Source organism: Lolium perenne, chromosome 2 (genome assembly GCF_019359855.2).
Source record: "Lolium perenne isolate Kyuss_39 chromosome 2, Kyuss_2.0, whole genome shotgun sequence".
NCBI classification, from domain to species: Eukaryota; Viridiplantae; Streptophyta; class Magnoliopsida; order Poales; family Poaceae; genus Lolium; species Lolium perenne.
This window is the reverse complement of record NC_067245.2, coordinates 61,785,527-61,855,829: the sequence shown is the minus strand read 5'-3', so window position 1 is coordinate 61,855,829 and position 70,303 is coordinate 61,785,527. Positions and strand designations below refer to the sequence as shown.

Genomic DNA, 70,303 nt, shown 5'->3' with positions numbered 1-70,303 from the left:
GGTGCGCAGGAGGTAGGCGATGTCATGGCGGTCCTTGGGGCATTAATGGCGCGGTACGGCGAGGCGTACGACGGTCGGGCTATGGCGCGTACTGGCGCGGATGCGGCGGGATTGTGTCGTCGTCTCCGGCGGCGGCGGGCACGGGTCGGCTACGTCAGCGTGTCCTTCGTGTTCCCCGTGTTGCGGCGAGACTCGTGACGAGAGAGGGGTCCGGGGAAGGCACAGAACGTCGAGGCGACGCGTGCACCGTGGCGTTCGCCGTGCACGCTCTGGCGCGCGCGTGCACGTCACTGGCACGTCTGGGCGTCGCGTCCCTGGCGTGTCTGGTGCACGAAAATGTCGAGCAAGGTGTCGAGCAGGCTCAGTGAAGTGTGGTGCACGCGTTTGACAAGGTGGAGCATGCTGGGGTGGGCCAGAAGAGGAGTTGGCATGGTGAGCTCATGCCATGCCACGGCATGGCATGGTTTCCTTCTATTGATGATGCAATGGTGTACCATTTCTTGTCTGATGTGCTTGGCAGGGTAGAGAGAGGTCAATGGAGTACAATTGATGAGCTAGGCATGATGGTTTAGGCTATGGACTGCTGGACATTACAATGTGTGTGTGTGACAGATTTGTGCTCACCACCTGCTCGATGAAATGGCCGCAAGGGAAATATTTTCAAATTTTGAAGTGATTTTTCGTGGAGTGTAAAGATATAATATGAGAAGTAGAATGGAGGTGGTGGTGGTCAAAATGGTGTTGATATGCAAAATCTCAAATTGCATATGATCTTCATTTTGTAATCTGGTTCCAACTTTGCTTGATCATATCCTTGGATCCAAAGAGAGTTTGCAGAGGGGTGCTTGAGCAAAGTTGTTCACTTTTATGTTGTCTTGGATGAGGTGCAAAGTTTGGGCAAAGTTTAGTTTAGAATTCCTTAAATAACAGGGCTCAAAGTAGGCATCAGGCTAAGAATGTCACATGTGACCATATTGCATGTAACTTGGAATTTGACTTTGGTTTTCATTTGATTTGAGTTTCTTTGAGTTCAAAGGTGTTTAAAAGTGTTTAGTAACCATATCCAACCAATGGTGCAAGCCAAAGTGGTCTATGTTAAGAATTTGCAAAAATGGCATAAGCCATATGTGGGTGTATTGGAAAATCCTTTTATTTTCAATTTGATTTGGTTTTTCTTGACCCCATTGAGGTGGTTGAGGTTTAAAAGGATATAAGAAAGTAATCCAAGCACTGGAAACAAGTTTGGTGGCCTTTGGCTCAAGTTTGTATTTTTGGCCATTTCTCCTCATATGCCTCTATGGACATTTTGAAATTTTCTTTATTTTGTTTGGTTTTAACTTGGATTGGCTTGGTTGAGTACTAGGTAAGCTTCCTTAATATTTTCAAACCATCTGGGCAAGGTAGAGGTGCTTAGGTCAAAACTGGGTAATCTGGCTATGTGCCACATATGCCTCTATGCATATGTTTATTTTATTTTTGTTTCTCACTTGATTTGGTTGGTAAGTACTTGGTTGAGTGTGTTGAGGTATTTCCAAACCATCTACCAAGGTAGACAAACAAAGTTGGAGCATTTGCAAAAAGTAGCCATAGGCTTGCATATGCCTTTTTCTTATTTATGATCACCTCTTTTTATTTTGTTTTTCAAAGGTTTGTGACAAGAGGAATGAGGTTTAGGGTTTAGTGGGGTTCACCATGGTTCACCACTATTTAGCAAAAATATTAAAGGTAGAGTTCAAGATTTACCTATTAGGGCTATATGCCTATATATGTCTTTTTCTTTATTTTGGTTTCTCAAAATAGATCCATTTGGTTTTGAGAAGATCAAGGTTTAGGGTTTTTCTTATTTGATTTCTTTCTCTTTTATTTTATTGGGTTTGTGATCTTCACTGGATTACTTTAGGGTTTTAGGGTTTAACACATAAGCATAATAACACTCATCATGGCAAAACACAAATACTAGTTATGAGCACTTATGCATAGCACCCAATATAAGAAAAGTTTTTGTTGGTTCTCATTTTTGGAAAAAGGAAATTCATTTTTTCTTTGTTTTAAAATTTGGGATGTTACAGGTACTGCTGGTTCTGTGCCTAGCTCTTCTGGCACCGCGCGATCACCACCTTCTACGCAGTCAGGTACGTCATCCCCGTGGTATCTGGATTCTGGAGCTTCTTTTCATATGACTTCCGCTTATTCTATTCTTTCTGCTCTTCGCTCTCTTGTTTCTCTTGTCCGTGTTATCACGGCTGATGGTACGTCTCTTTCTGTTTCCAGTCGAGGCACTATTTCTACTTCCTATTTCTCTGTTCCTGATGTTTCTCATGTTCCTAGTCTTAAGATGAACCTGTTTTCTGCGAGTTAGCTTACTGATTCTGGTTGTCGCGTCATTCTTGACGCTGATTCTTGTGATGTTCAGGACCGCCCTACAAAGGCCCTGGTTGGAGCTGGCCCTCGCAGCCTTGAGTTCCCGGGGCTCTGGGAGTTAGACTGGCTTCGCGTTCCTCCTGCTGACACTTCATCTGCCAGTTCTCCTGCGGTTGCTGCTTCTGTCACTGGAACTTTTCAGCAGTGGCATCATCGGCTGGGCCACCTTTGTGGCTCCCGTTTATCGTCTTTAGTTCGCCGTGGTTTTCTGGGGTCTGTCTCTGGAGATGTGTCTTTACATTCGTGCCAGGGTTGTAGGTTAGACAAACATTTTCAGCTTCCCTATCCTACTAGTGTGTCTGTATCTCAGCGACCTTTTGATTTAGTTCATTCAGATGTTTTGGGTCCGGCTCCCTTTCCTTCAAAAGGGGGTCATCGATACTATATTTTATTTATTGATGATTTTTCACGGTACGCCTGGTTGTTTTTATGCACTCTCGCAGTGAGGTGCTCTCTATTTATCAGCGCTTTGCGGCCATGGTTCGTACTCAGTATTCCATGTCTATTCGTGTGTTTCGTGCTGATTCTGCAGGAGAGTATATCTCCCAGCACCTGCGTGGTGTCCTTGCTGAGCAGGGTACCCTCGCTCAGTTCTCGTGTCCCGGCGCCCATGCTCAAAATGGTGTCGCCGAGCATAAGGATCGTCATATTCTTGAGACTACCCGTGCTATGATGATTGCTTCCATTCTTCCGTCGCATTTCTGGGCTGAGGTTGTCGCTATGTCGACTTACCTCATTAACATTCAGCCCTCTGCTGCCCTTCAAGGTGTCATTCCTCTCGAGCATCTTTCTGGTAGGTCTCCAGACTACTCGACTCTTCGTTCATTTGGTTGTGTTTGCTATGTCCTTCTCCCTCCTCGCGAACGCACCAAACTGACCGCTCAGTCTGTTGAGTGTGTTTTTCTTGAATACAGTGATGAGCATAAGGGCTATCGCTGTTGGGACCCTGTCGGTCGTCGGATGCGTATCTCTCGTGATGTCACGTTTGATGAGATGCGTCCCTTCTATCCTCGCCCCACCTCTAGTACTTACCCCGTGGATGATATCTCTTTTCTTCTTTTTCCGGATACACCTCCTGTTGTCCCTTCTCCTCCCCCTCCTAGTTCTGATGTGCCCCCTTCAATTTCGGTGCCATCCTCTCCTCCGTCTAGTTCCCCTAGTACTCCTCGTTCTCCGGTTTCGGATCCTTCCGATGCTGTTCCTTCTTCCTCTTCTTCTGATGAGTCGTCCTCCGCCGATGAGCTTCCCCCTTCACGGCCTGTTCGTCAGCGTCGTGCTCCAGCCCGCTCCTCTCCTAGTCAGTATGGTCTCTCTGTCGTCTCCGAGCCGACTTCTTATCGGGATGCCGAGCGTCATCCTGAATGGCAGCTTGCCATGGCTGCGGAGATCGCTGCGCTTGAGCGCACTGGCACCTGGGATCTTGTTTCCCCCCTTCTAGTATTCGTCCTATCACGTGTAAGTGGGTCTATAAAATTAAGACCCGCTCTGATGGATCTCTTGAGCGCTATAAAGCGCGTCTTGTGGCTCGTGGCTTTCAGCAGGAGCACGGCCGTGACTATGATGAGACTTTTGCCCCTGTGGCTCATATGACCACTGTGCGTACTCTTCTTGCTGTTGCTTCTGTTCGACGCTGGTCTGTGTCCCAGCTTGATGTTCAGAATGCTTTTCTTAATGGCAAGTTGAGTGAGGAGTTTTACATGCAGCCTTCTACTGGGTATTCTGTTCCCGATGGGATGGTTTGTCGTCTTCGACGTTCTCTCTATGGCCTGAAATAGGTCCCTCGTGCCTGGTTTGAGCGCTTTGCCTCTGTGGTGACTGCTGCTGATTTCTCTCCTAGTTTTCATGATCCAGCACTTTTCATTCACACTTCTCCTCGTGGACGCACCCTTCTTCTTCTCTATGTTGATGATATGATCATTACTGGTGATGATCCTGAGTATATTGCCTTTGTCCAGGCTCGTCTTTGAGATCAGTTTCTTATGACTGATCTTGGTCCTCTTCGCTATATTCTTGGGATTGAGGTTTCCTCCACTTCTGATGGCTTTTCTATCTCTTAGGAAAAGTACATTCAGGATCTTCTTGCTCGTGCTGCTCTTGGGGATGAGCGCACGGTTGATACTCCTATGAAGCTTAATGTTAAGCTTCGTCCTACTGATGGTGATCCTCTTCCTGATCCCACACATTATCGCCATCTTGTTGGGAGTCTTGTTTATCTTGCTGTCACTCGTCCTGATATTTCTTATCCTGTTCATATTCTGAGTCAGTTTGTCTCAGCTCCTACCACCGTTCACTACAATCATCTCCTCCGTGTTCTTCGTTATCTTCGTGGCACGATCACTCGTCGCCTTTTCTTTCCTAGTTCCAGCTCTCTCCAGTTCCAGTGCTACTCGGATGCCACGTGGGCGAGTGATCCTACAGATCTTCGTTCACTTTCTGCTTACTGTGTGTTTCTTGGTGGTTCGCTTGTTGCTTGGAAGACGAAGAAACAGGTAGCGGTTTCACGTTCGAGTGTTGAGGCTGAGTTGCGGGCTATGGCTTTGTTGATTGCTGAGGTGACCTGGTTACGGTGGTTGCTTGCAGATTTTGGGGTCTCTGTTACGACACCCACTCCACTTTTGTCAGACAGTACAGGTGCTATCAGTATTGCACGTGATCCGGTCAAGCATGAGCTAACCAAGCATATTGGTGTTGATGTTTTTTATACACGTGCTTAGGTGCAGGATGAGGTTGTTGCGGTTCATTATGTGCCTTCAGATTTGCAGTTGGCGGATTTCTTTACAAAGGCACAAACTCGAGCGCAGCATGACTTTTTACTCTCCAAACTCAGTGTTGTGGATCCACCATGAGTTTGAGGGGGGGGGGGGAGGGGGTGTTAGAGTATATATCTGTATATATGTATATTGTAGTTTCTTCATATGTTAGAGGGCTTCCTGCATATTTGCGCGTGTACATGTACTATATATTGTGGCTTTTGACCCCCCGGTAATACAACAAGCATATTATCCTAGCAAATGTTACTATTGCAGTTGAGAATAGTTCACGAAACCAAAGACAATATCTTAGGTGGAGCTTGAATCAATTACCACAAATATGTTTTGTGGCGATCATGTGCACCACTACACCTGGTATAGTGTGTCAGTTATATATTGACGTAACAATTTTTTTCGACACCATTGTTCCAGAAAATAAGAGGCCTATAAATTCTTTCAATGTCAAACATTGTAAATTCTTTCAATGTTCAAGTGCACAACTGGACAGAACAACACACATAGAGGAGCGGACAACGGAAGTGGCGAGTCCTCAACTCCTCATGGCTTAGCCGTCGGGTCCGGGAAGTTGAATCCGGGAATGGTGGGCATGTGCACGGCCGGCTTCCACGGCATGCCCGGGAACGACGGCAGGTGCATCTCCGGGAACAGCGGCATCTTAAAGTTTTGCAGCAACGGCGGCAGTTCTGGCACCGGTAGTTCTGGCATCGGCGGCAGCTCCGGCACGGTCAGGTGCGGAAACGGCATGGACCCCGCGGACGACGGCTCTTCTTCCTTGGGCGGATCAGAGGCCTCCACCTCCTGCAGGTTTCTCGCCGCGCTGCTCATGGCGACGCACGAGAGGAGCAGCGCGAGGAGGAAGACGAGGGCGCCGGTGCTCCTCGAAGCCATGCTGTTGCAGCTAGCTGTCGGTTGGTGTGGCTAATTAACCTTGGATATGTGATGCTCGATAACAAGTCTGCATGGTACTTATATAGCCACGACTCAGCGTGTCGCGGTAGAGTCCGGTACTTTGGAGCCAGGTTGGTCATCTGCCGTATGTGGACGGGGTACGTGTAGGTGCAGTTGGTTTAGACGATCCGGTGTGCTCTTTTGGGTTTTGGTTTCGATGCCATGGGTGTATGCACCATGCATGTCAATGGGAGCAGGTACTACTACAATCACACATGCATAATGTACAGTTGTAATTAGGCCATCTGTTAAGAAGAAACGGCCTGACTCACTAAAGGGGGTGTCAGGTCGTAGAAGAACCAAAAAGCATGGACTGGGCGGTTGGCATCCAAGTCTAGCTAATTCAGACCTAATAACGACGCATTGGAACAATCGCGTTCTTCCTATCGGTGGCCAACTCCCCCCCCCCCCCCCCCCCCCCTCCCCTTTCCATTTTGTTACAGGGTTGGGTTTCATAATAAGAAAGAAAATATGGAGAGGAAAATGTTTCATCCCGTCTTCCCCTAGGGCGACTCCACAAAACCTAACTCCGACCTCCACCTCCCCGCCCACCCCCCACCCACCACCCACGCGCGACTCGGCGGGCCTGATTCTACCAGCCTGCGAGGCGGGAGGTGCGGGGGTCTCCCGTGCTAGCGACGGAGGCTCGGCTTTGGTTGGGCGGTGACAGCGCGGCGGCGTGGCCGCGGTGCTGCGGGGCCAAGGGATGACATGCGGCGGCAGGGCACGCCAGCCAAGCCTGTTCGACCAAGATTTGGGCCCTTTTGGGCCCCATCTAGTTCAGGGGTGGGCAACTCTGCCCTATGGTCCGTATGTTCTGAAGGAGGCCATGAAGAGTCCAGTGTTGGGGTTTGCGGCGATGGCGTCCAGCCTATTGTAGAGTGGCGTCGGTCTATACTAGCCCGATCTGGTCTCGCGGAACTCTCATGGAACTGGCGTGTCTCCACTGGGATTTACGGCCCTGCTGGCCCGGCCGGACCCAACTGGGATTGGTGTGATTGTGAATGCGTCCGGTCGACTACCACCTTGGCAGTGGAGGTAGTTCCCAACCACGCAACTGCAGTGCCGCTGGCCTCGATTCAAGCCACTTTTTGTCTCTACCTTGCAGGCCTCGTGATGGTAACCGTTGTGATACGATGATGGAGGCTTCGTGATCGTAGTGGTGCAGGTTCGCAGGTGGCGAGTTTGGTGGTGTCGAGGCCGAGTGCTCATAGGCTTCCGGTGCGACAGATCGCCCGGGGGTTGTGGATAGGTTTTTTAGAGAGAAATCCTTGTCGACTCGCCCGACACCGACGCGGTACCACCCGTGGGTGGCACCATTCCTTCCTGGAGGGCTTCGTGGCTACGTACCCTTCGTCCACTTCCCTCTGTGTGCCGAGGGAAACACTAGGACCATCTAGTCCGGGCAGCAGCATGGTCATTTTACTTCTTGAATGTGATGCTTGGTATGTGACGATCCGGTGCTGGGAACGTGGTGGCACTTCTGCAGAATGCGCAACGGTTGTGGTCACCTTCATTTATCTGATCCGCCTCTGTCTCCATTTTGTTTTTTCTTTTCTTATTTTGGGCGTCTATTTGCTGCTGCCCCAACATTTTCTTTCGTCACAATACTTGTGGTTGTATTACTCATAGTTGTATCATGTCGTTGATATATTAATATAGCGGAGCAAAAGCTTGTTAAAAACACCCACCAACGAAACTACTGGTAATTGAGGTCTCCTAAATAGAGAATTCTAAAATTTTGAAATTCCATATATAGTTAATTAGCATTTGGTTTCTCTTGCAAAAAAAAAAAGACCAACCAGGACTAGCCCTTGGTGGCATATTTGCTTAGCTAAGATTGTGTGTTCGAGTCCACCTCAGGTCTTTAACATTTGTAAATTTTTTAATTTTTTGGATGAACTGAAATACAGTTGATCCATAATATTATTTTATATGTCATTTATAGTAAGATGATTTGGTTTTGTTATTTGGCAAATTGGATGCATGACTGCTTATGGCACTCTGAACTCGATAACAATTGTGAGGTGACACACCGAAGTAGAGCAAAGTTGGCTAGACTTAAAGTTGGTGGGGGTCATCCATGATGCCCCCCCCCCCCCCCGCCCCCACCCCCACCCACACAACCACACAACCAGTTCGGACTTGCATGGAATTTGTACACCATAAAATCATGGTCCAAATGAAAAAAAAATCCACCATCTTTGAAAATGTAGGTAGTTTTAGACGATGACACTAATTTATACAAAAAGAATGTTGTGTGAAATAAAATGTAGTATACCATAAGAAAATATATGCATATTTCAGAATTGGTTTACAAACAAATGATCAGACATGAAATAATAACTTAGACAAATGCTAAAGCTGATAAGATTTGGGACGGAGAAAAAGTACAGTAGAAATTTAACACTCCAGTCAAACTGACTTTTGTATCATGGTTCCCCTTGGACTTGAAGTTAAGAGTTGGCACGTGGGAGGCCGCCCATATGGTTACAACTTACAACGATGATTTGCATGGTGAACTGTGCCGGATATTTCTTAGAAGCTTTTTGGACATGGAGAACTTCTTCAACTCCACTGCACAAAATTATGTTCATCAAAAAACATAATTTCCACTATATACATTCATAGATATTAGTACATTTTCCATAGAAGTTGGTGAACATAGAGACGATTTATGTAGAAAAAAAGCTAGAACTTCGAATTTGATGAACTTAGAATAAAAGACAAGTTTAAGGGTTAGGACGTGTGACACTGTCGTGCTACAACATATATAGTCTGCTAACATGGGTGATAGCTATGCATACTCATCTCACCATTGGATCTTCTATAGGGAGCACAATACCAACCTTAAGGGAGCACACGGCGTCAGCCCTCCTGTTAATAACACAACAAGAATCCACACCATTTTTTTTGCGGTACACAACTTTGTTGGGTGGCATTTTCGTGTTCCACACGCCGACGAAAATGATGTATCAACCACTATTTTTTTGCACCGCCGACATTTGTTGTTTTATAAACTTTGGAAGCAGGCAAATACCACAAACAAAAATGAAAACCATACCACGGTCCAAAAATTATACCAAAACAACAACCAAGTGTCGGTCACGGTTGTTTATTTTTGAAACTGTCGGAGCAGGCAAATCCCGTTCACCAAAATAGCCTACTATTCCACGGCCAATCTATAACAAAATAACAACCAAGCTCGGTCAAGGTTGTGTATTTTTCAAACTGTCCTCATCAGCCAAAATGACAACCATAGCACGGGCAGAAATGGTAGCCGTGTTCTTACTGCCATTTTGGTATTTGTTCTCCAATGACAACATGCGATTATATGTCCACATACCCAGCGTCGTACTCATTCCCAGTTGGTTTGTTTGCTAGACATATAAAGCTTCAAAAATCGTCTTTTCTAAGCACTAGATCCTGATAAAAGTGCAAGTAGCCTCGCACGTTATTTTTCATCAACGATGCCGCCGGCCGTTGAGGACGAAGAGCATCATCCAAGTCCCACCAAATCCGCTCGAGCTCTAGTCGCCAGCCTAGGCGACCTGCCAGATGAGATGATTTCAGCTGTCTTGGCCGCTGCAGCTGCCTCCGCCGACTCACCGGCAGACCTTCTCTCCGCTATCATGACGTAAGATACTCCCTGTTTTCATTTGATGTCCCTCATGGTTTTACATTTTTTGCGGCCTCGGAGCCCACACATTTCCCCTCTCACAATGCTCTTTTAAATATAGGTGCAAGAATGTTTTTTCGTTGGGCTGGGGTGCATCAGTCATCAATAATGCATCCCCCCTCATCGCGATCCATGTGAAATCATGGTGTCTTGGCGCCAAGCAATTCTTGCAACATTTGCAATGACGCCGGGAACCTCGATGCATCATTCATACTTGGGATGGTAAGCTAGAAGTTTCCTTTAACTTTGACAGGATTTTTATTTTTTCGGTGGATATGTGGACGCGAGGTTTGATTCATTGAGGGCACCATTTGTTTTTCGCAGATCTTGTACCTGGACGGGGAGAACCGCCACGGCAACGTCCTCAACGAGTACTTGTACCTCTCCGGCCGCGTCGACATGCGCGCGGTCGAGACGACCGTCCAGCACCTCACATCGGCTCCGGCGCATGGACCTCAGGACGGAGAACAACCCCTACATCAGCTTCGTCTACACACGCTTCCAGGAGCGCGCCACGGCCGTCTCCCACAGCAACACCGCAAGCCTCGCCAGGGCGCGCGGTGACGGCGTCCTGGCTCGCGTCTGCGGCACCATTGCCGCCGACGATAAGCGCCACGAGATAGCCTACGCCCGCATCGTGGAGCAGCAGCTGCGGCTCGACCCGCATGGCGCGTGCTGTGTATGACTTCTTCATGCCGCCAGCCAACAAGAAGGAGGAGCAACATCTCAGATTCGATGATCTGCCGGATGATATGGTGGTCTCCATAATTGTTGATGTTGCTGCATCCGCCGGGTCGCTGGCCGACCTAGCAGGGGTTACCATGATGTAAGATCCTCGTACGCAAGAACAATAGATTATCGTCTCTCTTTTTTTAGGATGCTACTGCAGGTGCAAAAATGTTTGGAAGCTAGGACACAACAATTTCGTTCTCAAGAAGGCGTCGCAGCTGTGCCTCACCGTCCATGCAAGAGAGCGGACTCCGGCAACCTTGACGCCTCCTATACACTTGGCATGGTATGCTAGTAACTTTGATTTGCATAATGCCTGGTCAGTCCTTTTTATTCTTTTTTACGCTTTTAGATCTTGTTATACTTGCGGCCGTTGTCGGTTGTCACAAGGAGGCGATCTACTCGATGGCCATCATCGTGTTCAACAGCAGTGTCGACATCAGGGAGAGCCGCGTCATCCTTGCCGGCGCCGCGCTGTGCGTGCGCACGGCCTCACTTGGCCAGGTGATGCGCTACGCGAGCTTGGGCACTGCGTGCATGATGGATACGGCGTGGAACGCTCGATTCCCGACTAGCGCCATGAAGTCAAGACGTGGCGTTTTGTGTTTTTACTGATGGCAGCTGTTGCAAAGCTTCAATAATGTATCAATTTTTTTGCACGCGTTTTTAGCGATAGTTAGATTGAATCTTCAGCTAAGTTAGCAAGAATGAATTGTATGCCTTTGGCACATTTAGCTTCCATGGAAGACGATTTATGTTTCGGTTTCTGTAATGTTTCACACGTGTTTTCTTTGAGATGCACGTCTACTATTTCCAAAAACTAGCTTCCTAATCCCCTAAATTAATTGCATAGCAAACATTTTTTGCCTTACTGTATACAAGGCAGTGAGCCAGGATTTTATGGCTGCCAGCAGAAGCAAAAAAAGATTCTACTGTTCAAAATTTTGTGATTTTATGAGAGATTTCACAAATTGCCATGATGCCGCCAGGATTTGAGATTGCGTTTTGATTTTGAGCTTTTCGCACTATGGAGCAAAACTACACCGACGACGTTTCCACCGCCTTGATCTATCAATGCCCCCAATATATAGCACGCTTTTTATTCGTACAAAGGGCTCACGGTTCTGCTTTTCCAAAATGACAATCATGCCATGACCACGGTAGAATTAAAATACTAGAACGATTATATAGTCTTTTTCATCGGCTTAATGTTGATTTTCTTGAACGACAACCATCATACGGCATGGTGGCGGCGTCAACATATGAATATTTCATCAGCTTTTAAAAAGGTGTCAAGTTTTAGAAAAAAACACTTCGACGTCGGCTAATATATGATCGCATTTCTCTAGGTTTCGATGATCTTTCCTTCGCATAAATCATCTGAGGATAATCACTATGTAGGACATGAACAGTCAATTTTTCCTATTGTTGGCAAAAGAAGAACTTGTGTGGATATGGGGTGGGTTTCTAGTTTAACCTTTTTGATCCAGCATGCAGCTGATAACAAAGAAAAGGAAAGACACAACCGAAGTTTTTTGTCAATACATTTTAAACAACCGTTACAAAGTTAGTTTCGAGTGACCTCACTCCCTCGTTGGCATCGCAAATGCACAAAAAAAACCAGAAAACAACGGCCAGATGATAACACATACGGAAAGTGAACCACGGATAAAAAACGCCATGCATTTCGTGTATTTTTAGTCGGACGCAAACAGATGCCAACCATACCGCATGAGAGTTTTGGAATCAGACCACACTGAGTAACAAATTGCCAACCGCTGCAATACGGGAAAAAAATGGTGCATACACACCAAGACAGGGGTGTCCTTTTTTCAGTGATGAAAACTACGGTTTTTTTGCAGCGCTGTTTTTATTGCTGTTTCGCTATAATTCAACCGTTCGTGTTGCGCGAGAAAGATTCAAAGAACATGACGCCGTCACACGGGGTGAATTGCTTTTTGTTTGATCTGTACCTGGTGGAACTGGGAACCACACTATCCAACGGTTTCCAGGCTATGCATAGCTACCACCCTTGGTAGCAAATCCGCGTCGATATATATATATATATATATATATATATATATATATATATATATATATATAACTTTCTGTCGAACTTACCTGAACTTCCCGTTTTCTTCAGAGGTACTGATTATACCTCGAATTTCTCAACCATTTGTCGGAACCATGCAAATGATATACCGTTGGATAGATAATGAAAAACCGCAACTTTTTCATGTTCACACTTTTCACCGATTTTGCACGGTTTAAATTTAATTTTGAAAATACCAAAACGCTTCTAATAACCAGAAAACGAACTTTTAGATCGACTTTCGAATCGCTTATCGAAACTGTGCAAATGATATACCGTTGGAAAGATAATGAAATTGCGCAGCTTTTTCATGTTTTATGTTTTTTCGAAATCCTCACAGTTTTTGAACAATTTTGAAAATACCGAAATTCGGACGTACTCAAAAAATGAGCGGACAGTGATTTGGATGATTTGTTTCAACCGTATGTCGGAATGATGCAAATGATATGGCGTTGGAAAGCTATGGACTAGGCGCAACTTTCTTATTCCAATTGTTTTCTCTAATTTATTACAGTTTAAGAGAATAACTCGAATTACTGTCCGCCTATTTTATGTGACGGGCACCAAATGATTTCCCCACGATTTCCATGCAGTATATTTAAATAATGGAAATGATATACGGTTGGAAAGCTGTCAAAATGGCACATCTTTTTCGTATCTACCATTTTTGCTAATCCGAACAGTTTAAATCTAATTTTAGAAGTTTTGGTATCATGTTTTCGATATATTTTGTGGGATAACAATGTGAATTTGATGGATTAGATCCATTTATTTGTTGTAAAATGTTGTAGGTAATGAAATTAGACATATACTCTACCATATAAAGCTTTTGGTGACAATGATTGAGGTGTTCATTGATCAAATCGATGAGATTTGGACAATAGATTTCCGCCCCGTAAAAACAGAGCATTGAACTTTCCTCGACATGAAGTTGTACTTATCGGGCAATGCGGTTGTACTTATCGGCACTGTTTCACGAAAGTGTTTAGAAAAATGACAATAATTTTCTCGTACGGTGTCCGTTTAAGGTCTATGGACACACAAAATGCACATCACAAACCACGCACATCTGAACTTCCTGCAAAATGTCCTTGTACTTCATGGCCTTCGTGGTTGTACTTCTCGGAAATTTTTGGATTCTTGTGTGTTTTACAATAATTAAACATGTATGTTTCAGAATGATAATTTAGATTGTCCCTACACTCTATTTAATATATTCTGCACTTCTCGGATCTTAATATTGGAACTTCCCAACCTTGCTATGTGAACTTATGTGGGAGTATTTTTTTTGAATACTTTTAGTTCCTATAATTACCGCCTGTACTTCCTGTAGTCTCTATGTGTACTTCTTCGAATCACTTCTTGTACTTCCTCACAGAAGACGGGATTATTTTGTTTTTTCCACATTTAAATTTTGTGGATTATTTTGTTTTTTCCACATTTAAATTTTGTTGGTTTTCTTGTACTTCCTATAGTAAGTGTGTGTACTGCTTACGTTGAGTGGTTGTACTTCTCTTTGTCAAGTATTTGAACTTCCTCACGGGTTGTGGTATTATTTTGTTTTTTCCACGTTTAGATTTTGTTTTTTGCTTGTACTTCCTATATTAAGTGGGTGTACTACTTATGTCGAATGGTTGTACTTCTCGCAGTCAAGTATTTGAACTTCCTCGCGGGTGGTGGTGTTATTTTGTTTTTCTACATTTAGATTTTGTCGGTTTTATTGTACTTCCTATATTAATTGGGTGTACTGCTTATGTCGAATGGTTGTACTTCTCGGTGCTGTTTCACGAAATGGTTCATTAAAACAACTATAATTTTCTCGTATGGTGTCCGTTTGAGGTCCACGACCACACAAAATGCTCAGCACAACCACACGCATATGAACTTCCCGCGACATGCCCTAGTACTTCTTGTACTTCGTGGTTGTACTTCCCTTAATTTTTTTTGATACTAGTGTGTTTTGCAAACACTAAACATGTGTGCTTCGGCATGATAATTTTAGATTGTCCCTACACTCTATTTACGGGATTCTGCACTTCCTGGATCTTAATCTTTGAACTTCACACCGTTGCTATATGAACTTATGTGGGAGTATTTTCTTTGGATACTTTGTAGTTTCTGTAATTACCGCTTGTACTTCTTGTAGTCTCTGCTTGTTCTTCTCGGAATCAATGCTTGTACTTCCTCGCGGATGATGTTATTATTATTTTTCTACATTTGGATATTGCCGGTTTTCTTGTACTTCCTATATTAAGTGGGTGTACTGCTCGTGTCGACTGGTTGTACTTCATCGTCAAGTATATAAACTTCCACGCGGGTGACGAGGTTATTTTGTTTTTTCTACATTTGGATTTTGTCGGCTTTCTTGTACTTCATATAGTAAGTGCATGTACTACTCGTGTCAAATGGTTATACTTATCGTTGTCAAGTATTTAAACTTCCTCCCTAATGATGGGATTATTTTGGTGTTTCTACATTCAGATATTATACTTCCCACTAAATCTTGTCTGTACTTCTTAGCACTTCCCATGCAGTTTTTTAGGAATGTATTTAACGTCAAATGTTTTACACCTAATACCCATGCCCTCCCCGAAAAAAAATGATACTCATTACAAGTTATGTGTATTGCATGTCGGATGCAAGTGTACTGCTTGGCGACATAAAATATCACCAAAACTAAAATCAAGACAGTTGGATAGAATCAATCACAACTACTCCCTCCGATCTGAATAGATCAACGCGGTGTTGAGGCAAGTCTAGCGTGTAGGCGTTAGACCAGCGTCGATTAAATGCGACTAGACGTAGTAAAAGACAACAATGTTTAGGATAAATATAATGTTGGTCGATGCAAGCACACGCACACGATCGAGTAGATTCAACACATACTCACACACACAAACAAATGCAACAATACAAGGCAGCAATACATGTTTGTTGGAATTTTTTTCTTCTATTTTCCCGTGACATGTCTGCTGCTTACAGCTGGTAACCACTAAGAGTGAACATGTATGCTGCCTACAGCAAAAGATTCTTTTTCTTTTTTTTTCCCGTGAACTTTCCTTCCTATTTTTACTTGTACTTCGGAAACTAGAAATCCTGCACCTATGCGACTTGACCTATTGCTAAATTTGAGCAGTACGCAAATCTAAATTTGGGCAATAATCTTTTCGAGAATCACACTGTGTTGCTGCTACATTCCAACAATAAGAAGAACATTAACTGCTCCCACTGAATTTGAGCAGTACAATAGTGTACGCTTCAGATAAGTCTGCGTCAACACGGATCCTAGAAGTGGCTGTGGTCCAGTTCGGTGGTGTTCCTCTGGACATATACAACACCGGAAAGTCAAGTCGGTGGTGTCGGATGACGAGAAGGAATAACTATGGCCTATGTGCGGCTCCGGTGCCTCGAGCACCCAGCCGATTGGCCGAAGACCAACACTGTCGGCGAGCGTATGTGCGACAATTATCTGTCCACTGCTAGAACTAATTTTTCTGTCGAAAATTCACGTCCATGCTACATATGTCTATCTTCTATCAGACAGCTAACATACGTTTAGGTCTAAGAAAAAAACAAGACAATGATATTTATGCCGATTGTACTTCCTAGTGTGAATGCGTGTATTGTTGTCGTTCGAATCAAAGACTAAACTAGCAGCAACAGTCGGTTCTTGTCCACGCTACATGAGCTGTAGAAAAAAGTATGTTAGGTAGAAGCTACAGTACCTATCCTACCAAGCAAAACGCAATAGCTGCACACAACACAAAATTCGTCCAACTTTGGTACGACTGGACGATGGCCCATTTTTGCATCGTACAACCTGCGGTGCCTGTTTTGCATCATACAAAGATCGGATGATTTTGTGTACTTTCCAAGCAACAGTGGGTGCACTTTTCTTCTGAAGTTATCTGTACTGCCAAGGCAAGCAACAGAAAATGCAGATATAGCATCGAGCTGGGGCAGTCCCATGGACGATTTGCTTGTGTTGATTTTTACTGAAGAAACGACCATGGCATGTCAAATTTCATGCGTACAAAGCAAAGAGAAGACCAATTGTTAATTGCAACAGATTTGCAACTACCATGTACGAACTACTGTATGCACTAGGTACAAAACGAAGTAGGAACTGGCAAAGGCAGTAGGCATTGTACTACCCATCTCCGTGACCTGTACTTCCCGTCCATTCATCCGGCTGCAGCAATTGCAGAAGAGGCGGCATGGTGATGAACTGATGATCGATCGACAGCGAGTGCTGGGACCAGGGCCACCTCCAGGCCCGCGCCGGCGATGCAAGGCGCTGAGAGGTGCTCAGGGGAAGGAGCCAGCGCCGCGCAGGGAAAGCGGCCAGCGGAGCACTGCCAGGACTGTCGGCGTCCAGGAGCTGCGGGGAAGGACCGCCTGCGTCGAGGGGCGACCTCCGTGGCGTGCCGGGAGGCCGGATGCGAGGGCCCCGGCCGGCGGCGCGAGGGAAGCCCGTAGACGCGGGGAACCGACCGGCAGCGGAGCCGTCCAGGAGGCGGCGGCGCGAGGGTCGTCTGGTCGGCGGCGCGTCGGGCCTTAAGGCGGCGGCGCGGGGAACCTTGAGGCGGCGGCGCGGTGGGCTTCCAGGCGGTGGCGCGGGGATCTCCAGGCCGGCGGTTGGGTGGCCGGCGGCGGGAGGCAGGAAGGTGGGGAACACGGGAGATTGGGATCGAAGCACACGGGTTGGGTTCGTGCGTGGGCAGTGGGTTTGTTTTTGCGACTTGTTTCTTTCTTTTTTCGTGCGGGTCCGCGCCTATATAGGGTGAGGTGGTGCTCACTGGTTTCAGAATATTGTTTTCATATATATATATATATATATATATATATATATATATATATATATATATATATAGGTTTCTATGCTGTATTGCTTTGTCGATGAAAATAATGTGAAGTGAAGATCAAACTTCCAGACAGAATTGTTGATATAACAATTATATATGAGCTCAACCTATCACATAAGTTTTTCGAGAAAAAGGAAAAAAGGTAACATTAACACAACTTTTTCGTATTTAATGATGTAAAAGCATCCATCTGAACTGTACATGTACGTGAGTAAATCCGAGCTAAGTACATGCGACATAGATAAGTGCTTCAGTGGTTGCTCGTATATACCTCACAAGACTGCCCGTGCGAAACCCGGGGAAACAATCACACAGAAAATACAACACGACCAACGGATATAACTGTACAAGAGTGAGAAGAGCACACAAGTTGAAACAATTCTCATGGTTTAGCCTCTGGCTTCGGGAAGTGGAATTCGGGGATGGTGGGCTTCTCGGGCTTCGGTGGCAGCTCCACCTTGGGTAACTCCGGCTTGGCTGGAAGGTGCACCTCCGGGATCGTTGGCAGCTCGGGCTTAGGTGGCAGGTGTACCTCCGGGAACGGCGGCAGCTCAACCTTGGGCAGCTCGGGCTTGGGTGGCAGGTGCACCTCCGGGAACGGCGGCAGCTCCACCTTGGGTAGCTCGGGCTTAGGTGGCAGGTGCACCTCCGGGAACGGAGGCAGCTCGACCTTGGGGAGTGGTGGCAGCTCGGGCTTGTGCTCCTCGCCCTTGGTCGGAGCGGTCTCCTCCTGCAAGGTCCTCACAGCGCCGCTCATGGCAACAGACGAGAGAAGCAGGCCGAGGAGGACAGTGGCTTTTCTCGAAGTCATGTTGCCGGACGTTTCTGTGATTATTGTTGTACAGCTAGCTAGCTATGGCGGTGTCGTTTGGATGTGGGAGAGATAGCAGGTGTTGCGTGCTACTTATAGACTCCCAAGAAGCTAGTATCTCGCGAGATTCCAGTGCTTTGGTCACCTACTCGCCTGCATTTCCCGTTCTTGTGTGCCCTTTCCTTTCAGGTCAATGCCTGGCTATCTTGTATCTGCTTACCATCTGGGTGAGCAATGCAGGAATTAGTTTTTTTTCTTTGAAACACAGAATGAGTATATGTTCTCGAGACCTTACAGCTGCAGTTAAGGACACCATGAGATTACAAACCACTGTTAGGCCAGCTGTTAAGACCAAACGCCGTGTCAGATCGGGGAAGAGAACATGCAGAGGTTTGTACACCACACTCGGCTGTCGTTGTCGCTGGTCAGCCTCTGCTAGAAATAACCTCCAAATGGAAGTTCTAGAGCTCGAGTATTGTACTACATAGGTTTTGCACGTGGAGTTTTAGTCCGTGGTGGATTGGACAACCGTGTAGTCTTTGCTTTGTAACCACTAGATGACCCGTTGCGCTATCGCGCAAAGGCAGAATTCAATCAGAATTTGAGCCATAAGTTTTGGCTTATTTTAATATCGAAGGCTCAGAGCGGAGCTCTACTCTTCTTGTCGTTGTCATCACCGTAGTGGTAAAGGGAGGGCATTCGGGTTGGGTGGCTGTTCAGGCAAGCTATAACATCATCCGATGGCGTGAGTTGGAGAAAATGTCCTGGATGGTCCCTCCACCTTCCTTTGGCTACTCACTTTGCTCCCATGCGACGGCTCCTTCTGCCCCTTGTACGCCCTCCTTTTCCTTTTCCGGCCCCTTAGACGCACTTGGCATCCGTGATGGTGCAGCCATCCTCGGCCGAATTTATGTTAATTGTGTTTAGGAACTAATGATTGAGAGAATCAAGTGATGTTTCATTGATGATTGTTGGGGGTATATATATCCACCGAACAGACGCCAATAAGGCGGTTACAAAGGCACCTCTTCGGTATTACAGCGTTTGGACAAATCTGACTACTTAGCTTAGGACCTAAGCTAATCTTAATAACTGCCTAATTAGCTTAGTACCAAAGCTATCCTACTTCTAACAAATTGTACAACAATTTAAGACCTCTATCAATCAATGGTAGAGTTATATCTGCATGGTATCTTAATCTATGAAAGTGTAAGAATACAACAATGATGTTGAAGCTGAAAGGTAAGTAAGATATAGCAAATCGGTTAGTGGGTAAATCAAGTGAGTTCGTGAAGCTCGATATTTCTGTAGGTTAGTGGGCAAAAAACGTGGGGAAAAAGCGAGATAATATTGTAACCATTCTGATAGATCCCTCGTTAGCTATCTACAGCATAGATTCCAGTATAAATAGATAGAAACATTAAGTATAGCATATATTCCAACATGGATGGATGGAAACACTGAGTATATTGAAAATGGCAAGTTGTGGAATTCCTATGTACACTCTATAGAATTTAGCTAATATCCATAACACAGTCCAGGATGAGATCGGATCAGGTTGTTCTTATAAAACAGTTAAAGCTCTCAGATTTGACAGAAATTTGCTAATTAAACTATAGTGCACAAAATAGATAGGACAACATACCCATACGGAAACAGAAAGGAAAAAAGATGGCACAAAACAGATGGGAGAACAGAGCACATAGACACATAGCTGATCGCATACAGAGCAAGCATATGAGGTACTCTGGCTAATGACTTGGAACCTCATTTCTATTTCCGTTGTCTTGTTCAACTTCCAAGAACCATAATAATTGCTCTGTGAACACGACCACCAACAACAAGTGGTCTTTGGCAGTTTTTGAGACTGGTGCTTTCGTTCTCACAAAGATCCCGAGATTCAGTCGAAAATTCAGACAAAACACAACTGCACCACCGATAATGCACAACATATCAAAACAGATTTACAAATGTGTAATGCTCACGGTAGTTGCATAATCTTACAACTTCCAGCAAAGTAATAATAATGTAGAAAAAGCACCACCAAAAAGAAGAAAAAAAGTGCAAAAAGAAAAACCTCCCTGAGCAAGATATGAAATACAGAAATAGGCCTCTCACTAAGTTAAGCAACAGATATAGCACTACAGGTTCAACCTGGCTACATGCTACCACAAAAATAATCTGGGGAACAACGAACAGATCTGATCAGATACATAGAACATATGAAGTATAGGAGCTAGGTCTAAATTGAAAGATAAAAAACATGTCTAATTGTCTATTTTAGTTTGAGGGCTGGATAAACGATTGTCAAGCTTTAATAGATCGCTTGGGGTACTGTATAAACATGGAATTTTTATTCATGAAAACTGTGGCGAACATAGAGCTACAATGATCCATCCTATGAATGATCATTAGTAGTCTACATTTGGCAGGCAACAAATAATCATAATTAACTATAACCGGCTTATCTTATCTTTAGATGATTAATTAGAACATTCCAAGAACTGATGAAAGCAACTTGCCTAATTGCATTTATATTTTCTTAGCTCAGAACACACCAACAACAGATACAAGAAAATTAAGAACACGAATGATTCATTTCCAATTAGGCTACCATCCTATGTGAAACACATCACCATAGAAACACTGGCCATACTCCAAGCAGCAATACTCAAACTCATCAAGAATTCAGATTGCATACCTCAAATTTCTCAATTTGATAGGGTGTTGGCTAGCGTAGAGGCAAGTCGATGACCACTTGAGTTCGCCTAGTCTCCACATTGACGCGACCTCTTCCTCCACAATAAGGCTGAAACTAAACAATAACTAATAACATACATGCTTCCAAATAATAAAGCCACAATTTAATATATGGAGATTTTTTCTTTGAGAAAAAAAAGTTACTTTAAATTCTTCACTTCCTTAAGAAAGGTGTGCTATTACCAACCTAACATAGAATATGTAAAGGCATCCATGAAAAATATATGCAGGTTTCCTGAGCCGGCGCTCCTCCTCCCGTTCTTCATCTTGAGAGCCTGCCTCATGATGCTACACACAGAAACAACAAGTAGAAAATCAGGCAACAAAATTAGGTAGACACAAGACCCTAAAAAAGGGAAGCATGTATTCTTTCGAAGAATTTTTTTGGGTAAATTTAAGTTTTAAACCAAAGGGATGCCTAGAGATCTCTATGTATGTATAGAAAACACTATCATCTTCCTTAGCTGCAGGAATAAATTAACTGAGGAATGCGTGAGGTTTTAGCACCTGCTCTATTATTATGCCTTGGCAGGACATACCAAAGTAATTCTTTGTCTCGATCAAAGTATATACCTTTTTGTAGCCCGGGAAAAACCTTGATTCATAAAAGAACCACAGTTTCACAACACCTTATGAACTTACAGAAGTTTATACTAATCAATACGGATGCCCATCTCTATGCAAAACCTTACTAATATACTGTTATTTAATATTGTCATGATTCTATAAATGTCAGCAAATAAAAGTCATTATTAAACGAACCAGGAGACTTAAGAAAAAGTATATTCACATAATAGCTGATCTCGCTTAAAAACTGAAAAGTAATACCACCAGAAGTATTAATTGGGAGGTCACCTCTGTTGCCTCACATCGCCGCCGCCTCGTGCTTTGGGCTCTCCGCGCCCGAGGCCGCCGTCGGTGTACATCACCATGGCAAGAGCTCTCTGCACGAGCGGCACCACCGTGGCAGGGGAAGAGTCTGGTGCAATGGCGGCAATGTCGGCGGTCTTGATTGAGATCTCGGTCTCCACCTGGAGAGAGCTGGGGTAGTTGTCGTCGAGTTGTGCCCTTTTGAAACTGAGCGACCACTGTATGAGCAGCTTGCTGGAATCCAAGGCCCTGAGGCCGCCAGAGCTCGCCGACGGTTCGAGGATGCCTTCTTCCATTGGGTCATAGTAGTCGGCCGGGCACGAGAACAAGATGCCCATTCTTGCAACAAGCATCCTTTCTCCCACACAATCTGGAAGAAATAAACAAGGATTAGAAAAACCATAACACGCAATCTGGAAGAAATAAACAAGGTAGACTCTGAAAACTAAAAAACCAACAGTATCTTGGCACTAAAAGAATGCTATTTTACCTGCCCCAGCCTAATCAATCTTTGAGCTGAGACTATAAAATTTGCAAATGGCCAAGAAAAGAATATGGGCTAAACAAAGTATATTGCACCTATCTAATATTTCTCAAGCTGAGGCTGCTCTCTTACCTGCCCTACGCTAGTAAAAGAATGGCCTTCGCCACAGTCTAAGCAAGTCCACGAAATTCCGGTGATTTAATTTGAACAAACCTGTGATAGGAAACTAAAACGGTTGGAACCAAACATGTGTTTACTCAAGATAAATGTAACTGCATAGTACCTTTTCTTTCCAGGTGTTTCCTCAACCAATGCTCTGCCAAATCTGAAACAGCAACAGTAGGCAAATCTTGAGGCAAATCGTGAGGAAATCTGAAACAGAAATAGTAGACAAATCTTGAGGCAAACCGTGAGAAAATCTGAAACAACAGTAGGCAAATCTTGAGGAAAACTCCTTGAGAAAATCTTGAGGAAAACCCCTTCACGTTTGGGAAATCTGAGTAGCAGCAGGCAAATCTTGAGGAGACGGGAGAAAGAAAGAAAAATACCAGGAAAATATATGGGAGCTCGCGGATCTGACGCCCGGGAAATCGTGGACGAGGAAAAGGATGATTTATCCACATAAGTCACGTAATTTGCAACAATTATTTTTTTGTATAGAACGATTGTTAAATCTAACAATCAGCAGGCACCACAAACCTTATCAATCAAATGACCAATTTAAATTTGTGAGACATGAGAACAAATGGAAGCAAGCAAAAACTGAAGCTTTACTGACCTTGAGGCTAATAAATAAAAAGGGAAAAAACTATGTTAGCTAGCTGAAGCGCAGAGAATGAAAGTATTGTATGGATAGGAACATAATCCAGGGGCATCCTTATAGGTGATGGTGTAAAACACAAAATCAGTAAACTCTTATAAGTAGTCTAGAGTTATCCAGGTCATACATATAATGGTTTTTACATGCAAAGTAGTGGAAAATAGATATTAATTGTACAAATGATATTAACGCCCACATTCTGTCATTGTGTACCCAAGAAAATAGATATGGGTAACTGTGACAAATTATAGGCACGATGCAACAAACAAAGGGAATGCAACTATTATACTTCATCACTTCAACGGACATCCAAAGGAAAAGAGAGTAGCTAAAAATCAAAAGGGAACCATCAGCCTGAAACAACTTTTTTCATCGCCGCCTCTTATTAGCGTTTCATGATTGCGCCTCCGTGTTTCGATCTCCTCCGACCTCAGCCATATATGTTACCCTCTTAATCGAAGCTACTGCTGCCCCTGAGTCGCTGTTGCAACTGGAGGAGAGGCCGCCGCTGCCACCGGCCATAAGTTATTTGACTCCCATAGTGTGTTGCGTGTAGGATGTGATTGCAAGAGTTAATCACCTAGGCTGTTGAGGCATGGGTTATCCATTCCTTTTCCTGTACTACATCAAATTCTAGAGAAACTGACTTGAGGCACCGAATAATTCTTAAATGTGTTAGTTTCCTCTTGGCCTAACCCTAGAAATCTCACTTCCTGTCTGTACGGGCAGAAATACTATGCATAGTGAAAAGTTTATTAGAGAAACATAGTTCTATAAATAAAAGTGTCAGTGCTACGAAATCATTGTATTAAAATGAAACAAACATCCTGGCATAAAGCACTTATTACAATGAAGTTTGGCTAGTAAATGCTTATTGGTGAAAAGAAGTATCCAAGTGAGGATACTTCATCACTTTAGGTTCAAACAATGGTTAAATAACACATGCTTATATAATTCCTTCAGATTTCGGTAGAGAAAAAAATTCTTCCGGAGATTGATTTTATCAAGCTTTATATGGCATCATGTTGAAATGTGTAGCTGTTATTATTATATGGTATCCGGAGAAAGCAAAGTGGTGTGCATGTAAATGAAGAAGTGAAAGCAGTGCAAGAATATTAATTGGGTGCCAAGTGAGAAGTCTACTGACCACAAACACCTCTCATGTTCCCTCATTTAAGTGAGATGGTTACACAAGAACCATAAATTCGTTTTAACTTGGTACTGCAAGAAGCAGATGGTCCAAGCAGCTACCAACTTACTGCATTTGTGCTTCCTGGCGGTAAAGTTTGAAATAATTCCATCAGCACATTTTGAAACAATAAAATGATGCTAAATTTAATTCATAAAAAATGATGCAGTTGCCCTCGGCACACACTGAACCATGTTGACTAATGAAGGTTATACACTGCGGACGAACTTATCAAATTTTACCTTTGTGTATTAACCACACCCGAGAGAGAGAGAGAGAGAGAGAGAGAGAGAGAGAGATTATCCTACAAATCTATCACAATTCTGTTTCAGTTCAGTTTGAAGTAAATTCATACTATCATGCTATCTTTTTTAGTTGGAAGTAAACATCAAGAACTGAGTGTTAATTAATCATGTAACTGTTAACACCAAACCCATATGAGAAGTGAAGTCAAATGTTTTAATAAATAGGGTTGACTGATATCCATTTGCATCCTACATGTTAATTGCACATCTGACCTAGTTGCTTCTTAAATTTATACACGCTGAACTGTACCCACGGATTAAACAATAACCTTATTTATCTGACCGGCCTAAATTAATACATCCAGTCCAGTTTGAGCCTAGTTAAAGCCCAGCAATCTGCTTTATTTATCTGACCCCTTACAAGCAGCTGATTCAACATTGCACGTTCGAGTGTTGTTCTAGTGATTCTTGCATATTGTTCTCAGTTCACTAATATCATTTTGTACTGACACAGAGATGGCTGCATATATTCATTCAAATTTGAACGCTAAGCAATTGCAACTCTCTACACAACCTTCTCTCTTATAGGTTGAACGACAAACTCAAATCAGGTTATGTGCACTAAATTCAGGGGAATGATATGATAATTCAGGCCCAAAAAAGAAGGTAGTACAGAGTTAGCTTCATATTGACCATCCCTGGGTTTTGGCCAGTGAAAAACAATGGAACACAACTAACCAAGGATCAATTTGAGGGTGCTTCCCGCAAGAAACCAGTCCAAGCACACTTGCAATATCCATCAAGCCTACCATCGAGTATGGACTCCACTGCACAAGGAAAACATCAATGGTCACCAATAATGCAAAGCAACAGGTAAGCCCATCATAAGCGAAAAGAAATTTCAGATATGCAATGGCAAGAAAGTAATTTAAATTAATCACATGGCAAGCATATTCAGGAGAGTCACCTGGAGATACTCGTATTTCCGCACAGCTGACGGACACTAATTGGATCTGCATTTTATTAGCAGCAGCAAACACACGATTTTCCTGGAGTTGCCGTTGCTTTAGCTGAAAAAACAACAATAATGTCTATGTTATATATCAAACAAAATGGAACATAACTACAATTTCAGGTTTACTGTGATAGTAGTGCAAATAGAACAGAACTGACAAGAATCCTATGGACCACTACATACTCATACTTATTCTCAAATTGAGTGGACTACAAAGAGGCAAACCTGGCATATTATCTCACTGCATCATAAGGAAATATTTAAACTGCATTATCAAAATAAAGAAGTCAGCATACATATAACAAAAGACACCCTATCATAAGAGAATAGAAAAGAATTGAGAACTAACATTTAATTATCCAAGCCTAAGAGCATGGAGTATAAAGTAAATGTTATATAGCTCGCACTGGCAAATTCAGACAAGGTCGACTAACCATTAATATATCCTACTTGCTGACATGTGCATAACAAAAGGAACCCTATCACAAGAGAATAGAAAACCGAGTGCATCCATTACTTGAAAGAACCCTATTATTTACATGAGCTGCATCCATTACTTGAAAGAACCCTATTATTTACATGAGCTGCTGTGAGGTCCAGGCCCTTCCATTCTGGCCGCCGCCACCTCCGGGCCTCCGCAAGAAAGTACTACTCACTCCCACAAATGATCCAAAATATACTATAAACTAAAGTATACAAACTAAGTTTCCTTGATTCATCTCCTATTGATATCTTCATGATCACTATTTATATTTCCAACACCATAAAGTGAAGTGTAAAAACCAGTATGCGAGAAGCACTACTAAAAATATTACCAACATAGCACACATGGCCTAATTAACATAATCAGGAAGCAGAGAGGCAGCACAACACCTTGAAGGTGCAGGACCCATCTGCCGCCGCCGACGACTCCCCGAGCTGCAGAACATGCCGTTGTCTGCCCCCAACCAACACCAGCCGATGTCACCGGCACACAAAATATATGTTATTTTCAGTAAATTAATGTGTCAGCTCAAATCACACACCAACCATAAGATGCATGCTTGGACAGGGGAAACAAGTATGGTAAAAAGATGCTACTCCTAGTCATTATTGCTTACTACGCAACCAATCTAGAGGCAAAAAAGCGAGATAGATTAAACAAAACTGAAAATAACTACAAAGATTATCAGTATTCAATTTGGTGAACATGCGAAGAAAATTAAATTTGAGGGTAGACCAATGTAGCTGAAACTACAAATTACACAAATATAAATTAATGGCAGAATTGATTGTCATATGAAAGGTCCTGGTTTCACTCAGCAGCTTAAAAAGCGGAGGGACTGAAAGGGCTCACCTCAAAGCAGCCAAGTAGAGGGCTTGATCTGTAAGCACTCTATGTGCCAAAGCAAACCCGGTAACGAAACTGCAATCAAAACACAACAATTATAGACCATAGGCATCTGAATAGTGAGCAAAATCAAGCATTGGCCTCTTTTTGGCAGTTCGGCCTTTTTAATTTTAAGATTAACATTCAGAGAAAACAAGCAACCTGATGAGAGAGCGCACATATTTGAGAAATATCATATGTAGTTGGATAGAGTACATGAGAATAAACAGGGAAAAGCTAGAGAGAAGAGGATGAGCACACCTGGGGCAGCAATGGAGTCCACGAAGGCCAATGGTGGTTGTTGTCGCTCTCGGTGAATCCCTAGACATCCAAACTCTAGCTGCAAAATAAAATAAAATTAGGGTGGTAGGAATCAAAAGGAGTCAGTAAAAATAAAGAGAAGATGATGCTCCCAGGGGGAGAGAAAGAGCTCATTTGTGTCAAATGGGATGCTCTTCTCTGACCTTGTGCAAAGACTGGCCGTCGCCACCCTCCACAGGACGCGCTCCAGCAGTGCCTCCTCTCGCCCGCCACCACCATCGTCTCGTCCGCCTCCATCGCGCTCGTCAGTGATGGTCGATGGGCGCCACCGCTGCAGGTTTCTTGACCGCATCCAGGGCCGGCCTGCTCAAGAGAAGGAGCGGCGCCACGCCGCGTGCTCCTCCGCTCCCTCCTCCTGCTCCTCCCCGCGCTCTCCCCCCGACGGCCCGCACCAGCTCCACAGCCTCTCCACGCCCGAACTCGACGCCGCACTCTGTGGCCACGCAGAAGGTCGCCGCCGCCAGCTTGGCGCGCATCGCGTGCCACCGCTGCTGCCGCGTCCAGCAGCCGCCGTCGCTCAACGCGCGGTCCCTGCAGCCGCCGGCTCCCGCGTCAAGCGACGCTGGCAGGGGAATCGAAGCCGGGGATGCGCCGTCGCCGCTGCCAGTCGATGCGCCGTCGCCGGGAGGAGACGGCGATGGCGGCGCGGGAGGGAGAGGAATGGGAGAGCCAGGGGATTGGAGGAGGCGGCTGATTGGGGGAGGAGGAGAGGAGGTGGGGGACGTCATCTAGGTTTTCACCCGTCCAAGAAAACGAAGGCGACGCGAAATGCTGCCGTATCTGTCTCTTGTTGGCGGCCCCGCACGCTTTCGGGCCCGAGTGTCATGGACCGTTAATGAGTAGCGTCAGGTCGAAAAAGAAAATACCGCATCTAACGGCCAGGGTGAAAGGTGGGTTCGCGAATTCACTGTACAGGGTAAATCGGACGACCAGGATGGTTTTGCCCCTTTTGAGGCCTCCTGGAGGCGGGTACTCTTGGAACATTTATAGGAGAAACTAGATGACCCGTTGCGCTATCGGGCAAGTGCAAATGAAAGCGTATTAATATGTCAATGGATGCTGACCTATAGGACGGTAATTTAATAAATAATTTATTTCGGTGCTTTAATCTATATTTTTGGTGATTGTTCATGTCTTGAGTTGCTATATACGCATCAAATATGGCATTTATTTCTTATCCCTATAAATTTTACAGAATTATACAGGATGTTTCATACCAAAATAGTTGTAAGACGATCTTTCATGTATTGGTCATTCAAAGTTAATGCGGAGAGTATTCACTGTTCTACTATATTTGCCTTCCATTTTTGCCATGAGATTTTGTTTTCCCATTTCCTGGTATTGTCCATTGATATTAAATATTTCACAATTTCTATAACATGTCAAGCTTTACCGGAACCACATTGGTAAGCAACGTATGCTATAAAACTAAATCATCAATCTATCACGTGGATGTCTGCACATTATGAAGTTTTATCAGAAATAATCCGAAATAAGCAATGACTAAACCGAAACTCAGCATTGATTCAAGATGAAAAACCGTGCATCTTCCTCAAATCACCGTGCATCTTCCTCAAATCACGCATGTGATAAACAACCATGTCAAGATGTACCTGCCATTTTGATTCAAGATGTACTTGCCATTTTGATTCAAGATGTACATGCCAAGCTAGGTGTACATCCCACTGCCAAAACCAAAATCTCAGCCAAAAATGGGCCCGGAGTCGTTAATTACAACTTCCACACAGGATAAACTGTGACAAATAACTATTCTGCAAACAACATTTTTACTACTGTGGTAAACCATAGAAGATAATGCCTGAAACATCACGAGATAGTTAAGTTTGTGCTAAATAAGAGAGAACTACAGTTTAGAGAATATCACATGCACAAACATGGAATCCCTTTTCTTCATAGAGCATGGCAAGGACATATACCATCTTGTTTATAGAAGGTCTGCCAGCAAAAATCAACAAGTAAAATCAAAAGGAACAGTACATATGATAAGCTACCAAGCAAGATCATCTATCTTGTCTAACTGAACACCATTCCATCTAGCCTGGGTAGTGCACAAAAATCTGAAACTCGTATATTAGCAGCCTTAGGATAAAATTACAGAGCATATGGCCATATAATTCTGAAACTCATACCAGTTTACATCTTCTCTGAAATTTAACAACCTCACAAGTTCTGATTCCTGAACACTACAACTCGACCGACTACAAAATCCGGTCGAATCCGGTCGATCTTGAGTGGAATCTCAAGCGCACGCCGTCCTGCGCTGGTGACAGTATCAGCTTGCCCAAGGCTGAGCTTGCCCAAGGCTGCAGGCAGCGCTGAAGCGGCCCGGCCGCGCATCTGTCTCGTGTCCAAGGAGTACATCCTGAGTCGCGTCTTCTCATCTATGGAACTAAAAAACGGAAACATCTAACAACCTTAGATGCATGCCACATATCAGCCATTTTATTTTGTGCTCAGGTTCCTTATATGTCAAATACACTGTAATAAATACCGTCAGGTAACTTTTGCTGAAGAAATATCACTTCATGCACAACTTAGGTATGAACTGTAATATATATAACACTGACATATATACATACTTTCGAGACACTGTCATACGAGTATTTTTCCTTGAGAACACCTAATGTAGCATGAAGACCTGAAACGTAAGTGAGTGAGCACAACAAGCAGGTCTTATTACACACAAAATATGAAAGTTAATAATTCTGCCAGGACATCTTGCCCTTTATAAATTACTAGTGGCTGGGGCGCCCCATGGGGCGCCTCCTCGCCGGTCAGGTGCGGCTGAATCAACAGCCCAATCTTGACATCTAGCTTCACTCAATTAAAGTGATCTCAGGCATACAATCGCATACCAACATGTCTTTCTTCTCTCACCAATTACTTTTACACGTGGTTTCTGATCGATTATTCATAATCTATAACTTGACAAAACTTGTTTACAACAATGCTACAAGAAAACAGGGTAGCTTTACATACAAGGTTGAAACGATGCCTAAACTAATTAGCACACATTGAGCTAGTGGTGTACACCAACAAAAGGCCCACACACAGACGACGGAGCAAACGAAGGACAGCAGCGCTAGGCCTGAAGTATCAATGAAAGGTGATGTATTGCATATTTGCATCAGCATGGAGGGTTCCTGTAATCTGGCACAGAGGGTGCACCTCCTCAGTAGTTTCTTCATAGAATTTGACAGATAATCGAATTTTGCAAGTTTGCATGTAATCCAATGAAAAAGTTGTTGCATGAACGTACATACAGACATTAAGTGCAAGAAGGAAATCGAAAAAAAAACTACAAAATATTTGCAGGCTTCAGTATTACCTTTCATGAACTGCATGTACTGAGACGTGATGATAGCCACGCTATGAGAGCCAATGGCTGAAGTGTGGGCACCCTCAGCAACAATCATGAACCTACAGCTCAATATAAGAATAAAAAGCACGGAGCAGTTAATGAATTGCCAATTTCCTAGTGGACAAAGTATATAGGCGTCCCTAACAACTTTATAGCTAGCAAGCACATTATAAATATTGTCTATGTGATCCTTCAAAACATGTAGTGAATTGAGGCGACACTCATCATGGATACCACCATGACCTCACTACAAGATCAGATTACATGAACTTCAGAGGGGTTTAGAGGGGCTTACTGGATTTCCTGCAGCGGCCTAAAACCTATAACTTAAAAGGCTGCAGCTTCAGTGATTGGAAATTAAAAATACAGTTTAAGTCGGCAAAGGAAAGTGGGGGAGTAAATCAATTTAAAAACACACAATAGCAGACAACTGCACTGAAGCTGGCCTGGATGGTTAAAATTTACATTTATCCTCCTCTATTGAAGTGTGATGATACTTTTCTTTGCAGTTAGCAATTTGTTTTCAGCTGAACAAAAAATGCATTTACCTAGGAAGATAAACAATGTTCTTTCTTTGAGGGCGCAAGTGGTCATTTCTTTGACATCATAATGATACTCATGAACAGATAAATAATGTTCTTTCATTTCTTCCCTAGCAAGATAGACCTAAGGCATTAAGCATGTACAGGGATAACATAAATTTATTTAGCCACGGGAACATCAATCGGTTAGAGAAATATCACAATATTATTTCTTTCCTTCCAAGACGCTGGCCCTAAACCACGAAAGCATGTAGAGGAATAACAATAACTTTGTTTAACTACAGGAACTACAACCACAATGAAATCTAATTAACACCGGTAAATGGAAACAAACTCTAGTTTAGATTAAAAAAATAGTCTATAAACCACAGCATGGACCAAGCGGCAAACTAAGTATGCGAAAATGAAAGAAGGGACCCATAGAAGATGAATAAAAAACTTAAGAGAGCAAATCCAGACCAGAAAAACGCACAAGATCAAATAGAATCCAGATGCCGTTGGACCAGATCAACCAAGACCAATCCAACCAATGCCCGCGAAGCAGATCAGCCAGCCGGACCAGATCAATAAATTTGTTAATGAAATGATGACATCGCAGAAATCATAACCCATCTTCTCACAAGTAAGAGTGCCCCTTGTTCACAAATGCAAAGAAAAAACAGGTAAGAACCAGAGCCAAACAAAAGGATAATAAATGGGAGCGGTGTTTTGGAATATGGGTGCATATGCTCCCTATATTTCGAAATGCATCTTACATACATTATAAATTTTTTTTAAAAATTGAAACTAAAAGTTCGCACGTACATCTTCACGTGCTACGTGCTCACAAAGTCGTTTCATAAAAAATCAACTTATCATGTGACGTGTGTAAAAAAGACAAAATTCCATGCTAAAAATAATGCTTTTCACAAGACAAAATTTCTCTTTTTTATATAGACCACACAAAATATTGATTTTTCGTGAAACTTGATGAACACACGTATATTATGGAGATGTACATGTAGAATTTTTTATCCAAATTTTTCGACATTTCGAAATATGATTTTTTGGTAGAGTGAGCATGCGCACCCGGGGGCCGAATTGAATTTCCGATAATAAATACCAAAGATTGCCCATCGTTGTGACAAAAAAGAACACATCAGCTAGAATATCTTCTTGAGTGTAGTTAGCCAACTCTGAAAAAGAATATATATGAGATTGGAGTCCAATAGGAACATGCGCTAATGAGTTTAGTCAGATTGCTTACAATGCGACCAAATCCAACAAAAAGTGAGGCAATTAATTCCATGAGATTACTTCTCCTGTGTTAACACAACATATGCTTCGAAATGACACTTTCTTTGGCACTAAGGCTGAGTTGCAAAACCATCAGTTGCATGCCAGCCCGACCATTCTTTGTCTATAGTCATTGTATAATACCATGTACCTGTAAGGCAGACAGTGAATTATGAGCATCCAGCCATCATACGGATACCTATATTTACAGACCGAATACTTATAAAAATTCTGAAATAAACATCAAAATCAAGTATAGAGAGATAATGAGCAAAAGGACATCAGAATACCATCTAATATACTCAAAAAATTAGGTCGGGTAAGGTTACACAAATATATTCCACATACTGAACAAAACAAGCAAAATACCATCTGAATCTAGGCAGACAGAGGTCTTGTCGTGCCTTGTGTCCTTCCAGCACCCACCATTAGCCATAGCGCACCACACGGCCTGACGGCTCTGCACTTTTTGTGCCGTCCCCCTCGGACGCCCTCCACCACCAGGGCAAACGTGGAAACCCTTCCTCTGTATGTATACTGCAAAAGTGACAGCATTTACGGAATCACTTACCGGGATGAGTTAAAGTGTTCTGAAAAATGGATATGGCATGGTCCAGAACAGCTGCGACGCAGAGCTCCAGGTGGGGAACGTGGAGAAGGCCCGGCAGAGGAAAGCCAGGGGAGGGGCGCCCCATCCACTGAAGGGTGCACGGAGAAGACGGACTCCACGCAACCAGCAAACAGATTGGTACCACAGCTTTAGCAATTGGAGAAGGATCCGTCGCCTCTTTGGCATATACTACGGAGTAGTATACATAAACATACGAAGGAGCACGACGGATATACATGAAAGTAACCACACGTACAAGCAGGAAAATCGCACTCAAGCGAGTCTAGAAGACGAGTCGGCATACCTCGCTAGAGAGAGAAAACACGAAATCTAGGCTTGTTGACGCTGGACGCGGCGGCCGGAGATGAACCCAGACGGGGCCAATCTGAAGAATGCCGCCGTCGGAGGCGTGGTGCTCTAGGAAGATCGGGACATCTCTGCGGGCACCACCTCCCCAACTCTTTGTGCCACTGACCATATCCCCATCCCCGCCGCCTCCCTGTCTCCACATCCAGCTCAGTTGTGTCCTCCTTGTGCTCCCCATCGGCATGATCTCCTCCATGGGACCGCTGCAGCCGAAGAGGAAAGCCACATGTCTTAGGAAGGAGAAGAAGGCGCATAACAGGGAGGGGGTTTAGCAGGGGCAGCGCCGGTGGAGGGAGGGGGACGGAGACGCAGCTCCGGCGACGGGAAGAAAAGTGGGGAATCAGGGAAAATGAGGGGGATTTTCTTGCGCGTGAGATGAATAGACAGGCCTCGCAGACGTGGGGCTCGAGCCGCAGTCACCACGGACAACGAGGTAGTTTTTCTAGTGACCAACATATCCAGCCAACACACATACATGTGGGTCCAACAACAAACGCGGTCCACAAGCAGCCTCACACGAGCAAGAGCGGACGCGCGAGCACGGATATCCAGCCACAGGACGATATCATGCACAGCTTTTGCGGTGGCAGAGGGTGGTGGGCCTGGTGAAAACTACACCTACCGAAAAGGCGACACATCTTCGATATGACTTGCGGGCCAGTGGTAGATCAGGCCCACACGCAGCGAAAGAGGCTAGAGCATGAGCGGTGTTTGCTCCACCATCCTTTCTGCCATACCGCTTTACCGCAGAAAATGCTGGACATTGAACACATAAATATCGCAGCACATGTATAGAATGACAGACGGGCCACAAGTACCTAGGGTCCATGGGCAGTGTATAGGTCGATCACCACGGTGCTACTCAGCTCCAGCCAACCGCAACGCACAGGAGGAGAAGACGACGAGGAAAAGCTTTGGCCAACAGAAACGCGAGAAGTGGCCATCGTGGAGGGCTCCTGCATAGGGCAACCATACACGCACTTACTTGTTCTCAATGCTGCATCTTAAAATTCCGAAGGGTTAATTCATGATCACACACAAATTGTTCACTGAACCTAACATAGAAGAGTAACAACCATGTGTCGGCAGGTTGTTCAATGAACCTAAAATGGAAGAGTAAGAACCCTATGTCAGCTGGATTAAATCTGCAGTACATATTGCATCAAAGTTATGATAATATCTATGACTTTATGCCAAAAAGAGGGAGGCTGGGGTCAAGGGGAAAAGTGAGGGCCCAGCTAGGACAAAATGTTAAGTATGACTAAAAGCATAACGAGCATAGTGCAGATTCTTCAAACGGAAATACATTTGTACACCCAAACATGAGTGTGGGTGTACTCTTTGCTGTTGGATCGTTGGAGATTCGTGCAAGATGCCATGTGAGAGAAGCCATTTTTATCTATTTCCTCCATTTTCTGGAAAGGTAGTAGGTCCCATGTACAGGGGCAAAAGCCACCCCGCTGCTGCTTTTCCTCTCTCCCGACAAGGCATATCATTGATAAACACATCTAAGACATGGATGATATTACACATCACAAGTATCCAGTACAAGAATGATTTCCTTCCTTAAATGTCATCGGCTAACAAGGATCCCAAAATAAACACTTGAACTACTTTGATAACTTGGTACTGAACGAGAGGAAGGCATTGCTAACTGGCAATCAAAACACTAACTGACGATAAACTCCTGCGTGACGACCAAATAAGAATCAAAGGAGCCGAGCCCAGACGCGTCGCAGCATGATGCTCCAAACGCCTTCGTCGCCAAAACGTTGACGGTGGCTAAGCACCTCGTCGACGCTTGGTACCCAGCATATGAAGAAGAGTTGCCGTCCTCAAGCTGTACAATCACAGCTGCAAGCTCGACGCCACCGGCGCCCATGTTCTCCGCCACATGCTCCTCCTCGACGACATGGCCGGCAACAACCTGCGTTTTTTGCTGTTGTTGAAACCCAGACACTGTATGGACTCGAAAATAGCTTGGGTTTCCAGATTACAATCGATGGAGAATCGAACTCACCTCGTCATGTACAAAGATCACGATCCCTTCGTTCTCCTCCCCATCGGCAGGGTATGCTTCTTCAGCATCGCCATGGCCATCGTATCCAACGCTGGGTTTCACGTAACCTGAATCCCCATGTCCGATCTAAAGTCAGAAAATTAGCATAGACAGGTAGACAGAAGAGATGTATCCCAACGTCTTATTTTTTTGGATGGTTGCTAGACTGAGAAAATTAGCAATTACATAAGAGATTCGTACTGTTTTTTGCCTATTTACTTTTTCTAAGTGGAACCAGTGTAGCAAGTTGAGCTACAGAGACAGAAAATGGAAAACTGATTGCTAGTTTTCTTTGCATTGACAGATTGCTAGTGTTCTTTGCATGGACAGAATAGATTGCTAGTGTTCTTTGCATTGACAGAATAGATTGCTAGTGTTCTTTTCATAGATAGAATAGATTGCTAGTGTTCTTTGCATAGACAGAATAGATTGCTAGTGTTCTTTGCATTGATAGAATATAAAGCATTGACAAAATAGATTGCTAGATGCCGCTGCCCAATTTTATATTCTATATTGAAGACCTGTGCGCCTTTGTTTTGTGAACTAATCAATCAACTTGGAAACAAATATGCAAGAATTATACCATCAACCTGGAAACAATTCGGGACTCACGTCATGGAAATAATCTGATACAAAAACCATATGCTACAAATCCTAGGTGAAAGAGAGAAGATAAGAGGTATAGAATACTGCACATTTGGATCCAAAATTAATGAATCTGGAAAACATGAGAAACCACATTCGGATTTGTCCCAAAAATATGCATATACAAACAAATGTGCAGCATCAGAAATTCCACAGGGAAAAGATGGTCAACTTGTACATGCGACTGCGAACGCATGCTACATGAAAGAAAAACATAGTACTCAAGTAGTTTTTCTCAGTAAATGGAAGAAAAAAATAGTGTGCATGTGATGCATGGAACATGAAGATGAAAGCTGAACAACAACTACTGGATCTGGGTCGAACCGGAACACATCGCGAACAACAGATTCCCTCCAGATACATGACCAAAGTACCAGGAACAGCAGCAAAAGTGGAAGCAAGTCTAGATCGTAAAAGAAACCAAATCCGATCGAAAAATAAATGCGAAGAACAAACCAGGCTCCAGGTCGTCACCTCCCTTCCTACCTCCGCCCCCTGCTTCTCTTCCGGATGCAGACAACGTCCCTAGTCCCTTCTCGCGCGAGCCACCTCCCCAGTACCTTCTCGCCCGAGCCGGCGAGCCGCCTCCCTTTGCGCGCGAGAAGCTGCTTCCCGGCGTCAAATGTCGCGGGATCTCTTCCCGGCGTCAAATGTCGGAGTAATTTCGGGGCAGATGGCGCTAGGCCACGCCTGGTGAAGTGGAGCTCTCAGGCCTCCCGGTCCAGACCACCCATGCGTGGGTGTACAAAATCCACACTCTTCTTCAAAAAGAGATGTAATAAAATATATTAATGCCTATGCAAGCAATCCTACAAAAACTATCGAATTAAAATTAGAAATCTAAACATGTGCACTGGCTTTATCTTGTAAAATAGACCATCAAGCTAATACCCTACTTGGCTGTACAGTAAGCAACTCCCACCTAATTTGAGGGCTGCTACCCAACTGCTTCGGACCCGCTCCACGAACTGCAGAAAAACCAAGAACAAGTCTCAAATTCGTTGCTCACCTGCAGATAGGTTGGAGACGGTGAGGTTGCTGGCACGGACACTTCAAACCCCCTCCTCGCTCAGGCGCGCGCTCCCTGCCGCCGCCGCCATCGCTCGGGAGCACCTGTTGTTGATGTAGGATTGTTTGGTTCTGTTGTTGATGTAGGATTGTTTGGTTCCATCGTCGTCTCCAGCTCCCTTCCTCCTTGTGCCATATACAAAGCAGCCAAACGACCTCTCTGGCTACCACTGGCAGTCATGGCTACCTCCAACCATTAGAGCCCAACATCCCCTGCTTGATATCCTCCTTCTCTTCTTCCTCAGACCTGAACACATTGTGTTAAGAAATAACATCAATTATAGCAATTAAAAATCAGAGTGTTGGAGGGAGAGAGAGAAGATGAGGAGGGGGCTGAGGTTTGGGAAAAGATTACGTTGCAGAAACGGCCGTCGAGCAGCACGCTGGACACCGATGGCCACGCCCCTGAGCGGGCCGAACGGCTCCTCAATTTCCGAGACGACGCCCGAACCCGTGGACGGTGGCGGCTGCGCAAGGGAGGAGCGGCGGCGGAAGCTGGCGAGGGCAGAGTAGTCATCGCTCCAACCCCTTGAGGCTCTCCCCTTCTGCTGCACCAAGCTCCATCCTCTTCCTCACTTGCGGTGGCCGGCACAGCTCCGCCTCCCCGGCGGCCACCCCTCCCGCCCCTTTGCGCCCTCCTCCTACCGCATCCCCTCCAACCAAGTCGTCACTGCCGCCGCCACCCACAGGGAAATGAGTAAGTAGAAGCTGTCACAAGCAAGTATCAGACAAATCTCTAGCTACTGACGGTGACCAGCTGTGTAGAACAATAGACACACCTTGATAGTACAACAGAGTAATACATGCAATGCTATAATGAGAAGAACATATATGACCGGAGCAAACATGAATAATACAAATTTAAAATGAAACTACTCATTGCCATAATATACTTGCTGTATGTAATGCTATAAACCGTGAGAACAAAACTGGGGACTCTATATAAGAGAGAACCAAACTTATGCATGCAACATGTGGAATCCAGTACATCCAGATTTCATGGATATGGATTTCATGGATGTGCAAGCACCAAGGAGTAAAATTGCATAGTATGTGGGGTGATCACCAGCAGCCCACAAAGGCCGTCGAGGCATGTAGATTATACTAATTACCTGACCATCCAACATCCTTCCATCATGTTTGACGCCTGAAGGTTTTCCTTCGTTGGTGCCTTTACCGGCTGTATTTTCTATTTCATCTGCATGCCAAACATGGTGTGATTAACATCTAACTTCAATGGTTTACATATTACATGGAAATTAACAAAATATACTAAAATAGTTATATAAGTTGGGGTAGAACCTTCAGCTGGTGCTTGTCTTTGACATCTTGCTTAGCAAGTGCCCATATCAGTTCAGGGTCAATTTTAGACTGTCAACAAGTGACGAAGTCTGAAGGTGATGCTTCTAGCCTACAAGCATGCTCAAATCCTCAAGTCTTGTGCTCTTTTCGAATATTGGCCCACTCTATAGATGCTATGAGTACCTGAAACAGAACATGTGCAACCTCTTCAAATCTATTTCGAAAGATACAAAACCAGATCAGCTAAAGCTTCTACAACACAGATTAATTGTAATACAGTGGATTATCATCAATAGCACAAAATAATACCTCAAAATGCCTACATGATAGGCAACTGGGAGTAACATTCAATGACACCTATTCTACCAAACTAACCAGCGGTGTGACAAAAGTTTTCGTCAAACAGTGAGATTGGACGGTAGAAAAGCAACAAAGTGAAAGATCAAACCGTCAGCAAGGGGTGTCGCTGAGCTTCTCTGAGAAGCTGAGTATCACGGCACCCTCTGAACTCTAAAGTGTAATAATTCATGAGGTAACCATATTAAAGGTTATTGTTGGGGGACTACTGACACTAAATTTCATTTATTCTTTATAATGGATAATTGTTTACTAACAGTCCTAGGCCAGAGATATTTTTGGTAAACTCATGTTTCTAAAAAATAATGTACTCACCAACCAAGAATGGACTATCAAACACAAGGATAACCCACATAACCTGGAAAGCTACAGGAAATATTTCTCAGAGCATGAATAGCATATAACATCCTGATACATACAATGACATTTTCTGTGCTTTATATACTTAAGGAATATTTTGTTACTAACAATAAGCACCAATTAACCAATTGCTCGGGTTAAACTTGATTGTGTTCACAAGAGAGATAAATCTCTTCTTTCTCGGTCCTGCGCACATTGTGTTCAGGAAAAGAATCAATTAGCTAGCAATTGAAAATCAGAGTGCTTTACTCAAGAAAAAGAAAAAGACCAGAACGCTAGAGGATGACAACTATGAAGCACCTCAATAACAAACACACGGTCGCAAACCATCCTAAACCCAATGCCTAATGCGGGTTGTGTACATATAATTTCAAGCTCAGACATGTCACAAACAAATTTGCACAATTACTTGTTTATAATTAATTACCTCGTTTGAAGATACGGTATCTACAACTACCTGCTTGTGTCTGATCTGAGCGGACTGCACCACCAGCGCACGGGACGCAGAGGCCACATCAGTAAGTAAACCTGATGATGTCTTGCTCCCTTAAATCAGATTGTGAGAACCATTTTCTTAAAAAATAGAAAAGAAGGGACATGATGCGTTTTCTAGTAGAGCCATAACACTTAATTAAGATGCACAGGGACAACAATAATAGGGACATAACACTTAATTCAGATGCTAAATAAATAAGTACCAAGAAGAAGGACAATCATGGCAAAGGCTTGCATTATGTTGAAATGAAGATTTTCTTAATCTACATGCACTACTTTTATTTCAGTATACTAATGTAATAGTATCAATGAATTATAAAGAGCAAATAAAATCGGTAAAAGAATTATAGGTCATATATTCATAACGCATGTAGAAGGTCATCTCTAGTAATATGGATTGAGTTGGAATCTACATCAAATGAAGTAAATATAATTATGCATGTCAAGTACAGTACTGCTCCAAAATACTCTACATGTCAAGACGGGTGAAATATCCAGTGGTCTACTTTCCAAAAGAAAAACGTGAGGCAAATGGATGATTCATACGCTAACCACCATGTTCATGCATCATATACGAATTAGAAGGACACATTGGTACACTTCTCAAAGTATTAATGCATGAATGGGTAATCAAATTCTTAAATACGGCCTAGTGTACATCAATAAATTAGATTTGCGTCCAACTTTCAAAATATAAAGCCACCGATTTGTTTTCCAATGTTTGCCGCTTAGAGTTCATAACTTTGAAACATTTATCGATGTATTTGCTGCTGGAGATAAATCGGGGAATGCAACATAAGCCTTTCCCACAGCGAATCACTATTTTATTGTACATAGCAGTTTAACCTAAAATCTAACCATGTAGGGGAAAGAAGATATCATGGATTGTCACAATCACTATAGAAACAATCAAGACCGAAACAAGGATAAAAAAACAAAAAAAGAAGGAACAAAGCTTTCTCACCTCACCATGCCATCAAGAACTCACGCCAAGCCCCGGCAGCCACCCTCCCTGCCTGCAGCCTGAAGAGAGGAGATGTAGAATTTGAGAAAAACTATTGTGTGGACACAACAAAGCATAAGACACACGGAAAGAGAGGTGTGGAAGATGTGATTTCTTGTACCAGCCATGGACAATATTAACATAAATGCTGCATGTAATCGCAAGTGGTAAGATGCTGAGAACCTACCTGCTAGAAGAATCATACTCCTGTGTACTCATCTCAGACTTCAGTGGAGTAATACTTTGCAGGCATCTCTTACCATTTTAACGAAAGAAAGGACCAAATCTACAAAATAAGAGAGACAAAAATAAGTAAACATATAATACTTTGTTTCCTAAACAAAAAAAATACAGTCCTGAAAATAAGATAATTTATAGCCTAGTCAAGAGACATTGTGCTGCCTATCAACATTACAAAGCCATAAGAAATGGTTCACATGGCAAGACTGACCAGGTGCTTAAAATAGTCCTAGAATGGCACACTTAGAAATATAGACAAAAAATGAAAGAATATAAAGACTCTATATAATGCTAACGAAAAATGTGAAGAACCAACAATTAGTGTACAGTTTTTTAGTGCTGAACTAAACTAAATACAAAATTATAGATGGAAAATTCACCCTCCTCTAACACAACAGTTTTGACCAGTACTGGTCGCCTCCTTCCTACAAATCACCTTCCCAGGACTCTTCTTTTTGCTCAGATCCATGACAAAGCTGCAAAAACAGCAGCAAATCCATCGGACCATCAACAATTTTATAATGAGCTGAATAATAGTTACAACAATATTATTACGGCAACGTTGCTAATTAGTGTCCAGTGGAATCATTCAAGATTCAGAGCCATTCAGAACTTACTCCATTGCTGCCATCCTTTTGATGATGCCCAGGATAATCTGGAGGCTCCAAATAAGCTCGCATCAACAACCAGCGCCTTGCAAACCAACAAGGCCTTGAAGTTCTTCACCTTTATACCAACCTACTCAAGAAAGAAGCAAAAGTTAAACCTCAAAAGCGGTGGCTGCAAGATTTACTACTACACTAACCACATCAAATCAGCAAGATTACAGAGCTGAATAATAGTTACAACAATATTATTACGACAACGTTGGTAATATGCATAGTCTACGGAAATTTAGTCAAGGTTCATCAGTGCCGTTCTGCAGGTAACAATGTTGCATAAAACAGACTGATGATTGGATTGGATCCACCATGCCAGACAATCGTGGGAACACCATCTGCAGCAAGTAGCATGAACCTTGAAAAGCTAGTGGATCCTAGACATTAGAGAATAGATCTGACATACTCTATTGGCATGTACAGAAGCTTGCAAAGTCTTGTCTCCAGGCTGCATCATACCTGATAGAGTATGTCAAGGAACACATAACATGATTTTATTTCAACGAAAATATTGTATTTCTCTACGAAACCAACACCATTAGCCCATATGTATAATATGAATCAACAGTGAAAATTACAAATATTTATATAGCAAGATAAATGGACAAAGATGATGGTCAGTCACTGAAGTTTTTTCAAACAGATACATATAAAGGTTCCGCACAACAATAACGGTATCCTGATGCATAAAAAGTTAAAGGGTCACCTGGCCAAAAAAAAAATGCCATGCGACGGAGGAAAGTTAAAAGACACATCACCTACAACCAAATCCACATAATATTTTCCTAAAATGCATGCATAAACTAATGGTGACCTCAAATACATTGAGCATGTTCTTATATGTCTCTTTCTAATAGTTTTCAGGGGAGAAGAATATTCTGATCTTGAAACCAACCAAGGGGAGAACCTTCGTTTTTTTCATTCCAGCTAGAAAGTGGCAACAATATTACACATAAGTCTATAGAGTTGGATAAAGCTCATGTCATGGAAGCTAATAGCAGTATTAATTTGTACCGAGCCTAAAGTAGGTACTAACTCAATGCAGATAAATGGCTGGACATAATAACTGAAGACATTCATAGACTACATCTGTTGAATAGTTTCTACTGACTGGATTTAAATGCATTATGAGCGCCTGCCGTTTAGCAGTGAAGGTTGTATGATTCAAATGCACTGATTAGCTGCTGCCTGGGCGGAATCTGTTGTATCCTAAAGCAATCCCTGGGACCAATTGGAACACTGAACCGAAAATCTAGCTCTAAATTGACTACTGTGAGAATTACATATATCAGCTCGAAATTCCTCTGAGAACAAATAAGTTCATTTATGTATGTTTTCTGTACTTGAAAGTAACCAAACAAGGAGCATGTAATCATCCACTTACAGAAAAATATTCTAAATTTATTAAATTAGAACCAGTGGTGATTAGCTGGGAACATTTATCAAGACAAATAACTGAAGCAGTGATATGGGAAAACATATCTTGTTGAGGAAAATATTTATACACGGAACGATGCACAAAGTGCAAAAATGCATATATGCATATAGTTAGATGGCACCTCACGAATTGGCATGATTGTTTGTAGGAAACAAACACCATCTTCTCTGAACTCGATAAACTGGTAACAGTGATTCTCACATGAACTTTTCTGAAAACACAGGTTAAGCATGTTAAAGGAAGAGGAACTAAATTAGCACGTAGATTCAGCATATTCATAACAAGTTTATTCATTTGTCATTTGCAGGTTCACATCTACTGACAATGATTCAAGAACAAGCAGATATATGCAGATAAGAAAAAAGCAGCTGATATAATTTGATATTTAATGGTGGAATCAGAAAATAGGTGTGCATACCATGTCAAGCAAGACGCAGCCCATCCCAAAATCTTGAAAGGAAGGCCCACAGCAGGATAGCTTTGCTGCATGGCTACCAAGTTGTTCATTAATCCACAAGAAAATAATGACAGATCTGGACAACCATACAGTTTGGGAATTTTTATAAAAAGGACACGGAGAAATCAGATGGAGCAATGTTCACCTGGGGGTCTGTGACCTTCGATTTTGGCATGGGATGCCAAACGTAGAGAGTGAGGAAAGCAAATAACTTACGGAGTACAAATTCATGCACAAAAATAGGATCAGAAACTTGGGAAACCGAGTGAGAGACAAAAAGCAGCACACATTGGAGATATACTAAGTCCAGATTCCAAAACTTCAATATTACCAAAGATGAACGGGAGTATCCACTCCATCCAAATCTTCCAAAGTCTGCAGTATCTGCAGCAGATCCCTGACCGTGCACATCACTGCCAGATCGGGAAATACATGAGGTAGGGTTAGGATTTTACCTGTCAGATGTTAGGATGTGATGCTCCCCGCTGTAGGTGGAGCTCGCCTGCGCCCGTCCCAGTCAGAGGTCGCCGCGCCCGCCCGCCCCTTGCCGGAGCCGGAGCTCGCCGCGCTCGCTTACGGCCGCCCCCGCTAAAGCTAGAGCTCGCCCGCCCCTGTCTCTGGCCGCGCCCGTCGCCTCTTGTCGTCGTCGCCGCGGATCCACCCAGCGCCGGCCCATCTCTGGCCGCGCCCGTCGCCGCCGCGGATCCGCCCAGCGCCGGCCTGTGTCCGGCCGCGCGTGTCGCCTCCGGTCGTCACCGCCGCGGATCCGCCCCGCGCTGGCCCATCTCCGGCCGCGCCGGCGCCTCCGGTCGCGCCGGCCGCGTCCTGCCCAGCTTGCCGCCGCTCCGTTCCATTCCGACCGAGGTCGCCGATTGGGAGGAAGAGAGGAGGAGGCGGCTGATTGGGGCGAGGAGAGGAGGCGGGGATTGGGGACGAGGAGAGCGAGGCGACGGATTGGGTGTCTAGGTTTTCACCACGCGTGGAGAAGGAAGGTGACGCAGACCGGTGCCTCTGCCTGCCTCCGACCGCTGGACCCCGCACGTATTTGGCCCTACATGTCATGGACTCTCTTGGAAGCTGAACAAGTGGAAAAAGAACGACCGGATCTAACGGCTGTGGTGAAAAGTGGGAGTGTAATTTACTGTAGTAGAGTGGAACGGACGAACCAGATTCGTTTGCCCCTTTCAGATGGCTTGGTTGAGAGGGTAGTGTTTCAACATTTATAGGAGAAATGCATGCCGTATTGTTGTGAGTATATAGCTTTTTTCGCGAAAATGCAAAAAAAAATTGCAATTTGATGCATTGATAGAAAGAAGGTTATATGTACAGGTTCATGAGTGGACCAACACCATGCCATACAAATTTAACCCAAGAAACTAGTTTATGGGAGAAGTTGGCGAAGTCCTCGGGCTCCCGCGCTCGCCCACAATCGTGCTTCAGCTTTAATCGAGTCGAGTAGCAAGGTCACCGAGGGGCGCGCGTTGTCAAAGATGGCCACGTTCCACTGTTTCACGATCCACCATGCTGTGAGCATGAACACCGATGTGGGTGGATCAGATCCATGACATCATCTCGTACGAAGGTCCTGGAGAAAGCGCAACCGGTGAGGATATGCGCCATGTCAGATCCCACCATGCCATCCTTTCACCCGTCTAGTCAGATGAAAAACTTTACCCTTGGGAGCGCCCACAACTTCTAGTTTAGTTTCCACGAACCTGATACAATCGCTCCCTAGAAGAGGATGTTGCAACATGAAAAATCCTTGGGCTCCCGCGCTCACCCACGATCGTGCTTCAGCTTTCATTGTGTCTAGTTAGCAAGGTCACCGAGGGGCATGCGTTGTTGAAGACGGACGTGTTTCAGTGTTTCCAGATCCACCATGTTTGGAGCATGATCAACGATGTGGTCGCCTTCATCTGTGGGAGGGGATGCGGTGAATCGGATCCATGACAGCATCTCGTACCAAACGGTCCTAGAGAAGGCGGAACCGGTCAGGATATGCGTCATTGTGTCCTCGAATTGATCACATAGCGGGCAACTCACAGGGTGGGGTAGACCCTGCCATGCTAGCCATATGAAGAACTTCACCCTTGGTGGCGCCCACGACTTCTAGTTCAGCTTCCACGAACCTGATACAATCAGTACCTGGAAGAGGATGTTGCAATAGAAGCGCGATGAGTACTGGCCATCGGTCGTCCATCGCCATACTAACTAGTCAGGTGTGTCCGTCAGCTGCACACCCTACAATCATCTCCAAAGCTAGATATATTGCCAGAGGGCTAGCGGAGTCAAGGCGTCAACAATGTCTGTGATCCATCAACACTCAACATGAGCCTGCTCCACCATGCGTTGCTTCCTGTCTCGCTTTGGGATCAACGCATAGAGGTCTGGTGCTATCTCTCAGATCGGCTTCCCGTTGAGCCATCAGTCCTCCAAGAAAAATGTGGTGGACCAACACCGAACACCATGTAGGTGGATGCTTCGGATACTTCCCACTCATCCTTGGAGAAGTTCCTATCGCGCCAATGACAAGGTCGCAAGCGGTCTATGTGCATCCTCCACAACCGTCTCACCCTAAGGTTGGTTGTCATGCGAGCGAGGTACGGGATCCCTAACCCTCCATAGCAAGGAGGGTGATGTTGGAGATATGCCCAAGAGTCAATAATAAAGTGGTTATTATTATATATTTATGTTTATGATAAATGTTTGCATCTCATGCTATAATTGTATTAACCAGAAACATTAATACATGTGTGTTATGTAAACAGAAAAGAGTCCCTAGTAAGCCTCTTATAAAACTAGCTTGTTGATTAATAGATGATCATGGTTTCCTGATCATGAACATTGGATGTTGTTAATAACAAGATTTTGTCATTGGGTGAATGATATAATGGACACGCACCCAAATAAGCGTAGCATAAGATCAAGTCATTAAGTTCATCTTGCTATAAGCTTTCGATACATAGTAACCTAGTACTTCGACCATGAGATCATGTAAATCACTTACACCGGAAGGGTACTTTGATTACATCAAACGCCATTGCGTAAATGGGTGGTTATAAAGATGGGATTGAGTATTCGGAAAGTATGAGTTGAGGAATATGGATCAAGAGTGGGATTTGTCCATCCCAATGACGGATAGATATACTCTGGACCCTCTCGGTGGAATGTCGTCTAATTAGCTTGCAAGTATGTGACAAGGTCGCAAGAGACGACATACCATGGTATGAGTAAAGAGTACTTGTCGGTAATGAGGTTGAACTAGGTATGGAGATACCGATGATCCAACCTCGGACAAGTAAAGTATCGCATGACAAAGGGAATCAGTATCGTATGTTAATGGTTCAATCGATCACTAAGTTATGGTTGAATGGGTGGGAGCCATTATGGATCTCCAGGTCCCGCTATTGGTTATTGGTCGGAGAGGAGTCTCGATCATGTCCGCATAGTTCACGAACAGTAGGGTGACGCGCTTAAGGTTCGATGTCGTATAAGTAGATTCGGAATATGAGAAGGAGACCGAATGTTGCTCGAAGTCTCGGATGGGATCTAGAACATCACAAGGTGGTCCAGAATGGTCCGGAGAATAATATTCATATAAGGGAAGTTGATTTCTAGGTTTCAGAAAAGTTCAGGATTTTTCCGGTGGAAGACCGGGAAGGTTCTAGAAGGTTCTGGGGGTCCACCAAGGGGCACATGCCCCTCAAGGCCCAAGTCGGCCAGCCCACTAGCGTTCCCCAAAACCCTAGGGGGGTCAACTTGGGGGGAAGAAAACTTTCCCCCCTTGGCCGCCGGCCACAACCCTAGATGGGGCGTGGGGGGCCACCCCAAAGCGACCTCCCCCTCTATATAAAGAGGGGAGGGGGCAGGGGCGCAGCCCACTCTTACCCCTAAGTCTGGCCGCCCCTCTGTTCCTCCACCATAACTCTGCTCCGGCTTGGCGAAGCCCTGCAGTTTTCTCTTCCACCACCACCACCACGCCGTCGTGTTGCTGGGATTCCGAGGGGATCTACCACACCTCCGCTGCCCGCTGGAACGGGGAGAGGACGGCCTTCATCGACACCGTACGCGCGACCGAGTACGGAAGTGCTGCCGGATTGCAGCACCGGGATGATCGACTACATCAACAATTAGATCTGATCTCGTAAGGCTTTGGATCTTCGAGGGTTAGTCTCTCATACATATCGTTGCTTCGATCTTCATAGATTAGATCTTTCCTCTTCCTAGATTGGATCTTGGTTTTGTTCTTATTCACGGTAGAAATTTTTTATTTTCCATGCAACGAACCCATCAGTGGTATCAGAGACGTGTCTATGCATAGATATGTTGCACGAGTAGAACACAATGGATTTGTGGGCGTTGATGCTTTTGTTGTCTTTACTTATGCGTACTTTGCATCTTGTGGGATGGTGGGATGAAGCGGCCCGGGCTAACTTTACATGACCCGCGTCTCATGAGACTTGCTCCACGCTTGACATGCAACTTGTATTGCATATGTGACTTTAGGGTGTCTGTCTCTCTCACCATAGTTAAAATTCAATTTACTATTTCTATTAACAACACTAGTATCACCGTTGTGGTTCATGTTCGTAGATAGATTGGATCTTACTCGAAAACCCTAAACCACGTAAAATACGCAAACCAAATTAGAGGCGTCTAACTTATTTTTGCAGGGTTTGGTGATGTGATATGGCCATGATGTGATGATGACTATATTTGATGTATGAGATGTTCATTATTGTATTATGGCAACCGGCAGCAGCCTAATGGTTGTCTATAAATTTGTTAAGACCTGTGTGTATATTCATCATGTAATAGCTTTATTTCAAGTAGTTGTTATAGTAGCTATAAGTGATGGACAACCATGAAGCGGCGCCACTAACCTTGACGCCATGCTGGTGATGATGGAGATCATGTCCGTGCTTTGGAGATGAAGATCAAAAGCACAAGAAGAAAGGCCATATCATATCACACATTATGAATTGCATGTGATGTTAATCCTTTATGCATCTTATTTTGCTTAGATCGCGACAGTAGCATTATAAGATGATCCCTCTCACTAAATATCAAGATAATAAAGTGTTCGTCCTTAGTATGCACCGTTGCTAAGACTTGTCGTTTCGAAGCACCACGTGATGATCGGGTGTGATAGATTCTACATGTGCATACAATGGGTGTAAGCCAAATTTGCACATGCGGATACTAAGGTAACCTTGACGAGCCTAGCATGTACAGACATGGTCTCGGAACATGGGATACCGAAAGGTAGAGCATGAGTCATATGAATGATATGATGAACACTTTGAGTGTTCGCCTTTGAAACTACATCTTTTCTCGTGTCGAGGGTGTTCCTCGGCAATGCCCTCCGATAGGGGCTTAGGGTTGATGGAATCCTGCAAGCTGACACGAGACATCGGTTCACAGACAAGCGGGGAGAGCGATTTACCCAGGTTCGGGGCCCTCGATGAGGTAAAACCCTTACGTCCTGCCTGTCTGTTCTTGATTATGATGATAATGGGTTACAATGGGGTGCCGAATAGTTCAGCTGAGATCTCGTCGAGATGGCTAAGTGCTAAGGTGACCTAGCTCTAAGCTTATGTTGGCTAAGATCGCTAAGATTGATTGTGTCCCTCGATAGCCCCTCTCCTGGCCTTTATATAGGAGGCCAGGTCTCAAGAGGTCTAATCGAGTACGACTAGGTTTACAGTAATTTAGATCTAATCTTTCCTTGTTCGGCTGCTTCTTTGCCTTGCTCCCCAAGGAAACTTCTGGTGCGCCATCCGGTTGGGCCCCCTTGCCTCCAAGTGCTTCCATGGGCCTCCAACTAGGAAATACAGGATAGGGCAACATCGGTTACCCGAAGGGTAATGCCCACGTCAGTAGCCCCCGAGTGTCTAGCCGAAGATAGTTCGGGTAGAGACTAAAGCATGCCCTCACCGAATGTTCTTCTCCTTGATTGTTCTTGTCCTTCCTGAATCTGCATCATCTTCTTCTATCGGGTGCGTGTGCGCTCCCGATGGGAGTAGCCCCCGAGTCTAGGTACGGATGCTTGCAATCCGTGCGTAGACTCAAGTTGTACCACTCGAACATTTTGCTCTGCCGAAGTTTATTTGCAAGTCTTTGTAGTTCGCCCGATATATTTTCCTCATGCAAGGGATAATGAGTAACATGCCCAACTTTTGCTGGTTAACTGCCGATGACAAAACAATGTTACCCTACTCAGAATCAAGTCCCCGGGCATGATCCTGGAGTGCAAAAGAGTTTCGGTTGGGTGCGTGTCCAACACTCCCGATGGGAGTATCTCTTCCTTCAAGGCTTATTTCTTCGAGTCTTCATTTTATCGGGTGCGCGTCCAGCGCTCCCGATGGGAGTAGCCCCCGAGTCTAGGTGCAGATGCTTTGCAATCTGTGCGTAGACTCAAATTCACCACCCAATATCTTTCTCTTTATTCCTTCGAATGCTTTTGAGTATTGCTCATGACGTCATTGATGACGCTTTACTGATATCTCGATTTTGACTGATAGGACGCAACCTGCTGGGCCTATTCTTTCTCTGTCTGGCCCTGTTTTTAAGCAATATCTGCCCTTTTCGCACAGTTACCAAGGCGTCTCCTCGATTCCCACAAATTTTAATGGAAAAGGTCCACTTGAAGAGCTGGCAGTAACGACACGTGCCCCCACAGCCCTCGAGTTTTCCCTCTCTTAAAATCCCCAAAGAGCAAAAAACTCTAATCTTCACCACTCTTGCCATAGCGTCTGCTCGCCCTTCTTCTTCTTCCTCCCTTCACGATTGCTGCGCCGCCACCACTGCCTTTCAGATCTTCCCCAGATCTTGTAATGGTGAAGAAGAAGAATCTTACCGCCGCCAGCTCCACTAGCGGAGGCGCCGCCGCCAAATCCTCCTTGAATCTTCCGAAGGGGAGCGCTTCGGACGCTCCTCCTCCAGCTCCGGCGCCGCCAGCGCCGCCAGGCTCCGCAGCCAAACCTGGGGACTGGATAGCATCAACCATCACCAAGCGCGACGAGAAGAGATCTCGAAGCTTGGGATTAATTTCCTCCGACGAGGGGAATGTGATCTTTCCAGGTGCGATTTCTCGGCCCAATCCCCCTGCTGGCTTTACCGTGATGTTCCTGTCGTTCCTATATCGGGGTCTCTCGCTTCCCGCTCATGAATTCCTTCTTCATCTTCTGCGGACTTACAAAATCCAACTGTGGCAACTTACTCCTAACTCAATCCTTCAAGTCGCCATATTCATTACCCTCTGCGAGGCGTTTTTGGGCATTAAGCCTCATTTTGGATTGTGGAAAAAGATCTTTTATGTAAAGAGGTACAGCAGTAGTAATGGATCCTTTGTCACCGGAGGAGTGGGGTTTGTGGCTCGTTCGGAGGTTAATTATTTCAATTTCCCAAATGAGAGAGTCTATGAAAGGATGGAGACTGAAATGGTTTTATGTCAAGGATTCTTTGTCACCCGAGTCCCAGCTTCCTCGCTTTGCCGACACCCTCGAAGCCAAGCCTAAGGATTCCTGGAAAAACATTCTCTCTCCCGATGAAAGAGCAGCAGCCGACGAATTATTTGCCAAATTTCTTCGAATCAAAGAGGCCGAAGGCCAAACCATGGTTGGCACAGAAGTGGCAGCGGTATTCCTAAAACGTCGAGTCCAACCAGTCATGGCCAGAATTCGCCCGATGTGGTTGTATTCAGGTCCGACGGATGAAACCAGGATTAACGTTGCCGAACTTTCGGAAAAGGAGTTGCTTGATGAAGTCCGTCGCCTTACTTCCTTTAGTCAGGAAGACTCGATCCCATTGATATCTTCCTACACTCCTCTCGATGCCGATCATCCGCCACCAGAGGTAACTTTCCTTTTCATATTCTCACTATGCTATCTCCACTTAGTCAACATAATTACTATTATTCTTATTTGTTCTCCTTTTCGACAGATTCCCATGGTCTCTGGAAACTTGCATGATTCGCCAGATGATACTTCTGAGGGAAGAGGCTCCTCAGTACTGTTATCACCAGAATTTGACCGGATCAGAGGTGGGCCGCGATTAAAGATGGGCTTGAAGGATATACATGGAAGAAATACATGAATCAGCCTTATATGCAAAGTTTGGGCTAGTTTGCCCGTGTATCTGTAATATAGTAGGATACGTGTCGGTTAGATAGAGTTTGGCTCGTGCCCGGTTGGGATTATTCCCACGTTAGAAAGTCTACGGACTATAAATATGTATCTAGGGTTTATGAAATAAACAACAATCACGTTCACCACAAACTAATCTAGGCGCATCGCCAACTCCCTTGTCTCGAGGGTTTCTTCCGGGTAAGCATCATGCTGCCTAGATCACATCTTGCGATCTAGGCAGTACACGTTTATTCGCTGTTCATGCGTTGCTCGTGCTGAAGCCTTGTTGATGGCGAGCAACGTAGTTATCTTAGATGTGTTAGGGTTAGCATTGTTCATCGTATCATATGCTGTCGTCGTGCAACCCTTAGACGTCTAGCCGCCCTTACACCTATCTTAGGTGTAAGGGCGGCACCCCGCTTGTTCATTATTTAGTAGATCCGATCCGTTAAGATTGCTCCTTGTTCTTCAAGGATTAGTTTAATATCTGCATAGTTAGGCCTTACAAACGGGTTGAAGGATCCAGTGGCGCGTAGGGTGTAGTTTGCTAGCCCTAGACAGGATGTTCCGGGGATCAACTTCGTGTTGGTTTTTAGGCCTTGTCTAGGGTCGGTTTACGATCACCGTGCGTGGCCGCCAGGCTCAATCACGAGTAGGATGTTCCGATTATGTGGTGAAAACCCTAAATCGTAGTAGGTCGTTTTAGCTTTATTTTGATCAAGCAGGACCACCATATATTCGTACACCTCGTACGGATCATGGGTGGATCGGCTCTTTGAGCCGATTCACAGGACAACCTGAGAGCCGATCGAGGCTCGTATTTAATGTTTACGTGTATGCCATGCAGGAAACTAAGCGAGGCACATCCATCACCTTCCTGACCAGGTATAGGTCAGGTGGCACGCCCTTGCACCAGCATCGGACGTGCGTGCCGAGTCTTTGCGGGCCATCGCTCGGAGGGACCAGGGCCAGCCGCAGTCCTGGGAGCCTCCCGGCTCTACTGTGTTGCCCGTCGCTGCTCGCCGGTGGGTTTCTGGCCGCAACACATTCTGGCACGCCCGGTGGGACCGTCTTCGACATCAACCGCATCGCCATCTACATCTGAGATGGCGGAAGGCACTCCAGTCACGTACGAGGATCTGACCGAGGAGCTCAAGAAGAAGTATGACGAGGTCAAAGCAATCCTCGAAGCCGACCTCATCGGCTCTTTTCACAGAACCCGCTCACATGGCATCAGGTGGAAAGGGTTCTCACCTGAAGGCGCGCTCGATGGAGTGGACCTGTCCGCCCCGTCAGAAGAACGCACCAGGTCCCTGCGTCAGGAGATTAACTTCATGGTAGCTCATTCGCTACACCGCCATTCTGAGAGCCTGGTGAACACTTTGGAGCGTGTCGCTCTTCGGGTGATCCAGGAAATCATGAGGCATCAGTACTCTCCGTCAGGACCAGCTCTAGGGACTTACCAAGGAGAGATGCCACTCCAGTCCCGTCCACCGCTGCCATTCGTGTTGGCAGCTCCAGAAGTGCCGAATTCACCGGCATACGTCGTCTACTAGATCGGTGGTGACCCTAGTGACTACCAGTTCTTGCATGAGGCGCCTAAGGAGATCCCTCGCGGATACACGTGCACATACGTGCCAGACTGCAGTAACTGGGCACTCACAAACCAGACTGCAACAGCAGGGACTTCTGGAACAGCAGGAGGAACTTCGGGAACAGATCTTGAGAAGCAGACGTGGCTAGCTAAGTATGCCACTCCGACAAACCTCCAGAGCTCAGCTCCTGCAGTTGGCTCAGAGCTGGAAAAGCAAGCATGGCTGGCTAAGTATGCCACTCCGGCGAATCTTCAGAGTTCGACTCCTGCAGCCAGCACCGCGGATCAGATCAGTACAATCCTGAGAGACCAGTTCGGCATGGTGCCGAAAAGGAGGACAATCGGCTATTCCAAGCCGTACCCCAATGAGTACGAGTTGATCCCGCTACCACCCAAATATCGGCTCCCTGATTTCTCCAAGTTTAATGGATCAGATGGTTCCAGCTCCATCGAGCATGTGAGCCGATATTTGGCACAGCTGGGAACGATCTCAGCATGAGATGAGCTGCATGTGAGGTTCTTCGCACAGTCTCTCACAGGATCGGCTTTCGGGTGGTACACATCGCTGCCACCAGACTCAATCCGGACTTGGAAGCAGTTGGAAGAGCAGTTCCACATGCAGTATCACTCAGAGGCTTCCGAGGCTGGCATTGCCGATTTAGCACAAGTACGACAGAAGCGCGGAGAAACAGTGTCAGAATACGTCCAGCGCTTCAGGACCGTTAGGAACCGATGCTATTCGGCTCGTGTGACTGAAAAAGAAGCAGTCGAGTTGGCGGTGGTGGGTCTCGCATCACCGATCAAGGACGTGGCCTCCCAAGCAGACTACCCTTCACTGGCGCACATGGTGCAGAAGCTGTCAGTATATGAACAGCGCCACCCAGATGTATACCAGGATAAATTCAAGCGTGCGGTGGTCCTGGTTGAGGCAGATGAAGACGAAGGCTCTGCGGGAGATCAAGAGGTAGCAGTGGCTGAATGGACTCGGGGGGCAAGCCCCGTGTCCTGCAAGTGGGTTAAGCCACAAGGTCCTCCAAGAGGGTTTGACTTCGACGTTACCAAAGCTGAGCAGATTTTCGACCTCTTACTTAAGGAGAAGCAGCTAAAGGTACCCGAAGGCCACAAGATCCCCACGGCGCAGGAGCTGAACGGAAAGCCATACTGCAAGTGGCATAACACGTTCACCCATGCCACCAACGACTGCAGGGTGTGGCGGCAGCAGGTCCAAATGGCGATAGAACAAGGGCGTCTAATTTTCAGCCAGTACGCCATGAAAGTCGACACACACCCCTTCCCCGCCGTTAACATGGTGGAGTGCACTTACCCTGGAGGGTGCCAGCCAGGATTCTCGTTCAACATCAACATGGTAGGACCTGGACACCACTCTGGTAAGGACGGAGACGAGGGCAGCTGCTCTCATAGCAAGGACACAGAGGAAGCCGTTCCACGTGATCGGCTCTGTCACGATGGCAAGCGCTACATCACAGAGGGAGAAGTGAGGAATGTGAGATATCAGCGACCTCTCTCTGATCACCTCCTCAACAAGTATGTGAGTCAATATGACCAACGCCGACGACCCAACGACGATGATGAAAGAGATCGTCTGGCTAGGGACGCCAGGAGACATCGTCGGCATGATCGCGACGAGGAGAGATATGAGCGCCACGCCAAGGAAAAGTCAAGAGAGCAAGACGACGAGGATAGGCACTGGGACTGTTCCTTCTTCAGACACTGCTGGGATTCAGGAATGAGCCGATTGCCTACAATCGGCAACTGCCCAGAATGTAGACAGAAAAAGAAGGATGCAGCTAACGTGTCCGTGTTCAAACGTCTAGGGCCTCTCCCACCTTGGAACAAGCACGCTGAGTCCTCTCGGGTGGAAGATCTCGAGGATTTGGAAGACGATGATGAAGAAGAAGAAGATAAGTACCACCGGCCAAGGTGGTGCCCTAATGGACTCAGCCGTTCCCAAAAGCGTAGGGTTCAGCGACTACGTGGTTTGGAGGAAGCCGAAAGGTTATACCTGCACACGTTGAGGAAGGCGCGGCCTGATCTGGCCGCCAAAATTCAGCGAACCCTGGACGAAGAAGGTCGGCCACAAAGGAAAGAGTGGCGCCCCAGACAAAAGAAAGCCGATGATGAAACATCGGCTGGCACAAACATGGTGTTCATTCTTCCGACGGAGTTTAGTGCTCCAGGATTAGACGAAGCACCTGTGGCACAACTTGACTGCGGCCCACGTCCAGTTATCTTTGAGAAGCCACGAGAAAGAAGCTACAGACATCTGAAGGCCCTGTACTTGCGAGGTTATATCAATGGGCAGCCTGTCAACAAGATGCTGGTGGACACCGGAGCGGCAGTCAACATTATGCCATACTCCATGCTACGTCGGTTGGGACGCTCTAGCTCGGATCTGATCAAGACCAACGTGACACTGAACGATTTCAACGGCCAAGCATCTGACGCACAAGGTGTTCTGAACGTGGATCTGACCGTAGGGAGGAAAACCATCCCTACGACGTTCTTTATTGTCGATAGCAAGAGCACCTATGCTGTCCTGCTAGGAAGAGATTGGATCCACGCCAACTGTTGCATTCCATCCACGATGCACCAATGCTTAATACAGTGGGATGGAGATGAAGTCGAGGTTGTCCATGCAGATGATTCGGCCGAGATTTCAACGGCTGGCATGAACGTTTGGGAGACAACAGGCCAAGAGCCACTCTCAGGCATCAATTTGGACGACTGCAAGCGCATCGACGTGACGAAGGACGGGGTTAGGCTGGTCTTATCCACCGGCCTGACCGTATAGCAAGAACAAACCTATGGACAAACGTGGCGAGGCCGATCCTTGGGACCGGCCCCAAAGATCTATGGAGGAACATTGCAAAACCTTCATTGAGCGATTCAATTAACATGGAGGCCGATTCCAGCAATCGGCCAAAATTATCCTCACCATACGTTCCGCCTGTGTTCAACGTCGATCTAATGGGCAGCGGTTTTACGTCGGCTGATGAGCTGGAAAAAGTCAACATTAGTCCTAACGGAGCCGACGTTCAAATACAGTGCCTTGGCTAACTACAGAGCCGATATCCGCAGTTACCTGGTAGATTCGGCTCGGGGGGCACCTAATCAGATAAACATGTGCGATACATGTGCAGTGAAATATTGGGGGGCCGATAGAAAAATCGGCCAGTAAAAAAAAATTCTCACGATGTACAGCCGATGCACAGACATCGACTTTAGAACTAAGAAACAAAGCCAATGCACAGACATCGACTCTAGTACAATTACACAGGATCTACCCGCTGCGTGTTCAAGACGCGGATTTTCACCAAGTCGGTCTTCAGTTCAGCTTCGAGGCCTTCTGCTTCCTTGAGGGAGTGAACAATGAGAGCTTCCTCAGCTGCAATGAGCCGATTTTGGTGCCCGAACCTTCTCTTCGAGGACTTCCAACCCTTTGCGCCAGTTCAGCAGTACTGTCAGAAGCGTCAGTTTTGGCATGCAAGGCAGCCTTTTGCTCATTAAGCCGTTGGTGTTTCGTCTACAATATCGGCTTTCAACGGAAGAAAAGGTGATCGATGGGGGCAAGTTTGGCTAGCTCTGCATGGTGGCTGTCTCAGAATTACCTGAGTTCAAAGCCCTTTGTCTGATCTGTGCATCCTCACCGCTATTCTCGCCTTGACTGAGGCTCGGGGGGCAGCTGGCCTGGTAGATGCTCTGTTTTTAGAAGCCGATTGGGGTGTCATCGGCTGGTCCTGCGTCGCAACCTTCTTCAAAAATGGTGAGTTCTTGCAGAAGAGGATCACTGGAGCTGGTGGGAGGAATTTAAGGGCTCTCTTGAAGGCAAGGGTCTTCCACATTATCCACCAGATCTCAAAGTCATCAGTCGAAGAGTTGAAGGATAGATTGTGAAGGACCGATGCGTTGCCATCGGCTCATTGAGCATTGGCTAAGTGAACAATCGGCAAAGTCAGTATGAGGGGAAATCGGCTAAATTAGCTTAAAGGAAATCGGCAAAATCAAATTGGGGGAAATTCTTCATTGATAAACAGGATTTCTTACATAAAGAGTTGATTGCTCTCAAAAGGAAGTACTAGGGGATACATTGCCCATCTACTACTACTGATCCTATGCTAAGGGTCCTATCTACGGGCCGTCGCTGCCCTCATCGTCGCCGTCGTCACCGCTGTCGGCGCTACTCCCGGCGGGCTCGTCATCGCTGCTGTAGCGGCCGCCGGCAGGGCCCTCGTTGTCCTCGTCCTCCTCGTCAGCGTCGTTGTCGTCGCTGTCGAAGTCGCTGAGGTTCCCCGGCCAGGGGCAGAAGCGCTTGGCCGGCGGTTCGTCGGAGGAGGTGTCGTCCTCCTCCTCCTTCTCCTCCTCCTCCTCCTCGGAGGAGGTGAAGTCATCCCAGGAGAAGCGATCGTCATCGCTCTCCTCCTCCGTTTCCCCGTCGGCAAGGAAGCGGAGGTCACTTTCCCCGTCGGTCGAGGACTTGTCGTCCTCAGACCGGACGGAGAAATCGTGACTGGACTCCTCACCGGCTTCGATGGCGCGGCGGATGTTGGCCGCATGGGCCTCCTCCGGGTCCCACTCCGGCGTCGGCTCGCGGGAGGAGGAGGATTGGGTGGAAAGAACCGATGAGGCAGAGGAGGAAGAAGACATGGTGGCGCAGGAGGGCTTTTGGAGTGCTAATGCGAAGAGGATGAAGAAGCAAACTGTTTGGAGCGGTTAAATAAAAGGGGATATAGTGGAGATTCAATGCCACAGCAGTTTCCGAGGAAGTGGTGCCCAACAAAAAAAAAATTTGCCAGGTCACGCGGAGAAGTGGAAGAGGCAAGGCATCATGATGAAGGATACTGCGACCGTTCTGCTCTGCCACGGCATGACCCGACGAAGAAAAAACAGAGTGATTTTGGAATTGTCATTTCCAAAACCAGGGGGGCATGTGTTATCACCAGAATTTGACCGGATCAGAGGTGGGCCGCGATTAAAGATGGGCTTGAAGGATATACATGGAAGAAATACATGAATCGGCCTTATATGCAAAGTTTGGGCTAGTTTGCCCGTGTATCTGTAATATAGTAGGATACGTGTCGGTTAGATAGAGTTTGGCTCGTGCCCGGTTGGGATTATTCCCACGTTAGAAAGTCTACGGACTATAAATATGTATCTAGGGTTTATGAAATAAACAACAATCACGTTCACCACAAACCAATCTAGGCGCATCGCCAACTCCCTTGTCTCGAGGGTTTCTTCCGGGTAAGCATCATGCTGCCTAGATCGCATCTTGCGATCTAGGCAGTACACGTTTATTCGCTGTTCATGCGTTGCTCGTGCTGAAGCCTTGTTGATGGTGAGCAACGTAGTTATCTTAGATGTGTTAGGGTTAGCATTGTTCATTATATCATATGCTGTCGCCGTGCAACCCTTAGACGTCTAGCCGCCCTTACACCTATCTTAGGTGTAAGGGCGGCACCCCGCTTGTTCATTATTTAGTAGATCCGATCCGTTATGATTGCTCCTTGTTCTTCAAGGATTAGTTTAATATCTGCATAGTTAGGCCTTACAAACGGGTTGAAGGATCCAGTGGCGCGTAGGGTGTAGTTTGCTAGCCCTAGACAGGATGTTCCGGGGATCAACTTCGTGTTGGTTTTTAGGCCTTGTCTAGGGTCGGTTTACAATCACCGTGCGTGGCCGCCAGGCTCAATCACGAGTAGGATGTTTCGATTATGTGGTGAAAACCCTAAATCGTAGTAGGTCGTTTTAGCTTTATTTTGATCAAGCAGGACCACCATATATTCGTACACCTCGTACGGATCATGGGTGGATCGGCTCTTTGAGCCGATTCACAGGACAACTTGAGAGCCGATCGAGGCTCATATTTAATGTTTACATGTATGCCATGCAGGAAACTAAGCGAGGCACATCCATCACCTTCCTGACCAGGTATAGGTCAGGTGGCACGCCCTTGCACTAGCATCGGACGTGCGTGCCGAGTCTTTGCGGGCCGTCGCTCGGAGGGACCAGGGCCAGCCGCAGTCCTGGGAGCCTCCCGGCTCTACTGTGTTGCCCGTCGCTGCTCGCCAGTGGGTTTCTGGCCGCAACAAGTACCTGTTGATTCTCACACTGTCGGGCACGCGGGCCCAGAGAGCGAACACAATAATCCGATAGATTCTGAAACTGTTCACACCGATCTTCCTCCTTCAGCCGATGATGCTTGCGACACAGAGGGATCAGTGCATAATGATGACGCTGATCGTGATGCCTTTGTTAATGCAGCTGTGGAGGCGACCAGGGCTTCGCCTGTGAAGAGATCAACCGGTGGCTTTGCTGACGAAGATGATCTCTTCGACATGTAAGCACCTTCTTCCTTGACGCCATAATTTGTCCTTTTATTTCTTGCATTCTTTTCTTAACCCCTGTCGATCATTTCCTTTTTGTAGTGACGAAGGCTTCATTGAGCCTCCGCCTAAGAAGGCCAAGTCTGGTGCTGCTCCACCGGTTGTCGCGGCTTCTGAAGCTTCGGCTCCTAAGGCAGCCCTCGCGGCTCAGGCATCGACTGCTTCTTCCCTTTCCAAGGGGAAAGATGTTCCTTCCGCCACCACGACTCCTCCTTCTGTAAGTCCCTTTTGAATACAACGCGAATTTCTTGAAATGTTCCTTGTCTAACGATTCTTTGTAAAACATCCTTTCTTCCTTAAGGATCTACGAGGTGTTATTTCCTCTTTGGAGGCCTTCGCTTCCCAGTTCACTTCTCTGGAAGCAGACAAAGTTCGGCTGCAAAGAGAAGTCAAATCTTCTTCCTCGAAACTGGACGGTGCAGTCAAGATAGCTGCCGAAGCTCGCCAAGAAATCGACTCCCTGCAATAGGAACTGGGCAAGCTGAAGGAGAAGCTGAAGGAGGAAGAGGCATCAAGGCTGGCTGCTGAAGCTCAGGCAGCCGAAAAAGATGAACTCCTTCGCCAATCTTCGCTAGCTTTGCTTGGTAATCTCTTCTATACTTCTCTGTCGATTATCGTACTTTACAAATTCAATCTTCTGTTAATGATCTTTTCCATTCTTTTCTTTTGCAGAAGCCGCCAATATCCCCGTCAGTGCCTTGGACAAGGTTCCAAATAACTCTCCCGCGAATGGTGTGTCGATGACTATCGCCTCCCACCAGCTTACGCGGGAGCTTCTCGAAAAGGGGAAAGGTGCCATGGCGCAGATGCACTCGATGATCTTCCCCAAGATCAAGCAAGACAAGACTCTGGGGCAATTGATCGATGCCTTCGCGGTTGACACCAAGGAGGTTATCGAGGTATTCAAATGAACCTCGCGTACCTATGGTGCCCTCCATGCCTTCCAACTTATGATGGGTCACGGCTTTAAGGCTGACATCGAAGCAATGACTAAGGAGCTGCCGAAAGAGCGAGATGGGCAGTTTGTTGATTTAAGCGCCTTTAAAACGTCTGCCCTTAACTGTGCTCGTCAGCTCCTTGAACTAGTTTCGTCGAGGAAGACGTCGGCTGGTCCCAGTTTATCAACTCAGACCCAAGCCCCTTGATTTTTGTAACAAACTTATCTTCAAGTTGATGTGAAACATTGTTCCCTTGCAAAACTTATGTTTGTAATAAACTCCGTGCTAGCAATGTTGCTAGTACACCTTTGTTATGATATTTTTACTTGCACTTCTCCCGATGGGAGTTACTTCGGATGCTCGAATTGACCCAGTCCGTCATCCTTTTTAACGCTGTTTCCTGCAGGTTTTCCCAGTGCCTTCATTTGTCGACGACTCTTCGGGTGCTCTTCCTGAAGGTGATCGAATCCAGCGTATGAAGGATCGGATCACTCAGATGGAAAAAGATCTACGCAGCACTTATGCTTTAGCTTCTATTGTCAATAAGAAGAGCGATATTGCAGCCGAAGTGGAGCGGTACGCTCTTACTGAACTGCATAAAGCTACCGAGAGTTTGAGCTGTAAGTTTCTTGATCCTTGCGCTTTTTTATCAACAACGCCTTGTCTTATCCTCTATTTGATTCCTTTTCCAGTCATAGCCCTGAACCGTGCGGAGGAGAACAAACGAATTCACGAGCGTGTGCACGCTTTAACCCAGCTGTCATCAGCCGAAGAGATTTTCTGGCGGGAACACTCGAAGGCTTCGGCTGTCGCACAATTTCAGGATCGGGTTCAGCAAGTCCACCATTTCTTTGACAAGTGCTACAAAGCCATGAGGGTAGTTTGGAAGACGATGTTCCCTTTAAACGCGATTCCCCCTACGCTGCTGACTTTGATGTCTGAGTTTGGGAATGCCAAGAAGATTCGAGACTTGGTGCGAGCTCAGGTTTTCGCAGGGGCCAGGTTTACACTTGCCCTTGTGCTTGCATGTTACCCCTCAGCGAATCTGCTCGCTATCACCAACGCGGTTGGTGACTTAGACACTTTATATCCAAAGGTATTGCTTCCTGCCAATATAGTTGTCGACAAGCTTGAAGAGTATTCGAAGGTACCTGAGGAAAGAGAAACTCCGCAAGGGTGATTTCATGGATTAGGGTTGTTTTGTAAATAGGTTATTTTGGCTACTTCATCCAAGTGTTAGGATTGTTTAGCGAATTTTTTTTATTCGGTAGATACATGTATATGTACTTTTACCGTGTTGATGCCGTTGGCAATTTTTGAGGGAGCAAATCTTAATTGTCCGTTTAAGAGTTTTTCGTATTCGTTGGTCAGCAAACGTTTGAGCGATCAGCTCGTGTTGCAGGTCTTGCTAAACCCGTTGTATATGCAACTTTGCTTTCAACCGATGTATGTTTCGACAGTCACTCCTGAATATTTCAGGTGTAATGATTCTGCCAATGAGCCCGTTGTTCTTTGATATTTCCATAAGTGAAATATCGAACGTGGGTTGTGTTATGTGTATTTCCAAGCTCTTGCTACTTTCGGCGCTCGTAGAGGCATCTATAGCAGAGGGAAAGGTCATCGTCCTTATTTTTTGCATCCTTTAGCGCTCGTAGAGGCTTTTTTGGAACACAATCTTTTGCCGCGTACTTCATTGCACCATTGTTCACCAAGGGGTGTAAGCAAAGGTTATGATGATGCGGATTAAGTGCTCCAAATTACTGCATGCTTATCAAGGGATCAAAACTGAAGTTCTCATTAATATGGTAAGCACGAGACTAGAGGGCGAAAAAAGGAAGGCCCTGTTTATATAAAGAAAAAAATTAAACGCTAATAAATTGCTTAAGCAAGGAAAGGGTTCTTCTCATCTTCTGGTTTTTTCACCACGTTAGTGGTTGTTGCAGCGTTGTTGATTTCACCAGGGGTCTGGTCAATGGTTGCCAGCGTCTTGCTGTCTCCTATGTCTTCTGTGCCATCGACTGCCGAACCTTTTGCTGCCGAGACTTTCGCTGCCGAAGCTTCTGCTGCCAAAGCTTTAAGAGCAAGGTCAGCTGGCTTCTTCTTGGTTTCCCTGACATGTTTTTCCTCCTTGATTTCTCGTAACGTCAACTTGGGCAGAGGGTCGATGATTTCTTGTTGTGACCCAAACTTCGCAGCAATCCTCTGAAAATCGCGATCACAATTGTCCGAGCGTGAAAAACTTCCATAGACTGTGATGTTTGTCCCGTTGTTCCCAGGCATTTTCAGCTTGAGGTATGCATAGTGCGGCACAGCCATGAACTTGGCATAAGCTGGTCTCCCGAGTATAGCATGATACTGTGACTCCCAGTTCACTACTTCAAACTCGATCTTCTCCTTCCCGAAATTGTCGGTTTTGCCAAAGACGACGTTCAGGTAAACTTTGCCAAGAGAGTAGCCCGGTGCAGTTGGAAGGATCCCATGGAAGCAAGTGTCTGTTTCTTCTAGCATCCTCATGGTGATCCCCATACTTTTGATTGTGTCGACGAATATCAGGTTTAACCCGCTTCCGCCATCCATGAAGACTTTGCTCATCTTGAACCCCCCGATTTGTGCCTCGACTACTAAGGCAGCGTGTCCTGGTTTTGGTATGGTCATCGGGTGATCTGCTCGACTGAACGTAATGTTCTGAGAGGACCACTCGACATACTCGGGGATGTTTGCCATGATGCTTTATGCCAGGTTAATCTCTCGGGTGAGCTTCTTCATCTCTCTTCTCGAGACACCTGTCCTATGGATCATGCTCATCTGCCCACGTGGTGGTGGAAACGCCTCGCTTGGTTGATGAGGTTGAGCCTGCTGGACTTGATGCTGCGGTGGAGGTGGGGGTGGTGGTGGCAGCGGTTGCTGGCCTGCCTGCTGGATGAGTTTGTGCATGTCAATGAACTGCCGACAGTCCCTGAGCAGGTGACTCGACTTCGTTTTGCCGTCCTTAGAATCGACATACGAGTGCAGGTAACAGGGGGCGTTGATCTGCTTAGCGTAGGGCTGTTCGGGAGTCCTCTGCTGCCGTGGTTTATAATTGCCACGGTTCCCAGAGTTGTTCCGATTACCGTCCTGTCGATCGTCTCTTCTATCGTCATATCGATCGTCCTGCCGATCAGAGTACCCTGCGGCTACCAGGTTGTTGTCATCATAGTTGCGGTTCTTCCTTATCTTGTGACGATCCCTTCGGCCACTCGAATCGTGCTTTGGCTGGTCATCGTCTTCATCGTCGTTGCGCTGTCGTGGCCTTCGCACATTGTCCTCACCATCAGCTCAGCTGTTGGCGATTTCCATTAACTTGGTTATGGTTTTTGGCTTTTTGCGTCCGAGTTCTTCTATGTAGATCTCACGCCGGACGCCATCGCTGAAAGCGTCGATTGCTCTGTCGACAGATACATCTTCGGCAGCGTTTAGGAGTTTGGTGAATCTCCCGATGTATGAGCACATCGACTCCTTCTGCTTTTGCTGGCAATTCCGTAACTCTTCAATCCCGACGGGTCTCTTGTATGTTGCTTGGAAATTGGCAACGAAGGCGTCTACTAGGTTGTCCCATGATTTAATGGAACCCTTCGGCAACCCCCTTAGCCAGGCTCGCGCTGAGTCTTTGAGGTAGAGCTGCAAGCACTGCATTGCTGCTATTTGGTTCCCCTTATGCAGAATCACAGTCTGCAGGTAGTCGTCTATGTAAGATCTTGGCTCCTGCTGCCCATCGTATTTGGCAGCGTCGGTAGGCGTGGGCTTGAACTTTTTGGGCGGCATCGCCTCGCGGATTTTGTAACTTAGACAGTAGGCTCCCCTAAGCTTGCCGTCGTACTCCCGATCCTCATCCGAAGAATCACTGTCGTTCTCCTTCCTAGTGGCGCATCGTCGCCTTGCTTTGTCGATCCTGCTCTGGGTGATTTCATCCCGAGGGTCTCTCGCATGATGCTTTGAGCCACTAGCCTGCAACGTGGTCTTTTCCTTTTGCGGAACTAGATTATTTCCCAATATCGCAAGACTTTCCAGGGCGCCTCGATGAGCTTGAGCCATGGATCCTTCAGGGCGCTGGTTGATGAGGTACGCAGCGAGGTTGGCTGTTGCTCCTGCAACGGGTTTCGGCCGTGGCATACCTGCGGTGTCCGTAGTCATAAAGGACTTGGTCAGGTTCAACGTGATTTCTCTAGCGTCATCTTCCGAAAGCCTGGATAGCCTCGACCGGTGTTTTCCTGCCCCCTGAGTATTTCGAGAGGCGCTCCCTTGTGAGCCTCTTCGTCGTTCGCTGGATCGATCTGCCGCAGATAGGCGTGATACGTCTCCGACGTATCGATAATTTCTTATGTTCCATGCCACATTATTGATGCTATCTACATGTTTTATGCACACTTTATGTCATATTCGTGCATTTTCTGGAACTAACCTATTAACAAGATGCCGAAGTGCCAGTTCCTGTTTTCTGCTGTTTTTGGTTTCAGAAATCCTAGTAACGAAATATTCTCGGAATCGGACGAAATCAATGCCAAAGATCTTAGAATCCCCGGAAGCATCCAGAACACACGAGAGGGACCAGAGGGGGGGCACAGGCCCACCAAACCACATGGTGGCACGGCCTAGGGGGGGCCCGCGCCCGCCTATGGTTTCGTCGCCCCTTCGACCCTCCTGCGCCGCCTCTTCGCCTATATAAAGCCCCTAGATCGAAAACCCTGAGGCGTTCGACGAAACCCACAGAAACCTTCCAGAGCCGCCGCCATCGCGAAGCCAAGATCTGGGGGACAGGAGTCTCTGTTCCGGCATGCTGCCGGAGCGGGGAAGTGCCCCCGGAAGGCTTCTCCATCAACACCGCTGCCATCTCCACCGCCATCTTCATCACCGCTGCTGCTCCCATGAGGAGGGAGTAGTTCTCCATCGAGGCTCGGGGCTGTACCGGTAGCTATGTGGTTCATCTCTCCCATGTACCTCAATACAATAATCTCATGAGCTGCTTTACATGATTGAGATTCATATGAGTTTTGTATCACTACTATCTATGTGCTACTCTAGCAATGTTATTAAAGTAGTTTTATTCCTCCTGCACGTGTGTAAAGGTGACAGTGTGTGCACCGTGTTAGTACTTGGTTTATGCTATGATCATGATCTCTTGTAGATTGCGAAGTTAACTATTGCTATGATAATATTGATGTGATCTATTCCTCCTACATATGCATGAAGGTGACAGTGTGCATGCTATGTTAGTACTTGGTTTAGTCTTTTGATCTATCTTACACTATAAGGTTACTTAAATATGAACAAATTGTGGAGCTTGTTAACTCCGGCATTGAGGGTTCGTGTAATCCTACGCAATGCGTTCATCATCCAACAAGAGTGTAGAGTATGCATTTATCTGTTCTGTTATGTGATCAATGTTGAGAGTGTCCACTAGTGAAAGTGTAATCCCTAGGCCTTGTTCCTAAATACTGCGTTACTACTGCTTGTTTACTGTTTTACTGCGTTACTACTGCTGCAATACCACCACCATCAACTACACGCCAGCAAGCTATTTTCTGGCACCGTTGCTACTGCTCATATATATTCATACCACCTGTATTTCACTATCTCTTCGCCGAACTAGTGCACCTATTAGGTGTGTTGGGGACACAAGAGACTTCTTGCTTTGTGGTTGCAGGGTTGCATGAGAGGGATATCTTTGACCTCTTCCTCCCTGAGTTCGATAAACCTTGGGTGATCCACTTAAGGGAAAACTTGCTGCTGTTCTACAAACCTCTGCTCTTGGAGGCCTGATGTCTACTTCCCCCTCCTTTTCCTGTAGACAGTGTTGGGCCTCCAAGAGCAGAGGTTTGTAGAACAGCAGCAAGTTTCCCTTAAGTGGATCACCCAAGGTTTATCGAACTCAGGGAGGAAGAGGTCAAAGATATCCCTCTTATGCAACCCTGCAACCACAAAGCAAGAAGTCTCTTGTGTCCCCAACACACCTAATAGGTGCACTAGTTCGGCGAAGAGATAGTGAAATACAGGTGGTATGAATATATATGAGCAGTAGCAACGGTGCCAGAAAATAGCTTGCTGGCGTGTAGTTGATGGTGGTAGTATTGCAGCGTGTAACGCAAGAAACAAAGAACAAGCAGTAGTAACTCAGCAGTATTTAGGAACAAGGCCTAGGGATTACACTTTCACTAGTGGACACTCTCAACATTGATCACATAACAGAATAGATAAATGCATACTCTACACTTTTGTTGGATGATGAACACATTGCGTAGGATTACACGAACCCTCAATGCCGGAGTTAACAAGCTCCACAATAATGCTCATGTTTAAGTAACCTTATAGTGTAAGATAGATCAATATAACCAGATAGATCACATCAATACCATCATAATGATAATTAACTCCACAATCTACAAGAGATCATGATCATAGCCTACGACAAGAACCACACGGTGCACACACTAGTCACCTTTACACACGTGCAGGAGGAATAGAACTACTTTAATAACATCACTAGAGTAGCACATAGATGAATTGTGATACAAAACTCATATGAATCTCAATCATGTAAAGCAGCTCATGAGATCATTGTATTGAAGTACATGGAGAGAGATTAGCCACATAGCTACCGGTACAGCCCCGAGCCTCGATGGAGAACTACTCCCTCCTCATCATGGAGGCAGCGGTGATGAAGATGGCGGTGGAGATGGCAGCGGTGTCGATGGAGAAGCCTTCCGGGGGCACTTCCCCGCTCCGGCAGCGTGCCGGAACAGAGATCCTGTCCCCCAGATCTTGGCGTCGCGATGGCGGCGGCTCTGGAAGGTTTTTGTGGTTTTTGTCGAACGCCTCAGGGTTTCTGATCCAGGGGCTTTATATAGGCGAAGAGGCGGCGCAAGAGGGCTGACAGGGGGCCAAACTATAGGGCGGCGCGGCCCCCCCTCTGGCCGCGCCAGCCTGTAGTTTGGTGGGCCTGTGGCCCCCCTCTGACCTCTCTGGTGTGTTCTGGATGCTTCCGGGGATTCTAAGATCTTTGGCATTGATTTCATCCGATTCCGAGAATATTTCGTTACTAGGATTTCTGAAACCAAAAACAGCAGAAAACAGGAACTGGCACTTCGGCATCTTGTTAATAGGTTAGTTCCAGAAAATGCACGAATATGACATAAAGTGTGCATAAAACATGTAGATAACATCAACAATGTGGCATGGAACATAAGAAATTATCGATACGTTGGAGACGTATCAGCATCCCCAAGCTTAGTTCTGCTCGTCCCGAGCAGGTAAAACGATAACAAAGATAATTTCTGGAGTGACATGCCATCATAATCTTGATCATACTATTTGTAAAGCATATGTAGTGAATGCAGCAATCCAAGACAATGGTAATGACATGAGTAAACAAATGAATCATAAAGCAAAGACTTTTCATGAATAGCACTTCAAGACAAGCATCAATAAGTCTTGCATAAAAGTTAACTCATAAAGCAATAATTCAAAGTAAAAGCATTGAAGCAACACAAAGGAAGATTAAGTTTCAGCGGTTGCTTTCAACTTGTAACATGTATATCTCATGGATAATTGTCAATGCAAAGCAATATAACAAATGCAATATGCAAATATGTAAGAATCAATGCACAGTTCACACAAATGTTTGCTTCTTGAGGTGGAGAAAGATAGGTGAACTGACTCAACAATAAAAGTAAAAGAATGGTCCTTCAAAGAGGAAAGCATCGATTGCTATATTTGTGCTAGAGCTTTTATTTTGAAAACATGAAACAATTTTGTCAACGGTAGTAATAAAGCATATGTATCATGTAAATTATATCTTACAAGTTGCAAGCCTCATGCATAGTATACTAATAGTGCCCGCACCTTGTCCTAATTAGCTTGGACTACCGGATCATCACAATGCACATGTTTTAACCAAGTGTCACAAAGGTACCTCTATGCCGCCTGTACAAAGGTCTAAGGAGAAAGCTCGCATTGGATTTCTCGCTATTGATTATTCTCAACTTAGACATCCATACCGGGACAACATAGACAACAGATAATGGACTCCTCTTTTATGCATAAGCATGTAACAACAATTAATAATTTTCTCATATGAGATTGAGGATATATGTCCAAAACTGAAACTTCCACCATGGATCATGGCTTTAGTTAGCGGCCCAATGTTCTTCTCTAACAATATGCATGCTTAACCATAGGGTGGTAGATCTCTCTTACTTCAGACAAGACGGACATGCATAGCAACTCACATGAAATTCAACAATGAATAGTTGATGGCGTCCCCAGTGAACATGGTTATCGCACAACAAGCAACTTAATAAGAGATAAAGTGCATAATTACATATTCAATACCACAATAGTTTTTAAGCTATTTGTCCCATGAGCTATATATTGCAAAGGTGAATGATGGAATTTTAAAGGTAGCACTCAAGCAATTTACTTTGGAATGGCGGAAAATACCATGTAGTAGGTAGGTATGGTGGACACAAATGGCATAGTGTTGTTTGGCTCAGGATTTGGATGCATGAGAAGTATTCCCTCTCGATACAAGGTTTAGGCTAGCAAGGTTGTTTGAAGCAAACACAAGCACGAACTAGTACAGCAAAACTCACATAAAAGACATATTACAATCATTATAAAACTATACATCGTCTTCCTTGTTGTTCAAACATCTTACTAGAAAATATCTAGACTCTAGAGAAACCACTCATGCAAACCAAATTTTAACAAGCTCTATGTATTTCTTCACTAATAGGTGCAAGGTATATGATGCAAGAGCTTAAACAAGAGCACAACAATTGCCAAGTATCAAGTTATTCAAGACATCATACCAATTACTACATGTAGCATTTTCCAATTCCAACCATATAATAATTTAACGAAGCAGTTTCAACCTTCGCCATGAATATTATGAGCTAAGAACACATGTGTTCATACGAACCAGCGGAGCGTGTCTCTCTCCCACACAAGCATTTATTCAAACACAAACAAAAACAAAAACAAACAGACGCTCCAAGTAAAGTGCATAAGATGTGACGGAATAAAAATATAGTTTCAGGGGAGGAACCTGATAATTTGTCGATGAAGAAGGGGATGCCTTGGGCATCCCCAAGCTTAGATGCTTGAGTCTTCTTGAAATATGCAGGGGTGAACCACCGGGGCATCCCCAAGCTTAGAGCTTTCACTCTCCTTGATCATGTTGCATCATACTCCTCTCTTGATCCTTGAAAACTTCCTCCACACCAAACTCGAAACAACTCATTAGAGGGTTAGTGCACAATAAAAATTAACATATTCAGAGGTGACACAATCATTCTTAACACTTCTGGACATTGCATAATGCTACTGGACATTAGTGGATCAAAGAAATTCATCCAACATAGCAAAAGAGGCAATGCGAAATAAAAGGCAGAATCTGTCAAAACAGAACAGTTCGTATTGACGAATTTTAAAATGGCACCAGACTTGCTCAAATGAAAATGCTCAAATTGAATGAAAGTTGCGTACATATCTGAGGATCATGCACGTAAATTGGCTTAATTTTCTGAGCTACCTACAGGGAGGTAGACCCAGATTCGT

General features: G+C 45.3%; 5 protein-coding genes and 2 long non-coding RNA genes across 29 annotated transcripts; all 7 read right to left on the bottom strand.

Annotated features, from left to right (window-relative positions):
• Positions 1 to 5,514: 5,514 nt before the first annotated feature.
• Positions 5,515 to 6,113, bottom strand: LOC127330038 (uncharacterized). Its single transcript, XM_051356402.2, has one exon. The coding sequence runs from the start codon at positions 6,078 to 6,080 to the stop codon at positions 5,730 to 5,732; it is 351 nt and encodes a 116-aa protein (XP_051212362.1). The 5' UTR covers positions 6,081 to 6,113; the 3' UTR covers positions 5,515 to 5,729.
• An 11,600-nt stretch (positions 6,114 to 17,713) lies between these two features.
• Positions 17,714 to 18,369, bottom strand: LOC127330037 (uncharacterized). Its single transcript, XM_051356400.2, has one exon. It carries the CDS (start codon positions 18,314 to 18,316, stop codon positions 17,888 to 17,890), a length of 429 nt encoding a protein of 142 aa, XP_051212360.1. The 5' UTR covers positions 18,317 to 18,369; the 3' UTR covers positions 17,714 to 17,887.
• A 2,886-nt stretch (positions 18,370 to 21,255) lies between these two features.
• On the bottom strand, positions 21,256 to 23,490 carry LOC127332755 (uncharacterized). Its single transcript, XM_071825121.1, has 5 exons — positions 22,979 to 23,490; positions 22,714 to 22,802; positions 22,563 to 22,643; positions 21,932 to 22,316; positions 21,256 to 21,364 (listed from the first exon to the last, which is right to left on the bottom strand). Exons 4-5 carry the CDS (start codon positions 22,297 to 22,299, stop codon positions 21,256 to 21,258), a joined length of 477 nt encoding a protein of 158 aa, XP_071681222.1. The 5' UTR covers positions 22,300 to 22,316; positions 22,563 to 22,643; positions 22,714 to 22,802; positions 22,979 to 23,490.
• A 1,931-nt stretch (positions 23,491 to 25,421) lies between these two features.
• LOC139835160 (uncharacterized) lies at positions 25,422 to 27,632 on the bottom strand. Its single transcript, XM_071825120.1, has 7 exons — positions 27,533 to 27,632; positions 27,330 to 27,408; positions 27,036 to 27,104; positions 26,573 to 26,636; positions 25,925 to 25,964; positions 25,652 to 25,754; positions 25,422 to 25,511 (listed from the first exon to the last, which is right to left on the bottom strand). Exons 1-5 carry the CDS (start codon positions 27,624 to 27,626, stop codon positions 25,938 to 25,940), a joined length of 333 nt encoding a protein of 110 aa, XP_071681221.1. The 5' UTR covers positions 27,627 to 27,632; the 3' UTR covers positions 25,422 to 25,511; positions 25,652 to 25,754; positions 25,925 to 25,937.
• A 2,608-nt stretch (positions 27,633 to 30,240) lies between these two features.
• LOC127332754 (uncharacterized) lies at positions 30,241 to 33,958 on the bottom strand. 4 transcript variants are annotated; one of them, XR_007870648.2, is made up of 4 exons: positions 33,503 to 33,957; positions 32,560 to 33,125; positions 30,739 to 32,488; positions 30,241 to 30,553 (listed from the first exon to the last, which is right to left on the bottom strand). It is a non-coding gene; the product is annotated as an uncharacterized lncRNA (long non-coding RNA). The 4 variants fall into 4 exon arrangements; XR_007870649.2 differs by having other exon boundaries at positions 30,739 to 32,739; positions 32,958 to 33,125; positions 33,503 to 33,956; XR_007870647.2 differs by having other exon boundaries at positions 30,241 to 30,560; positions 30,739 to 33,125; positions 33,503 to 33,958.
• A 1,098-nt stretch (positions 33,959 to 35,056) lies between these two features.
• On the bottom strand, positions 35,057 to 40,862 carry LOC127332752 (uncharacterized). Of its 11 annotated transcripts, none has more exons than XR_007870636.2 (9): positions 40,815 to 40,862; positions 39,783 to 39,901; positions 38,639 to 38,821; positions 38,449 to 38,534; positions 37,692 to 38,044; positions 37,278 to 37,583; positions 36,755 to 37,029; positions 35,585 to 35,691; positions 35,057 to 35,491 (listed from the first exon to the last, which is right to left on the bottom strand). It is a non-coding gene; the product is annotated as an uncharacterized lncRNA (long non-coding RNA). The 11 variants fall into 11 exon arrangements; XR_007870644.2 differs by having other exon boundaries at positions 37,165 to 37,583; positions 37,692 to 38,006; XR_007870645.2 differs by having other exon boundaries at positions 36,755 to 37,026; positions 37,165 to 37,583; positions 37,692 to 38,006.
• On the bottom strand, positions 40,860 to 44,775 carry LOC127332751 (uncharacterized). 10 transcript variants are annotated; one of them, XR_011751618.1, is made up of 7 exons: positions 43,793 to 44,775; positions 43,312 to 43,681; positions 42,159 to 42,458; positions 41,711 to 41,831; positions 41,474 to 41,569; positions 41,041 to 41,139; positions 40,860 to 40,873 (listed from the first exon to the last, which is right to left on the bottom strand). XR_011751618.1 is itself a non-coding variant. In XM_071826033.1 (7 exons), exons 1-5 carry the CDS (start codon positions 43,876 to 43,878, stop codon positions 41,553 to 41,555), a joined length of 387 nt encoding a protein of 128 aa, XP_071682134.1. In that variant the 5' UTR covers positions 43,879 to 44,775; the 3' UTR covers positions 40,860 to 40,873; positions 41,041 to 41,139; positions 41,530 to 41,552. The 10 variants fall into 10 exon arrangements, 5 of the variants coding, with proteins under 5 accessions (XP_071682134.1, XP_071682135.1, XP_071682133.1 ...); XR_011751619.1 differs by having other exon boundaries at positions 43,312 to 43,673; XR_011751620.1 differs by having other exon boundaries at positions 44,103 to 44,775.
• Positions 44,776 to 70,303: the final 25,528 nt, after the last annotated feature.

Bases quoted from the DNA above. Each gene is read 5' to 3' on its own strand.
- LOC127330038 (XM_051356402.2), bottom strand. From the start codon at position 6,080: ATGGCTTCGAGGAGCACCGGCGCCCTCGTCTTCCTCCTCGCGCTGCTC.
- LOC127330037 (XM_051356400.2), bottom strand. From the start codon at position 18,316: ATGACTTCGAGAAAAGCCACTGTCCTCCTCGGCCTGCTTCTCTCGTCT.
- LOC127332755 (XM_071825121.1), bottom strand. From the start codon at position 22,299: ATGCTTGTTGCAAGAATGGGCATCTTGTTCTCGTGCCCGGCCGACTAC. The intron at 21,365-21,931 runs GTGACCTCCCAA...TTCTGTGTGTAG, and splicing joins GGCGATGTGAGGCAACAGAG to CATCATGAGGCAGGCTCTCA.
- LOC139835160 (XM_071825120.1), bottom strand. From the start codon at position 27,626: ATGGAGGCGGACGAGACGATGGTGGTGGCGGGCGAGAGGAGGCACTGC. The intron at 27,409-27,532 runs GTCAGAGAAGAG...TTTATTTTGCAG, and splicing joins ACGGCCAGTCTTTGCACAAG to CTAGAGTTTGGATGTCTAGG. The intron at 25,965-26,572 runs GTGTTGTGCTGC...TTGATAATGCAG, and splicing joins ATGGGTCCTGCACCTTCAAG to TTTAAATATTTCCTTATGAT.
- LOC127332751 (XM_071826033.1), bottom strand. From the start codon at position 43,878: ATGAATTTGTACTCCGTAAGTTATTTGCTTTCCTCACTCTCTACGTTT. The intron at 43,682-43,792 runs GTGAACATTGCT...ACAACTTGGTAG, and splicing joins CGAAGGTCACAGACCCCCAG to CCATGCAGCAAAGCTATCCT. The intron at 43,402-43,608 runs GTATGCACACCT...CTGTGTTTTCAG, and splicing joins GCTGCGTCTTGCTTGACATG to AAAAGTTCATGTGAGAATCA.